Source organism: Salvia splendens, chromosome 6 (assembly GCF_004379255.2).
Source record: "Salvia splendens isolate huo1 chromosome 6, SspV2, whole genome shotgun sequence".
NCBI lineage: Eukaryota > Viridiplantae > Streptophyta > Magnoliopsida > Lamiales > Lamiaceae > Salvia > Salvia splendens.
This window is the reverse complement of record NC_056037.1, coordinates 31,400,725-31,460,296: the sequence shown is the minus strand read 5'-3', so window position 1 is coordinate 31,460,296 and position 59,572 is coordinate 31,400,725. Positions and strand designations below refer to the sequence as shown.

The 59,572-nt window shown below is 39.7% G+C and overlaps 6 protein-coding genes, 1 long non-coding RNA gene and 2 pseudogenes across 8 annotated transcripts; 4 read left to right on the top strand and 5 right to left on the bottom strand.

Annotated features, from left to right (window-relative positions):
• Positions 1-866: 866 nt before the first annotated feature.
• LOC121806703 (malate dehydrogenase, glyoxysomal-like) lies at positions 867-2,981 on the bottom strand. Its single transcript, XM_042206825.1, has 9 exons — positions 2,830-2,981; positions 2,543-2,752; positions 2,138-2,452; positions 1,794-1,883; positions 1,620-1,703; positions 1,506-1,541; positions 1,340-1,429; positions 1,168-1,262; positions 867-1,084 (listed from the first exon to the last, which is right to left on the bottom strand). The coding sequence occupies exons 1-9, from the start codon at positions 2,887-2,889 to the stop codon at positions 1,012-1,014; spliced, it is 1,053 nt and encodes a 350-aa protein (XP_042062759.1). The 5' UTR covers positions 2,890-2,981; the 3' UTR covers positions 867-1,011.
• Positions 2,982-3,253: 272 nt separating this feature from the next.
• Positions 3,254-5,786, bottom strand: LOC121806702 (protein ACCELERATED CELL DEATH 6-like). Its single transcript, XM_042206824.1, has 4 exons — positions 5,024-5,786; positions 4,287-4,822; positions 3,695-4,154; positions 3,254-3,305 (listed from the first exon to the last, which is right to left on the bottom strand). The coding sequence occupies exons 1-4, from the start codon at positions 5,784-5,786 to the stop codon at positions 3,265-3,267; spliced, it is 1,800 nt and encodes a 599-aa protein (XP_042062758.1). The 3' UTR covers positions 3,254-3,264.
• A 4,327-nt stretch (positions 5,787-10,113) lies between these two features.
• Positions 10,114-12,169, top strand: LOC121810052. Its single transcript, XR_006052351.1, has 3 exons — positions 10,114-10,228; positions 10,636-10,843; positions 11,876-12,169. It is a non-coding gene; the product is annotated as an uncharacterized LOC121810052 (long non-coding RNA).
• Positions 12,170-21,152: 8,983 nt separating this feature from the next.
• On the bottom strand, positions 21,153-24,855 carry LOC121809112 (annotated as a pseudogene).
• A 793-nt stretch (positions 24,856-25,648) lies between these two features.
• LOC121810051 (UDP-glucose flavonoid 3-O-glucosyltransferase 6-like) lies at positions 25,649-27,414 on the bottom strand. Its single transcript, XM_042210944.1, has one exon. The coding sequence runs from the start codon at positions 27,190-27,192 to the stop codon at positions 25,780-25,782; it is 1,413 nt and encodes a 470-aa protein (XP_042066878.1). The 5' UTR covers positions 27,193-27,414; the 3' UTR covers positions 25,649-25,779.
• A 2,573-nt stretch (positions 27,415-29,987) lies between these two features.
• LOC121809111 lies at positions 29,988-35,892 on the bottom strand (annotated as a pseudogene).
• A 13,526-nt stretch (positions 35,893-49,418) lies between these two features.
• On the top strand, positions 49,419-53,472 carry LOC121809805 (probable pectin methylesterase CGR3). Of its 2 annotated transcripts, none has more exons than XM_042210611.1 (7): positions 49,419-49,526; positions 50,244-50,379; positions 50,587-50,626; positions 50,807-50,848; positions 51,532-51,906; positions 52,558-52,613; positions 53,082-53,472. In XM_042210611.1, exons 2-7 carry the CDS (start codon positions 50,260-50,262, stop codon positions 53,235-53,237), a joined length of 789 nt encoding a protein of 262 aa, XP_042066545.1. In that variant the 5' UTR covers positions 49,419-49,526; positions 50,244-50,259; the 3' UTR covers positions 53,238-53,472. The 2 variants fall into 2 exon arrangements, with proteins under 2 accessions (XP_042066545.1, XP_042066544.1); XM_042210610.1 differs by having other exon boundaries at positions 49,433-49,526; positions 50,241-50,379.
• Positions 53,473-53,909: 437 nt separating this feature from the next.
• On the top strand, positions 53,910-57,250 carry LOC121809884 (protein trichome birefringence-like 13). The gene is made up of 6 exons (XM_042210725.1): positions 53,910-54,440; positions 54,769-54,946; positions 55,680-55,817; positions 56,180-56,300; positions 56,583-56,717; positions 56,894-57,250. The coding sequence occupies exons 1-6, from the start codon at positions 54,035-54,037 to the stop codon at positions 57,155-57,157; spliced, it is 1,242 nt and encodes a 413-aa protein (XP_042066659.1). The 5' UTR covers positions 53,910-54,034; the 3' UTR covers positions 57,158-57,250.
• A 1,554-nt stretch (positions 57,251-58,804) lies between these two features.
• On the top strand, positions 58,805-59,305 carry LOC121809110 (pathogenesis-related leaf protein 6-like). Its single transcript, XM_042209655.1, has one exon. It carries the CDS (start codon positions 58,805-58,807, stop codon positions 59,303-59,305), a length of 501 nt encoding a protein of 166 aa, XP_042065589.1.
• The last annotated feature ends 267 nt before the right edge of the window (positions 59,306-59,572 follow it).

Sequence of the window (59,572 nt, the reverse complement as noted above, 5' to 3'; positions counted from 1 at the left end):
AGAAATGAACAACTTGCCTTCCAATTCAATGGACAAAAAAACTATGTATTGCCACTCAAGAGTTAATCCTAAAGTTTCTTGCAATTGATAAGATTTGTGCTCATTTTATAGGTCTGACTAATGTGATTTGGTGCATCTTTCTCACATTATTTTATTTCATAGTCTGCAGATGTGAACTTCCGTTTGGGAAATTTAATTTCAACGTATCAAGAATCAATAATATAATAAATTAATAATTCCGGGAGAAATGAGTACTTATCCCAAAAATGGGATCCAACTACTTGATCACACTGATAATGGAATAACTTTAGCAATAATGATTTCCTTTTTTATCTCAACATTTCTCGGGGGCTTCCAAATCCACATCGTGATGACACACATATATTTTATATACCCAATTCGGCACATGGTCTAATATGATTATCTTGATTAAAAAAACTAATTAGAGAATATTTAATTTTTAATGTATAGTCAACTAATGGATTTGGTTCTCCGGCCAAATGATTTCACCGTGTGTCAAGATTCGTGTGCAGTTAATGGTCATTTGTCAAATATTTATAGCAAAGCAAACATATAGTAGTATGATATATCCATTTTCAATATGAACATTATATTTATTAATTTAACTTTGAGATTAATTTAGAGATTGTAGGGTAGGGTATATATATTGGAATATTTTCTTTCACAGTGGGAAATTTTCTCGATTTCAAGTTTTCCTAACAAAAAGTAAGAATATATTCCGAATTAAATTTGTATTTTACACTAGTGTAGTAAATATAGTTACACCATTCACCAAAAAACCATGAGGTTATGTGATTCATGAGTTTGTATCAATCACTTCTATTGTGTATATGACACAGATGAAATATACTGATAACACAAAAAGAAACTGCACATGGAAACATCTTAAAGAGTTTATCAGGCAACAAGATATAAAAAGTAAAAACAGCTTTAAGAAGGGATTCTTGATATGCTATTATATTAATATCATAGGGTTGATTATCTCCATTTTCATTTTTTGATGAAGGAAACTCCCTTCTGAATGCTTACTGCCAATTCTTTCTTTGCTTTCTCCAATCCAACCCTGTCCACAGTTATCCGGCAATCAGTAAATTTAGTTTTTACCAAGCCATTATAGTAATTTTTCATGTCACAAACACTCTTTACCTCTCATACTCATTCAGAGGTCCTAGCTGGTACACCTCTTCAGCTCCTCCACGCCCAAGTCGCACCTTAGTTGCAAAGAACGGGAGGTCTGTAACCTGCAAACCGATCATTGAGAAGCGCACGTCAGCCAACTGTATCACAAAGTGGATCTCATGAAGCTCGATACACGTACCTGTGAAGCCACAAAAGCACACTCAACAATGCCAGCATCTCCCCTTAGACCTCTAAGGCATGCATCTGCAAATTTCACTGCTGCATAGGCCTACAAATTTAACTCATATCTAATGTTAGTTACCTGCTTCTCCCTATTCTTTCAAACATTGAATCAGAATCATTACCATTGACAGAGTAGCCGAGCCTGCACCCGCTTTTGCCTGCAATGATGGTGGCCAGTTTTTGTTCAATGGCTTATTTTCTTTTACTTATTTAAGAAACACAGCAATGGATTTTACCTGAACTACTTCAGTCCCGCCATCTTGAATGCGCTTTGTTAAGTACTCAGTCTCCTCCGGTGTGAAAGAACAAGGAGGTTTCACCTACAGACGACGAATTCAACATAAATCTATGCATATCTGCAACTGAAATGAGTGAATATATAAAGAAACAGCAAAGTGTATCTTGAATACCTGTGAGAGAAGGGGCAGAATTGTGACCCCTGCATGCCCACCAACAACAGGAACACTAACTTCTCTAGGATCAAGCCCCAAAACTTCTGCCTATACACTACTTTGAATCAATTTGAGTACAAATATATAAGCTCAATAGAAACTATTAGAATTGGCCCATAATTCATGAGATGATTGTCCATCTTATATTCTGAAAGCATGATCTTTACCAAGTCGACACACGACAAACAAATTGATATACTGAAGGCATGATATTTACCAAGTCTATACGACACAAACAGGCTCAACTCCTAAAACTAGTCTTGAAACGAAAAATTCAAGGCTAAAAAGCAAAAAGCACGTACCACGAAGGTGTTGGCTCGGACGACATCAAGCATGGTGACTCCCAAGAGCTTCTTGGGATCATAGATGCCAGCATTCTTGAAGACCTCAGCTGCAATAGGCACGGTGGAGTTCACTGGGTTGCTGATCAAGTTAACAACGGCGTTAGGGCAGCTCTTGACAATCCCTTGACAGAGCGTCCTGACAATGCCGGCATTGATGTTGAAGAGGTCATCTCTAGTCATCCCGGGCTTCCTCGGAACTCCGGCAGGTATGATGACAAGATCCACCCCTTCCAGCGCGCTCTCCAGCTGCCCCTGCCCCAGAAACCCTCTCACCTGCAACCAAACATGGCAAATTTTTTTCTTCAACGAAGCTAAATATACTGTGGCGTGTGAGTTGTGACTAGATTAGTAAAATGAACTCACAACTGCACCGGTGTCCATGTGGCTGATATCAGCGGTGACGCCGGGGGCGTTGACGACGTCGTATAGGTGCAGGACTGAGACTAAGGAGTTCATCTTCATTAGCATGGAGAGGGGCTGGCCGATGCCTCCCGCGGCGCCCAGTATCGCCACTTTGAAGCCCGGGGCGCCGCCTTTCGCCCTGCACTCTGCCGCACTTAGCATCGGAGCCATCTGTGCAAGCAAACACGAGCTTAGAAATTCACTACCGCTTTTTTAAGTAGAATTGAAGTTCATTCAAGTTTGTTTACCTGTGGATTTGAAGGGTGGAGGTGAGCGGAAATTCGGGAAATACGGTTGTTGGCTTCCATGTTCTTGGAAATGGTTTTGTGAGTTTTGGAAATGGATATTGTGAGAAAGATGATTAAAAAAAGATGGTAATATAGAATAGAAATGGAAATTTTTGTGAGCCTTTATTTCTGTATCCAGTGTATGTGGCTGTCGGAAATCGGTCTTTGGTTGGCTATTCTTCTCCCAACTGTTGTCGCCCAGATAAACCAACAAAACTGTGGATCACTAGACAAAAATATCGTAGTCCGAATTATTTTTATTTCAATTTTATCTAGAAAATTTTGAATAAATAACAATTACTATTTTTTATACTATCATTGCCGTCTGTCAAATTCGTTACTGATTATATAGTTCAGTCCAAAATCATTCACTTGATCGTCAATTATAAATATTGACTACTCCATTTTATAACAAAATAAAGTAGTCAGATTTGGTCCTGAAAAGGAATTGTGAAAGGCTAATCATTAACCGATTGTAAGTAGATGCGTGAGAAACCTAACAAAATCAATTGTTTCGAACTAGAATCCGATGACACCACAGAGCAATGAATAGATTAGAATTGTGGTTGGGCAAAGGTTGCATTTCAATATTCAAATTGGAAACATAGGTAAATGAGGAGAAAATTAAGATGATAATACTACTACTACTACAGCTACAACAAGTGAGTGAAATATCCAAGATGTTAGGTATTTAGTAATACCAAGAAATAGAAAGGATAGTAGGAAATGTAGCGCAAGAACAAATTAGGCGAAGAAACTGGGAAGCACAAAGGAAGGCCAAGCAGCACCAATTTGATGACAAAATGTATCCCCATGATCAACACACCTGTTCTGAGCCACCAAACATCGTGCACAACCAGGTATATCCCCGCAGTGAAGGCGATGCACATCATCATCAGAGCTCCCCCGAAGAGCGGCAGCGCCAGATGCAGAGCCTTCACCACCAGCACGAAGTCGAACGACAGTGCCCACCCGAGCACCACCGCGGCCGTGAGGGCGCTGTACATGGCCAGCACATCCGTCAGGACGAACACCTGGAACGCCATGTGCCTCAGCATCGTCGCCAGCCCCGGCGTGTTGTTGTGGTCGTCGTCCGAGCTGTTGTACCCTCCCGGCACCGTGAACCCTGCTGCGTACGTCACCGTGGCTATTAGTATTGACACGAGCAGGAGGAAGTTCACCTGGCGCTCGAACGCGTCTATCCGGTGCGTCTTGGTTGTGCCTAAGGTGTTGCCTGTCAGTGCCCGTGGCGTGCTGGCTGCCATCAGTGCAGTCCAAGTCAGGTACTGAAACAGATACACTGTCAGTGCAATGTAACTATCCCACAGAAAACTGAAACTAGTCTTTACAATTTTTCCAGTATTTTATTTTCTGCCCTAATTTTTTTTATTTTCCACATTCTATTTTCTATAGTGTACCTGGATGTTCTGGAAATCCTTGAGCTGCATGTGGTACTCGGCGACGTCGAGAGCTGTCATCCCGTCGTCGTTGATTATGGCGACGTTGACTCTCTTGTCCCAGGTGAAGTCTCTGACCACCATGGGGTGCCAGTGTCTGGTGGCCAGATGCAGGGGAGTGTTCCCGGCCTCATCTGTCATGTTTATGAGCTCGCAGAGATGGCGGTTCATGAGAACAGAACGGACCACATTAGTCCTCCCGTGCCTGGCCGCGAGGTGCAGGATGTTTCGCCCATCTGTGTCGAGCACCTCGGCTGGATCGGGCAGGTCCTGAAGCATAACCTCGACGACGTCCACATGGCCTTCACTTGAGGCTACAAGGATTGGGAATGAGCCACTTTTGTCTCTCTGAGTTGCCATTTCAGGGAAGCGGATGCGCAGCAGATTCACGCCTTCGAGGTAGCCATAATCGGCCGCGTGGTGAAGAGGATTTCTGCCGTTTTCGTCTCTTAGATGGAAGAGGCTCCGGTTCGCGTCAAGCATTGCTTCTAAAACATCTGTATGTTATGAAGAAAACATAACTCCTTATACGGATTGCATGAAGAGAATATTTGTCACAACATTTTACTGTTACATACCAAACACGAAACCTCATTCCAAAAAACTAGCTTATTAGGAGACACATCACATTTGATGATTTGATCTATAAACCCCAAATTGCACTAGATTCTGAAACACATACATACATACATACATACCTTTGTGATTCCCCTGGATTGCTGCTTCAATAGGAGATTTCTTCTTGAAGTGGTCATTCAAGCATTCTTGATCTGGCAAGAGACGAAGAATCAAAGATACACAATCTTTAAGACCGGCTTTTGCAGCCAAATACAAGGTAGATTCTTCATCCTTGTTGGTACAATACGATAGATGAGGATCGTTGAGAATCAAACATTCAGAAATCTTAATCCAGGATCCATGAAGGGATGCTTTCCCTCTCTTATTCTCCAGGAAGCTCAACAAAGCTTCATGCAATGCAGTGTTGCCTCTCTTGTTCTTCGCGCGTAGAAGAGTGGCTTCTTCGTCGTCAAGTTGGTGGTGCAGATGGACTCTGACCAAGGCTTCCACCATTGATACCTGTCCGGATTTAGCAGCAAGATGCAGAGGGGTTTCTCCATAGAAATTGTTGGACAAGGCCAGGTAGGGTTGGGTTGCAGCTATGAAGTTGGCTATGTTAAGCCTGCCATGCTTGGCTGCTACATGAAGGAATGTGTTTCCAATAGGAGTGGATCTAGTTAAGATATCATGAAAGTTGATGTGGTTTGATGTGGAAATTTGTTGGAGAAGTGCTGTGAATTCATCAAGATTGCCATTCTTGGCTGCGAGGTAGAGATCTTGGTCCTTGTATATCTCTGTTGCATGATCATCTGCATTCGTGATTCTTATTGAGAATGCTCTTGCTTCTTCGTCGCTTCGACTCCATATTCTAATTGGAACGTCATCACCCCGTGACAGTTGCATCTGCTCTAGATATGTAGATAGAAAATGATGAATGATTTAGTGGTGAGATATTGAAAATCCAAATTATGTGGGAATACAAAAGAAGCAACGAATCTTGAATGCACATTATGTGGGAATACAAAAGAAGCAACGAATCTCGAATGCACATTATGTGGGAATACAAAAGAAGCAACGAATCTTGAATGCACATTACGTGGGAACACTAAAGAAGCAATGAATCATGAAACAATAAAATATTACTGGGAATGAACCAATTCCACATGCAGCTCGCGCAGCTTTAAGTTAAGTTGAAGAATTGATATTTTATTACTCCAACAATATTTTACTAGGAGTAGTATTTAATTTATAATTGGTTTATAATTCAAGTAGAAGATGATTCAGTGCAATGTTTTAAAAACCGGACCGGTCGGAGAACCGGCAAAGCTACTGGTTCATGGTTCAACCTGTCCAACCGGTTCAATCACTAGTCGAACCGTTTTACTGTTGCAAATACATATAATTAAGTATACAATATACAAAATATATTAAATTTACATATAATTAATAATATATAAAAAAATATTAACTTTATATTTTAGTTGTAATATAAATATTAAAATTTAGTAGTAAATGAATAAATTTCATAAATATTTTTGTTGGAAAATAAAAATAAATATATGATTCATTAGTTATTGTAGATAAAAAATTTAATATTTTATATATAAATAGATAAATTTCATTGTAACTAAAAAAAGTGTATTGAACAAAATAATATTATACTATTAAGTAATAATTAAACATGAATAATTAGTTATTTTATGTAAAAATATTAATAACATGTATATAAATTAAATATATAGTACAAGAAAAATATTAATATTAAGTAATAATAAATTGTATTTACATATAAAACATATTAAATTTATGTGTAATTACAAACTCATATATTGTAAAAATCTAGTGGTTATTAAAACATAATTAAAAAATATATTATAATTAACACTTTCTTAAAATAATATAAAATCAAAATGAATTATTATTTTATGTGGATTAAAAATATCATTTTTAGTGTATAAGAATAATTAATGTTCATATTATTTCAAAATGGTCATATGGTGGAGTGGTAAAAGTGTTGGTATATGGAGAAGAGGTCATGGGTTCAAGTCTTGCTAACAACAAATTTTGAAAAAGTATTTTGTAAAGTAAAAAATCGGTTTTCGGTTCACGGTTGAACCAATCAGCAGCGGTTTAACATTTTGGCGGTTTCTAGGGGTGAACCGGACCGGATTGCTTGCCGGTTCGCGGTTGGACCGGTCGAACCGACCGGTCCGATTTTTAAAACACTGATTCAGTGCAAGACCACGACGACAAGTTTCTTTGATAAAGGAGTAATTTAAATTATATAATGACTCCAGTGATTCTTAGTTGAACGAGGAGGCTAGCTACCTGCAATTTGTCAGAAGAAGTATTCAGTTTGTCTTTTTTGTTGTAATTGATTCTTGTCCCTTTTTTTTTATCTTGGTCCGTCCACGAATAGGAGTCACGATTCAATTTTAAAACTAATATATACAAGTGTGACCTATATTTCATTGACTCTTTTCCACCCACTTTCTTAACATTTTTTAAAACTCGTGCGCAAGTATTCTGTAAAGTAAAAAATCGGTTTCCGGTTCACGGTTGAACCAATCAACAACGGTTTAACATTTTGGCGGTTTCTAGGGGTGAACCGGACCGGATTGCTTGCCGGTTCGTGGTTGGACCGGTCGAACTGGCCGGTCCGATTTTTAAAACACTGATTCAGTGCAAGACCACGGCGACAAGTTTCTTTGATAATGGAGTAATTTAAATTATATAATGACTCCAGTGATTCTTAATTGAACAAGGAGGCTATCTACCTGCAATTTGTCAGAAGAAGTATTCAGTTTGTCTTTTTTGTTGTAATTGATTCTTGTTCCTTTTTTTATCTTGGTCCGTCCACGAATAGGAGTCACGATTCAATTTTAAAACTAATATATACAAGTGTGACCTATATTTCATTGACTCTTTTCCACCCACTTTCTTAACATTTTTTAAAACTCGTGCGCAAGTATTCTGTAAAGTAAAAAATCGGTTTCCGGTTCACGGTTGAACCAATCAACAACGGTTTAACATTTTGGCGGTTTCTAGGGGTGAACCGGACCGGATTGCTTGCCGGTTCGCGGTTGAACCGGTCGAACCGGCCGGTCCGATTTTTAAAACACTGATTCAGTGCAAGACCACGGCGACAAGTTTCTTTGATAAAGGAGTAATTTAAATTATATAATGACTCCAGTGATTCTTAGTTGAACGAGGAGGCTAGCTACCTGCAATTTGTCAGAAGAAGTATTCAGTTTGTCTTATTTGTTGTAATTGATTCTTGTCCCTTTTTTTTATCTTGGTCTGTCCACGAATAGGAGTCACGATTCAATTTTAAAACTAATATATACAAGTGTGACCTATATTTCATTGACTCTTTTCCACCCACTTTATTAACATTTTTTAAAACTCGTGCGCAAGTATTCTGTAAAGTAAAAAAACGGTTTCCGGTTCACGGTTGAACCAATCAGCAACGGTTTAACATTTTGGTGGTTTCTAGGGGTGAACCGGACCGAATTGCTTGCCGGTTCGCGGTTGAACCGGTCGAACCGGTCGGTCCGATTTTTAAAACACTGATTCAGTGCAAGACCACGGCGACAAGTTTCTTTGATAAAGGAGGAATTTAAATTATATAATGACTCCAGTGATTCTTAGTTGAACGAGGAGGCTAGCTACCTGCAATTTGTCAGAAGAAGTATTCAGTTTGTCTTATTTGTTGTAATTGATTCTTGTCCCTTTTTTTTTATCTTGGTCTGTCCACGAATAGGAGTCACGATTCAATTTTAAAACTAATATATACAAGTGTGACCTATATTTCATTGACTCTTTTCCACCCACTTTATTAACATTTTTTAAAACTCGTGCGCAAGTATTCTGTAAAGTAAAAAAACGGTTTCCGGTTCACGGTTGAACCAATCAACAACGGTTTAACATTTTGGCGGTTTCTAGGGGTGAACCGGACCGGATTGCTTGCCGGTTCGCGGTTGGACCGGTCGAACCGGCCGGTCCGATTTTTAAAACATTGATTCAGTGCAAGACCACGGCGACAAGTTTCTTTGATAAAGGAGTAATTTAAATTATATAATGATTCCAGTGATTATTAACTGAACGAGGAGGCTATCTACCTGCAATTTGTCAGAAGAAGTATTCAGTTTGTCTTTTTTGTTGTAATTGATTCTTGTTCCTTTTTTTATCTTGGTCCGTCCACGAATAGGAGTCACGATTCAATTTTAAAACTAATATATACAAGTGTGACCTATATTTCATTGACTCTTTTCCACCCATTTTCTTAACATTTTTAAAACTCGTGCGCAAGTATTTTGTAAAGTAAAAAATCGGTTTCCGGTTCACGGTTGAACCAATCAGCAGCGGTTTAACATTTTGGCGGTTTCTAGGGGTGAATCGGACTGGATTGCTTGCCGGTTCGCGATTGGACCGGTCGAACCGGCCGGTCCGATTTTTAAAACACTGATTCAGTGCAAGACCACAACGACAAGTTTCTTTGATAACGGAGTAATTTAAATTATATAATGACTCCAGTGATTCTTAGTTGAACGAGGACGCTAGCTACCTGCAATTTGTCAGAAGAAGTATTCAGTTTGTCTTTTTTGTTGTAATTGATTCTTGTCCCCTTTTTTTTTATCTTGGTCCGTCCATTGGTCCGTCCACGAATAGGAGTCACGATTCAATTTTAAAACTAATATATACAAGTGTGACCTTTATTTCATTGACTCTTTTCCACCCACTTTCTTAACATTTTTTAAAACTCGTGCGCCGCCAAGGAATAAGACTCTCATTGACGGACAAGGGAGTATAAGCCTAACTCACCTTGTACCTCTTTGATATAAGCCGGACCCTTTTACCACTCCACTGCAACTGTTTTGATAAAACAATAACCTCAATTATACTTAATTAGGAGTAACTTTTAAATGAGTCCGCAGGGGCAGCGCAGTTGGCAATGGAGAGACAGATCTTGCTGCAATGAGTTTGAGTTCGAATCCGGGTTAAAGCCTCCCCCTTAACAGACTGTTGCGTATCCTGATTTAACCCATCACATGATATCCTAAGCTAGGTACATTCTCATGTCATAAACACAAAAAGTAATCTACTTATAGATTTATTAAGTAAAAAACAAGTAGCTGTAGATAATGACAAAAAAAACATTTTGAACGGAATCGCTATAAATTTTTATTGGTGAGTCGAAACCGCATTTGAATTTCATCAGTATATTCAGCATGAACTTTGATGTTACCGTTATACCTTCCAACACCCCTATTCATCTCTCATTCCCCTCCCTCACTCATCATCCCCTTACACTCTATCTCCGATCAATAATACCAAAACTCCAGGTCTCTCTCTCTCCTCACTGCCTTTTCCTTGTGATCATTGTAAAATTCAACGAAAAAAACTGATTCTTAGGGGCGAAATTGGATCAATAAATGGGTTGTCCCCAGAAATAGATAACCCAAAGAATGGCTTTGATTTCTCCATCAATGGTCGTAATATGTTTATGAATCCGTTAGATACGGCTATTTCGGTCGTCTTGAGTTTTGCATTCTGTTATCTAGGTTTTAGAAGATGATTTTAACCTTTTGCTACCCTGCCTCCTATTTTAATGTTTTCGCTTATTTAATGGATAAATTGGTTGATCGGAGAATCTTTATCTTCAGAGTATTTACTTCCAAATGGCTGTCTTTAAATTGTCAGTGGATTCTTGCCCATATTGGTTGGTTGATTTTGTGAAGCGTGTGTGCAGGGAAAAGAAGAAATCTAGTTGTGCTCAGTCGAAGTTGTAATTTTGATCACTGTAACAGTGATTGGCTAGTAATCTCAGAAATTATGGAATGTGTCTCCTGTAGTAAATACAAGCCTTTATGCGGATATAGAGCCATTCCCATTCGACACTGGTTTTCTAAAGGTTTCGGACATTCACACAGTTCATTATGAACAGTCCGGAAGAGCATGTGAGTTTTTGTTACCTCTACATCATGTGTACTTGCTTAGCTCTTGTGTTGTAACTACTACTCCTATAAGATTTATGTTTGTATCAAATGCACGTGAACGTCTCGTGTGTAAGTTCCTAACTTAGGTCATGGCGTAGCAGTGTGATAGTGTATTTTTAGGTATCACTTTGAGGGTACAACTGCTGACTATTGGCTTGCATTTTTGAATGGCATACTTTATCACTAGGTGGAGTTTTGAAGGAAGATAATATAATTGAGAATTTTTTTTTTTGAGCCCATAAGACTTTTCTGTTATAGAAATTCTTCTGATTGAAATGGCTCTAGAGTCAGGCACTAATTTTGCAGACCATTCTAACCTATAAAGTTTTAATTGTTGGGAGAATCCTTAATAGCTCATATACTTGTTAGAGACTCTTTTTGTTTGTGGAATACAAGGTTGCGTTGGTGCTTATTTGGAGTAGATGGCTAGAAATTTGAAATTCTCATATCAGAAGCCAAAAGGTTATTTGATGACATGATCAGACTATATCTGGGATTTCTCAATATATCTGGAAACTGATGATGAAATTGGCTGTAGTGACTAGCTGCGCTCATATGTATTTGGCTTGTAAGTAGTTTATTCAGTAATGGGTAAAGAATATAGACCAACTCCAAATCCATTTGGCTTGAAAGTAGTTTTGTCGCTAATGGGTAAATTGTATAGGCTACCTTCAAAATCCACTACGCCTGTTTCCTCTGATTTCATCCACTGATTTAGCACTGGATCAGCATGGGTGCTGCATGAGTACATAGGACCCAAGTTTTATTAGATGAGCACTAATTATATGCTTGAAAAATGAAATACAACCTATGATCAATTTCCCCATTTATATTTGTCCCTAATCAGTCTTGATGAGCAGTGGGCTGCTTATCGAGCTTTTTATTTCAGTGTTCTTCCACTAAACTTGTGTTAATACAAAAAGAGATGCTATCTGTATATGATGTTTGGTTTATCTGGAGTTCTAAAATGGGTTCAAACTAATCTTGTTGTAGCATGGGAGCCATTTAGAGATCTTATTCCTGAAAGTGAAAGAGGGTGTTTTGTTGATGCCTACCACAAGAGGTTAAACTCCGATGACAATGAGACACAAGTAAGTCTTGACATTCTCGTTTTGCTTTTTTTGTTGATTGCTTGTTGTTACTGTCTTACTGAATATTTCCAGTAAGCTATAGGTTTGCCAAAAAGCCTTTTTAAAAAACATGTTCTACTTCTAGAAGGTGTTAAGAGACCCAAGTACCTTTCTGAAGTTTACTATGCTAATTGATAAGTGATTGATCTTTTTCTTATTCCTTTGTTTACTGATCTTTGCTTTCTCAATTCTTTTGTTTCATACATCCCGTGGAGGGGCTTTGGACTTTAGAGAACTTACAGTTAGGGGTGTCGAAACGGGTACCCGCTACCCGTTTCGGACAAAATGGCAGTCCCGATACCTGTCCGCACTGAGTCGGGTATCCCGCAGCACCCAACACCGTGGGTACCCGACCCGGAACAATTTTTTTTAATCTTATTTTTTCATATACTAACACTTCAATAACTGAATGAGTATTGTTTTACAGTAGGAAAATGATTTAAGTTTTCTATGAGGTCGATCTATATTATCCAAACACTTTGAAATACAATTTTCACGTATTGCAAGAAAGAGATGGAAGAAATGACTAAGAACGTCTATTCATGGTAAATCAATTATTCAGATTTGAAAACATGTTTGAACTTTAATTTTGGTGGCTATCTGGTATAGTGGTATTGATGATTCTTTATGCCAAATCCTCCATTAAAAAGTTTTGCAAATCTTTATGCTAACTGGTATAATAGAAGAAATTGTGTTCACTTAAAATTAAAAATAAAAAATTTCAAAATATTTATATAAATATCGGGTATATCGGGACTAACGGGTATACCCTGACCTAGACATGCCCACGGTTTCCGGTTCCGGCGGTTAACCGCGGAACCGTGACAATTTTTACGAACAGGAACCGTCATATTTGGAACCGCGAGCCGGTTCCGGTTTAAGATTTTACGAACCGAAACCGTCGCCAAACCGCTGATTAATCGGCACGTTTCCGGCTAGGTATCCGAGGCGTCAGCCGTTGGCAGCTTTTTCAGGCTTTTTTTGACAGGAACCGGCGGTTTTCCGGTTCTAGTGCGGAACACAAGGCTGGCACGTTGCAGAGCCGATGGGATGTTTCATAGTGATGCCCACGGTTCGTAAACCGGCGGTTCCGGTTTCAAGAAATGTGGAACCGGAACCGAACCGTGAGGCTATTTCACGGTTCCGGTTCCAAAACCTGCGGTTCCGGTTTCGGTTCCGAACCGCCAGTTTTCGGACGGTTCTTGCGGTTCCGGTTCGGTTTTGACGGATTTGACGGGTTTTTTTGTTATGTAATTTGGAATTTTGGACTTATACAATAAATTGGAACAAGACAATGGATAATTCAAATTGAAATAAGACGAATAAGGTGAAAATCATATCAATTTTATTGAATTTGAGTTGTAACGGACAACGATACATTACAATTTACAATACATATACAACAATGTGATATAATTTACAAGTGTCGTCAGAACATAAATAAAAAAAACATGAAATGGGGGAAAAAGGAAAAAATTGAAAAGGGCTTGAGCTCAACTTAAACTTTCAAAGTTAAACTTTTCAAATTTAAGTTGAGTTGCCTGCGTATCCACAATTTTATTGAGGAATCAAAGCCCAAGTAGTTCTCTTACCTTGCTTACCTTTTTAGTCGGTCGTGCTCGCCATTCACCGCCCCCCGTCATTGATATTGTTGAGCGTGCTCGCTTCCGACCTCGTCATCGGTGGAAAAGTCTTCACCATCACTCTCTACACGGAAGTTGAAATCCGGCTCTTGTGCTCTCATGTCCGCCTTTGCCCAATCATCAAGTAACATAGTGGCTTCCATGTTTTTTGGCGGAGAGATTGCTCATTTTGTCGTCTAGGACACAACCGCCGACACTAAAAGTTTGCTCAACGGCAACGGTGGAAGCGGGAACGGCAAAAATCTCCTTAGCCATTATCGAGAGTATCAGAAACTCTTTGTCATGTGTTCCCCACCAATCAAGGACGTCAATTTGTTGAGTAGGAGGACCTGCATCTTGAAAAATAGAGCGCGATTCCACATATATATCTAACTCACTAGTAGCTCTAGTCCTATTGGTTGTAGCACCGTATAAATCAATCATGACATTGCTATAGTTCCCTCCACCAAAATCAAATGTAGAAGGACAAGGAGGTGCACGTACCTGGTGAGTGGTGTTATACCGCATTTCATATTCCGCGTAGAGAGCACGAAGTGCACTATCTAACCTTAGTTTGATTTCATCAACATTCGGAAGACTTAGTTCGAAGCCTTCTCCTCTTGTCAAGCCCATTTCGCGAAGTTAAGAAAAATTCAAATCGTGCAAACAACCATAGTACATGTCTAAAATTTTATGAACACCATGCAAGTTCCACTTTGGATCCAAGCATTTTGCAATCAAAAACACATTTGGAATACGCGCAAAATATTTCAACCATATAAAACAAAATAGCCTTCAACTCTATGAATTGAGTATTTTTCACACATGTCTTAAAACCAATTGCCACATACATGCAATGCTCCAAAACGAGCACAGAAGTAGGATAATAAACACCGGATAACTCAACAGTGGCATTTTTGAAGGCTTGGAATAATCGAAACAAATCCATGTTGTGGTCCCAACAAGAGGGTATCAAAAGCAAATAAGAAGGAATATGCGGGCAAGTTCTAAAAAAATCACATAAATATTCAATGTGGTTCAAGGTCGACTCAACATATCGTACGTCGAGTTCCAACGAGTTGAAACATCCAAACGAAAATTGGTGTACTTGCACTGCTTGCTATGACAATATTTCTTCCAAGCTCTACCAATAGGAGCTTTGTTATGAATCAACTTAACAGCAGTTCTAATAGGATCAACATACTTTTGGTACAAATTGATCGCATCTTGAACACACAAATTCAAAATATGAGCAAAACATCGCACATGAAAATACTGGCCATCAATAACAGGAGAACATGCACTGATGAGTTCATCTATACTAGCAGTGTTAGCGCTTGCATTATCAAAACCAACAGAAAAAATTTTATTGATCAATTGAAATTCATTCAAAACTTGAATGATCAATTGATGAATTGCTTGCGCAATGTGTGGTGCGGGAAATTCCCGAAATGCAATCAAACGTTTGTTTAAAGTCCAACTGTGATCAACGAAATGCCTAGTGATGCCCATATATGAATTTTTGCAAAAACAATCAGTCCACACATCATAGCAAATCGAAACTTTATGACCCAAGTTAACAATAAACGTACCTAATTGCGCATTCTTTTCCAAGCATTGTATAACAACAGCTCGAGTCATAGAAGTTCGACTCAATTTTCTAGCAGCGGCATTATAAACTTGTGGCATACTCGACTAAAATACATCGTTATCAAAAGCATTGAACGGAATATGTTTCATCACAGCAAATCTAGACATCACATTAAGAGCATTTTTGTGATCATATTTTAAAAGAGTATTGCTACACATACCTGATGTTTGGGATGAACCCGTCCCACTCTCGGTCTCGACTCCATGTTGAAAGTTGAGTTGAGTTTGGGTTGTAGCGATACTAAACTCGACTGGATGCGCTTTCTCCATGTGACGGGAAAATGTACCATATCCTCCAGCCTTTCGTAATGTGTATACGTTTTCGCAATAGTTGTAATACACATTATAAATGTTCGGATCGATACTATCTCGTATCTTCTTGAAATGTTTCACTATGATGTTTGAGGTTAAAGACCTTTCAATTGGTTTAGGAGGGTGTCCACGACCACGACCACGACGACTTCTTGTCCTTGGTGGTGGTGGGGGTGGCATTTCTTGTTGTTGATGCCACCCCCACCACCACCAAGGACAAGAAGTCGTCGTGGTCGTGGACACCCTCCTCAACCTTCTAAACTAATTGAAAGGTCTTTAACCTCAAACATCATGGTGAAACATTTCAAGAATGTACGAGATAGTACTGATCCGGACATTTATAATGTATATTGCAACTATTGCGAAAACGTATACACATTACGAAAGGGTTGAGGATATGGTACATTTTCCCGTCACATGGAGAAAGCGCATCCGGTCGAGTTTGGTATCGCTCCAACCCAAACTCAACTCAACTTTCAACATGGAGTCCAGACCGGGAGTGGGACGGGTTCATACCAAACATCAGGTATGTGTAGCAATACTCTTTTAAAATATGATCACAAAAATGCTCTTAATGTGATGTCTAGATTTGCTGTGATGAAATATTTTCCGTTCAATGCTTTTGATAACGATGAGTTTGAGTCGAGTATGCCACAAGTTTATAATGCCGCTGCAAGAAAATTTAGTCGAACTTCTATGACTCGAGCTGTTGTTAGACAATGCTTGGAAAAGAAGGCGCAATTAGGTACGTTTATTGTTAACTTTGGGTCATAAAATTTCAATTTGCTCTGATGTGTGGACTGATTGTTTTTGCAAAAATTCATATATGGGCATCACTATGCATTTCGTTGATCACAGTTGGACTTTAAACAAACGTTTGATTGCATTTCGGGAATTTCCCGCACCACACACTACACGAACAATTGCCCAATTGATCATTCAAGTTTTGAATGATTTTCAATTGATCAATAAATTTTTTTCTATTGGTTTTGATAATGCAAGCGCTAACACTGCTAGTATAGATGAACTCATCCGTGCATGTTCTCCTGTTATTGATGGCAAATATTTTCATGTGTGATGTATTGCTCATATTTTGAATTTGTGTGTTCAAGATGCGATCGATTTGTGGCAAAAGTATGTTTTTTTTTAAAAAGAAACTCCTATATTAAGGAGGAGATTACAAAAAAACTCCTATAGAAAGGAGGAAATTACAATTAAAGTCAAGAGGGCTCGAACTCGGCACCTCTTACAATAATGTCTAAGCTCATTGCCGCTAGGACAAAGGCTCTGTACTTGTGGCAAAAGTATGTTGATCCTATTAGAACTGCTGTTAAGTTGATTCATAACAAAGCTCCTATTGGTAGAACTTGGAAGAAATATTGTCATAGCAAGCAGTGCATGTACACCAATTTTCGTTTGGATGTTTCTACTCGTTGGAACTCGACGTACGATATGTTGGAGTCGACCTTGAACCACATTGAATATTTATGTGATTTTTTTAGAACTTGCCCGCATGTTCCTTCTTATTTGCTTTTGATACCCTCTTGTTGGGACCACAACATGGATTTGTTTCGATTATTCCAAGCTTTCAAAAATGCCACTGTTGAGTTATCCGGTGTTTATCCTACTTTTGTGCGCGTTATGGGGCATTGCATGTATGTGGCAATTGGTTTTAAGACATGTGTAAAAAATACTCAATTCATAGAGTTGAAGGCTATTTTGTTTTATATGGTTGAAAAATGGTTGAAATATTTTGCTCATATTCCAAATGTGTTTTTTATTGCAAAATGCTTGGATCCAAAGTGGAACTTGCATAGTGTTCATAAAATTTTAGACATGTACTATGGTTGTTTGCACGATTTGGATTTTTCTCAACTTCGCGAAATGAGCTTGACAAGAGGAGAAGGCTTCGAACTAAGTCTTCCGAATATTGATGAAATCAAACTAAGGTTAGATAATGTACTTCGTGCTCTCTACGCGGAATATGAAATGCGGTATAACACCACTCACCAGGTCCTCCTACTCAACAAATTGACGTCATTGATTGGTGGGGAACACATGACAAAGAGTTTCTGATACTCTCGATAATGGCTAAGGAGATTTTCGCCGTTCCCGCTTCCACCGTCGCCGTTGAGCAAACTTTTAGTGTCGGCGGTTGTGTCCTAGACGACAAAATGAGCAATCTCTCCGCCAAAAAACATGGAAGCCACTATGTTACTTGATGATTGGGCAAAGGCGGACATGAGAGCACAAGAGCCGGATTTCAACTTCCGTGTAGAGAGTGATGGTGAAGACTTTTCCACCGATGACGAGGTCGGAAGCGAGGGCGCTCAACAATATCAATGTTGGGGGGCGGTGAATGGCGAGCACGACCGACCAAAAAGATAAGCAAGGTAAGAGAACTACGTGAGCTTTGATTCCTCAATAAAATTGTGGATACGTAGGCAACTCAACTTAAATTTGAAAAGTTTAACTTTGAAAGTTTAAGTTGAGCCCAAGCCCTTTTCAATTTTTTTCTTTTTCCCCCATTTCATGTTTTTTTATTTATGTTATGAAGACACTTGTAAATTATATCACATTGTTGTATATGTATTGTAAATTGTAATGTATCGTTGTCCGTTACAACTCAAATTCAATAAAATTTGTATGATTTTCACCTTATTCGTCTTATTTTCAATTTGAATTATCCATTGTCTTGTTCCAATTTATTGTATAAGTCCAAAATTTCAAATTACATAACAAAAAAAAAACTGTCAAAACCGAACCGGAACCGCGAGAACCGTCCGAAAACTGGAACCGCCGGTTTTGGAGCCGGAACCGTGAAATAACCGTGAAATAGCCTCACGGAACGGCCGGTTTACGAACCGTGGGCTTCACTACCCGGACCCCGATCCCATCCCGTTTCCTGATTCCGTCGGATAGCGGGTCGGGTTGGAAATTACCCGCTTTCCAAATCTGTTTCGATTTAGGCTGAATGACAAGATTAACCTTAATGGTGGTAGGTTGTCGGAACAGAACAATGGCAATAACCAAAATTGTCACAAAATTGTATTGATGATGCAACTCCTTGGTATGTTAATGCATGTTCTGTAAAGGCAACTCCACGTCGCAGTTGCCTTTACTATGCTCTTGGGGTGAAGTTTCGTCGTGTATGACTTTGCGCTTTTGACCTCAAATCGATCATGAAACCCTGTAAATATATATAAAAAAATCAATCATCTAAATACTGTTAGGCTTACTTGTGTGTGAACTGTAGCTTAAGGCATGACACGTTGTTTGGGAACAGGAGATGTGAGTTTCCTAAATTTGTCTAACCTTTTCAAGGCACTACTTGTCAACTTTCTGTAGAGAATCTGCAATGAGATGCTCTTCCGGACGCCAAGACCCGCCGCCTAGCCGTTGTAATATATTTTTCTAAACAAAAAATTCAAATAATTTGAAAAATCGGACTTAAATAAAAAAAAAATTTCACTTTACAATAAAATATATATCCTTTTTTCCTCCTATTAATTTAGTTTTTCAATTTTTTTACCCAAAATTCACATTTTAATCTATAAATACCCCTTATTTCACCCCTAAAAAATCACACCACACACAACTCTCTATCTCATTTTCAAAATCTCACTCTCTCTCTCTAGCAAACATGCCGGCGAATACCCTTCCGCTCCGGCGGATGGAACCACGATTGGTTCGGCTATTCGTCATCCGCCTCGCCGGATACGAATTTCTCGCCTCCTCCCCCTATCCAAGACTCGGTTCCGAGCTACCGACCTTACTCGGCGGACATGCAAAATGCCTCCAATGGGCGATACAGGTGGACACCCGAATACGGCTCAACACAACCGTTGTCCCAACTTCCGGAGGGCAATATCCGCACTCCGTACACTCCACCGAGATGGAGAAGATGTTCGAGGCATATATCACGGTGTCCCAAGATTCAGCGGTCAGCACGAACCAAACTGGGGGAAGTTCTGGGGCCACATGCTGATATCTTTGATGCCAACTGACCGGAGGGAACAGTGGAGTGCAATGAGAGTATGCCGTCGAAATAGCGGTCAGCCAAAAGCGCGGCTCCAACGAGGTCGACATGATCACTGTCGCCATGTCGGCCTAAAGGCAACAATGCTACACAAAACATTCAAATATCTCAACACTTGGAAGAAGGTATGTTACCTTTCAAAGTGGAAGGGAGACCCCTAATCCTCCTCCGGCTCCTCTAGCAAAAAGGTGTGCACCAACTTGCCATAGCTCACTTATATAGCTCCAAGGGAGCGGAGCAGAGCTAAGGGAACCAGTGGCACAAAGGAACCCGATTGACGTCATCGGGGAGCTATCCAAGCGAGCTCCGACAAGCTGGCTTGCCACCTCGTCCTCACCGAAGTCGGATAGTGACCTCGACCTTTTTGCTAGAGGAGCCGGAGGGGATTGGGTGCCTCTCTTACACTTTGAATGATGGCATACCTTTTACCAAGTATTGGGATGCTTGAATGGTTTGTATAGCATTATTGCCTATAGGCCAACATGGTGGCCGTGATGATGTCGACCTCGTTGGAGCCGTTCCTGGCCAACCGCTGTTCCTCGGGGTAAAACTCCTGGAGCTTCTGAAGTTCTTTGTTGCCTCTTCCGACGGCATTGCGCAACAGTGGCGGATCCAAAACCCGAGTATGGAGGTGGCGGAATTAAATACTCCATCCGTCCCATAAAATTATGGGACGGATGAGATGACACGAGAATTAAGAAAAAATTGGTAAAGTAATTGAGATGAAGATAATGGTATGGTAAAAAGTAAGAGAGAGAAGAAGAATGGTAATTAAAGTAGAGTTAGTGAATAGTGGGACCTACATCATTAAATTGATATAACTTTCCAAAAATGGAATGCACATATTTTTATGGGACGGGCGAAAACAGAAAGTGCACATATTTTTATGGGACGGAGGGAGTACTAAAAAAAATAATATAATTTATAAGTATTAAATTAAATAATATAATAATTTAAAATATAAAATAAAAAGTAATACTACATTAAATAGCAATATTTAAACTCCATAAATATTTCAAATATTTATTTTGATATACAATTAATAAGATGGCAATAAAAATTACATAAAATACGTATTTTATAATAATAATACTCCCTCCGTCCTCAAAGAGTATGAACTATTTCATTTTTCGTCCGTTTCTAAAGAGTGTGAACTTTTTAATTTTAAAAAATTCAAACATACTACCCCTACACATCATTTTATTTACAACTTACACCATTACCATTAACACTTATACTACCATTATAATAATGTGGACCCCACTCTCCACTAACATTATTTCACTACCCTTTCTCCATCTCTCTCTTACTTTTTCCCTTATTTATTAAACTCGTGTTGAACCCAAAGTTCATACTCTTTGGGGACGGATGGAGTATAACTTAAAAAATATTTAACTAAAAAATGAATAGTATAATAGAATTATATGTGTAAACTAATAAAAATATAGATTCATAAAGTATTTCAATGGTTTGATTTGGTAATAAGAAATTATATGAATTGATAAAACAAAGAAAGGTTAAAAGAAGAAAAAATGCTCTTAATGAGGCTTGATCATTGGACCTCTTGCTAACTTTAATACAACATTTATTGAAAACTCTTTTTTTTTATGCACAGAGGGGCGATTTTGCTATTTCCGACTCGATTATAAGCGATATTTAGCCCCCCTAGATCCGCCGGTGTTGCGCAACATACTCTCATTGCGCTCCACCGTTCCCTCAAGTCGGCTGGCATTGTAGATATCACCATTCGGCCCCAGAACTTCCCCCGGTTTGGTTCGTGCCGACCGCCGGATCTTGGGACACCGTGACCTATGCCTCGAACATCTTCCCATCTCGGGCGGAGTGTTCGGAGTGCCGATGTTGGGGTCACCGCCACGGCTACAAACACCGCAACTGCTGGAATTGCGGGTGTTGCCCTCCAGAAGTTGGCACAACGGTTGTGTTGAGTCGTACTCGGGTGTCCACCCGTATTGCCCATCGGGGGCATTTTGCATGTCCACCGGGTAAGGTCGGTAGCCACCCGGAATACCCGAGTCTTGGGTAGGAAGGAGGGGGCGAGAAATTCATCTCAGGCGAGGCGGATGACAAACTGCCGAACCAATCGTGGTTCCATCCGGCTCTGGAGTATTCGCCGAACATGATTACAAGGGAGAGAGTGAGAATTTGAGAGAAAATGAGATTTTTTAGGATGAAATGGGGATACTTATAGATGAAAATGTGAATTTTGGGATTAAAAAATGAAAAAAAAATAATAATGGGAAAAAATGGATATATTTTATAGGAAATTGGGAAAACATTTTTTTATTTAAATCTGATTTTTTGGATTTTTTGAAATTTTTAAAAAAAATTAAAATATATACTTTACAACGATTAGGCGGGACCCAGTCGTGGGGGGCGATTGGGCGTCACCACCCAACCAGAAAGCGCCACGTGTCCATCCATCACTCGCAGCGCCGTGCCGAGAGCACGTCGCTCACCGCGCCGACGACACGGCTCCGCCGTCGGAAGAGCATCCTGCTGCGGATGGATGCTCTTAGATTTATTACTTTCTGGTTTCATCGAAGCTGCTGACTTTGACCTCTGCTGCATTTTTGGAGCCTTAAAAGCTACTGCCATGCTCCCATTCTGCAAAAGTTCCACTCTGTCAGCTTCTTCCCCTGCATTCTTCACTACTACACCATATGCACAGAAGTCTCACATGAAAGAAGAATGCTTATTTGAATATCACTTAAATTTTTCTGCTTCAACTTCCCACATGGGGTGCTCACATTTTCACATTAGCTAGCCAGGGGGTGGACGACTCGACTCTTCTATCCAAGATGGTTTCATTGAGGATTCCTCTCTCCTGAAATTACAATGTTATTAGATTTATGATTGCTGTTGCAAAAGTTCAGGTGCTATCTACTGATGATCCTTACATCAGTTCTTAGTCTAAATGGTTTAGGATTCGTGGCCTTTGGTTTCTTCAGCTTAGTCACTGGACCACACAAACTCTCTTTCAGAGTATCCTGTGGTTGAGTACCCTATGCAATCAATAGGGAGTATATTGCAATCACAAACACGGTACACAAGAAATGTAAACAACATAGTTCCAAATAATGGACCTTTTTTCTAACTTTATCACATTTCTCGTGCACTCCAAATATTTTTCTTCCATTTTGCTTCAAAATGCTGTTTGGTATCCTGCATACGATACGTTACTGATTAGTATTACTTCAACAGGTTCAAAAATTACTGGAAGTATGTTTTCAACATGTTTATAGAGTTTCGAACCTGTTCTCATCAGAGGCTGCAGTGTTTTCTTTATCATCTCCATCCTCAGAGTCAAGTCCGCTCTGTCCCCCTTCAGAAGAATTGTTTCCATTATTACCATTACTCTCCTGAGCTTTTGTAACTTCGGATCGTGAATCATCTCTTCCTTCTAAGACTAAAAGGCTAACTTCCCCTTTTGAGCAATCTAGTGGGACTGAATCCAAGCATTGTGTCACTGGCGGCACTGTTGAACACGTACATGCTTCTTCATGTCTAGATTCTCGAAGTCCAGACTCTTCAACGACTTTTGTAGCTAACTGTTTTCTAATGTCAACTTTCTTTCTTCTTTATGCTATGTGTGTCGCATTGCTTCCCAGCAATTTCTCAGTCTCCTGCTGCTGAGATAGCTGTCCTTGGATCTTAGTTCTAATCGATCTTTCAGATTTAGCATCTTGAACTTTGCAAGTTTGAAGAGGTTTTTTAGGCTTACGTTGCAACTTCTGACTGCTCAAATGTCTCCTCAATGAACTATTACTCAACTTCTTTGATGAGTAGCTCGAAATTAGAATAGCCCAAGACACGCGCTTTCTCTGACTCGAAATCTCAAGCCTGTTCATCCCTTGGCATAATTTTGAGACAGGTGTACGCAGTTCAACAGATGTCTTTACCTTAATGGCCTTCTTCGGAGAGCGAAAAAACAAAGCCTTTGCCACTATTTGACTTTTTGGAACTTCGGCATTGATAGGCTTTGGATGCTGAACACTTCGAAACGAACTTTGATCTGATGTGCTATTTTTGTTCGTTGGAGTCGGAATATACTTTGCAGCAACTGGTTTCGTCTTTGTCACCGGTGTAGAAAGGCGGCTTCTTGGCTTGGAAGATTCAGGGGGAGCTGAAAGTGGGCATTTGATAGGTGTTCTGGAAAACATAGTTCAAGATATTGTAGTCATCTCAAGGAGCAAGATAACGACATACTATATCTGAGAAATCATTCTAAAATGTAGTACCTTCAAGCATTTATATCAAGTGCTTTCCGAAGCCTTACATTGGGACTCCTGGCTGCCATTACCTGTGTTGATTTAGCAGTGCAATAAAGATTCAGTAATCCAGAGGCAATCGAGTAGTGAAATCAATGATTTGATGACTAGCCTGAAGAACAAAATTGTTGTATATTGCTTCAGAGTCCATTTCTTCCTCATGCTTATGATCTCATCCTGAAACACAAATCAGCCTTCCTCTTCTTAAACTCTACTATATGAAGATTTTCAGGATGTTATCCAGAAAATGAAGATCAATTTCACAGGGAAATTAAAATTCTGACACATCTATAGAAGAATAGACATATAGCTTGAAAGATCTAATCTAATAATAATCAGCGGAGCCTAAATTTCTTTTCAGAACAAAAAACTGACTGCCATTGGATTATTATGCTCCATCATAATTAGACAAAAAGAATTCCTAAATCTTCGAAAATATATCCTTCACCCGATTAACTGAAAGAGATCGTAAAATCCCCCATTTCTGATTCCAATTCAGTGAACAATACAATGAGTGAGCTCGTAATTCACAAATTTGCAGTAAACTGAGGAAAAAAACACTCTCCTGTTCATTCTTCTACATCCAAATGTCGAGATCAGGCAAAACTATCAATAGCAGAAACAAATCGCATCCATCTAAAACGAATCTATGTAAACAAGGAAACGCTCTAATTGAGAAACAAAAAAAACGGAATTCGAAAAGTAGAGAAAAGAGACGAAATCCGGAAGAGGAGACTGACCCACGCGGAGGCAAAACCAATAACGATCATCGGGCCTGTAGACTGTAGTGATCGGGCACAGTGAAGTCTACAAACTTCGGTGCCTCGATTTTCTCGTAAAATTCTTCGCCATTAAAGGACCCGATCGAATCTCGATTTTCTGATGACGAAACGGAAAACAACTTACTCGAAATATCCTGATGCAGTGATGCTCATCCATTTTTTGCAGTATGATTTAATACTTTTACAGTTATGAACCTCTCTACATACATAAGTGTGTGTGTGGGAGAGAATTAATGAAGCAAAAAGCGAAAGAGGGTGGAGATGGAGCGTTGTGCACTAGTATGAGAAGCATAAAAGAAGAACTGAGAGAGTTTTGAATTTGAGGCGACTCCGTAAGTAGCCGTTGGGATAAATTTGAGAATACAATATGGGCTTACAGTTGTTGGGCCAAAATATACAGTTAATATGCCAAATAGTGAGTAAAATTTCTGAAAATGAAGTATTATCAACCCTACTAAAAATGATTAACTTAGAAACAATTTTCATTCATTCTTCTTTTTTTTTGTTGAATTCTTTCTTCTATCATTCAAAATTAAAAATAACTTTTTGAGTTAAATAAATTTTTAAACAGTTGACATGGTCCCACCCCGATTTGAGAGTATATTTTTTCTAGATTTAATAGTACATTTTATCCATTGGTGGACCTAAGATTTTGATACTGAGGCCCAAACTAATGTTAACAATCGTTAACATATTTTTCGTTTCAACGACACCAGAAATAACTACGACATGAGCATCACGAAACTGAGCTAAAGAGATAATAGTAGATAAATAAGAGAAAATTAATTTCAAAATGAGTAATAGTATAAATTAAAGAACATACCATGACAGTGTCAACTGAATTACATTTCATTGAAACCATATATATACTAAAACTTTTGTGCATCTAATCATGGAGACCGTGACTCCGTGAGTTGGCGTTGGTGGTGGATGAGTAGCTTGTTTTAGAAAATTTTATCACTATATTATTATTGCAACTATTTACAAAAACATACATCTAATATCAAAACTCTAGTTAATCTTCTAACAATACCAAACTTTATATTCAAAATACAAGAAAATCAAATACACAATCAATCTATATTTCTCATAACATCCTGAATAAAAAGAGTTAGAGCATTGTAAGAAGATCCACCTTCCACCAAAGCTTCCCTCGCCTTCTTCCCCATCTCCTCCACCTTCCTCCTCACCCCACTCCCTCCCTCCTCCGTCATCAGCCGCCTTATCGCCTCCGCGATCACCTCCCACCCCACACTCTCAGGCGGCTTCTCTCCCGTGAAATCCATTTGATAATCCAACGTAATCGCCTCTGCCATCCCCAACTCCTTGACCAGATAAAATGCATTCAGCTGCTGCTCCGCGTGCATCGGAAAAGTAGCCATGGGCACCCCAAACCACACGCTCTCGAGAGTCGAGTTCCACCCACAGTGCGACACAAACCCTCCCACCGCAGGATGCGCCAGCACGGCCGCCTGCGGGGCCCACTCCATCACTCTCCCAAACCCTTTAGTCCTCTCCGAGAAGCCCTCGAAATATTCGGATCTTTCTATCTCTATTTTGGGATTGTAACTCTTCCGCAACGACCACAAGAAACGACTCCCACTATTCTCCAAACCCTTGGCAATTTCCCTCACTTGTTCTTCACCAAATATACCGAGGGTTCCGAAACACAAGAAAACAACTGAATTTTCCGGCTGATCGTCAAGCCATTTCTTCACATCGTCATCTTCGTCAAACCAATTGCTTTCCACCTTCAAAACTGGCCCGACCGGATAAATCTCGGGCGTCTTATCATCGGTCAAGAGCGACTCAACTGCGTAGGGTTCCATGTCGTAAAACGTATTGATCAAAACACCATTAATCTCAGAAAACATCTTGAAATGGCTCAAGAAGATCTCCGGGGAGAAGGCCTCATCCACAGTCACCGCCGGCAAGACTTTTGCCGGAACCGGAAGCGAAAAGTAGGGCACCGGCAAGTCTACCTCCGCATTTTTGTACCTCGTGACGTCTTCGTCACGGTCGAATCTCAGCGAGACGAGGTGTTGGTACGCGCCGAGGCAGATGGCGCCGCCGGTGAAGAAAAGGTATGCCGGCAGGTTGAATTCGGCGGCGACGGAGATGAGCCCCGCGCAGAAGATGTCGAGCACGATGGCGGCGAGGCGGGGATTTTGGTCTTTGGTGAGGAGGTTGGAGATTTCTTGACGGACGTTGGGGATTTGGACGTTGTAATGCTCGAAGAAATGTTTGTTTGAGTGTTGAATGTGGGGGAGGCGGATGAATTTAAGTCGTGAGGAAAATGTAGGGTTTGAAGAGGTGGTTTTTACGTAGGTTTCAGCATTGGTGTCGATTGCGAAGATGGGAGGGGGGAGGAGTACGGTGGCGGAGAGGCGGCTGTCGCGGAGGAGGAGGAGCTTGGCCGTCTCCACGGTGGGGATGAGGTGGCTCAGCGAGGGAGATGGAATGAATACAAGTTCGGATTCGTTCATGGATTATTTTTTTCTCCACCGCAATTTTCTTATCAACTACTTCATGTTTAGGTGAGCTTAAGTTTATAATAGCAATAAAGTAATATTGTCCACGTGTCAATTTATTATTGGTGTAGCTGAGAATGTTGTAGGAGACAAAATAGGTGATTACTATTGGCTCAACCATGGATTCATAAATTGCACACCACACTACAACCAATTCAATAATTAATGTAGTAAATGGAGTAACTAGGAAGGGAAAGAAACAATTCTTAAATTTGCTTAATAAATTAATAATAATAATTATTATTATTTTTATTATTAATTAATATTAATGGAGTATTCTATTTTAATAAAATATACTACTCCCTCCGTTTCATAGTAGTTGAGGGGTTTCTTTTCGGCACGAGATTTATGTATTAAGTGGGTTAGGTAAACGAAGAATAAAGTAAAAAATGAAAAAAGTAGAGAGATGAAGAGAGAATAAAGTAGGAGAAAGTAAAGTAAATGAGAAGAAATGTGTTGACTTTTATTAAAAAAAAGAAATGACTCAATTATTATGGAATGTACCAAAATGGCAAAATGACTCTACTACTATGGAACAGAGGGATTATATAAAATATTTTAAAATATAAGAATTTTAAAATCGGAGAAAAAAATACCTAAGAAAAACCAGAAAATAAGAATCCTTAAATTTCCCATGTACTTTTTTATTAGATAAAATACTAAACACATTAGTTTCAAAATAGTAAAAAATTTAATTAACAAGGTAGAATCCAAAAGTCACCAAGTGCATATCAAGCATTACAAAGACTGGTGACATACATAATCCGATTGATCCTAGAAGAATTCGTCCGAGGAGCCTCAGGTTTACTTGTAAGAGCATCCACAATGGCGCCTAGCGCACCGCCTAGCCGAGCGTCGGCGCTAGGCGGTCGCTAGGCGAACCATTGGAGGATCCGAAAACCGCCGAGCGATTTTCCGGAAATCAATTTCGCCTAGCGCTAGGCGGTCAAAATCCGCTGGGCTATGCGCTGAGCGATCCGCTCGGCTCCATTGCAGCGCCCGGATCGCCCAGCGCATAGCCCAGCGGATTTTTTATTTTTAATTTTCGAAAACTATATATACGCGATTTGCACTTCATTTTCATTCGCACCACTTGTATTAACGAGTACTCTCTCTATCTTAATTTATGTACAAGATCAACATCGAGAAATGGATCTGAACAACGAGCCTAGTTCAGGGACGAGCGGTTCTCAAACTCCCCCAATCCCCGTTGGAGGCGGATGGAATCAGATGCCCGGGTACTACAACATGTACCCGTGGCAGCAGATGCTACCCGGGATGCCGACCGGAGGGAGTCTGCCGGGGGAGTTCCCGGTGATGCGGGGTTGGGCACCCAATATGCAGATGATGCCGGGGTGGGCACCCAATATGCAGATGATACCCGGGGGAGGTTCGGCGACGCAGGGGACGCCGGGGGGCGTACCGGCGACGCAGGTGAAGCGGGGGGACGTTTATCGCCCCAGTTTTGATTTTTTGACTGCTTCGTCGCACACATCGACCCCAACGGATGCGCAGTTCACGCCGAGCGGTTTTGATGATTTTGCATTGTCGGATTTGGGGTTTGATAGTCTCGGAGTTCCGGAAACTCCCGTTCAAATGAGGGGAGCAGTGCATGGTAGTGGCGCCCCAAAGAAGAAGGGCAAGGGAAAGAAGATCGGGGAGTCGTCGTAGCCGGGTGGGGATGACCCCACGGTACGGAGAAGGTGGACGGACGAGGAGAACGTTGCGCTGTCAAAGGCGTGGGTGAGTGTTTGCGACGATCCTCTTGTTTCTAATAACCAGAGGATCGTCAACGTATGGGGCAAGGTAGTAGCAGCAGCCTACCAGCTATTTTGCCCGGAGGGGAGGCCACACAACGGGGAGGATTGCCGGAAGGCGTGGAACCGAATCAGGACTGCCGTCTCCCGATTTTCGAGTTTGTACGCCAACGCCCTCCGCATGCAGAGTAGTGGCCAAAAGGAGGACGACTGCAGGAGGATAGCGGAGAAAGCCTTCCCCCAGCCCGGGTTGTATAAGGACTTCACCTACTGGAACTGCTATCTTGTGCTGAACGACTCCGAGAAATTCCGAGTAGGTGTCGACGCTGGCTGGCCGAAGAAGCAACGATTGAACTATACCGGGCATTTCAACGGCAGCAGCGGTGGTTCCCACGACCTCCCCGAGACGGACCAGGTGCTCCCCTGCCTCGTTCGTTCGACCGCCGACCTCGCCCCGCTGGGCAAAAGCGGGCGCAACGGGAGGCGAGGGGGGGTCATCGGGGGGTTCCCAGAAGGTCCATTCGGCATCCCCCTTTGACCGCCAGTCTACAGAGGATCTCAAGTACTTCGCGCGTCAACAAACGCGCCAGATGATGGTGAAGACGTTAGCCGAATGGCGAGCGGCGACGGACCCCCAGGAGAAGAGATTTCTCTTCACATTGCTCGAGAGCATGAATGACGATCTGCGTGGAGGCGGCAGCGGCGGTGGCAGCGGAGGCGGCGGTGACGGAGGCGGCGGTGGCGGTGGCGACGGCGACGACGGAGCCGGCGAGTGATATTTTTTTTAAGTAATGTACTTTTTGCGATTTTTAATATATTTTTTTTTATTAATGTACTTTTTTAAAATTTTGTACTTTTTTTAATTTATTATACTTTTTTTAAAAATTAAAATAGTATTATTAATGTTTCCCGTATATGTCTCGTAAATTAAATTTCGTATATTGTGTTATTAGTTATGTGGCTATTGATGTGGCTGGACTATTTATAATATGGCTGGGCTATTTCTGATGTGGCAGGAGGATTTTTAGTATTGATGATGTGGCAGGAGGAGTTTGTGGCTAGGCTATGGCTGGGCTATAACCACTGTGGATGCTTTAAAGATCCTTGAATCATCTACAGGCTTCGATAACATTCTCCCTGTGCCCAAAAGCACTGACTCGGACGAACCCTTCACCCCCAGGTCCGAAACCACTTCCAGGGGTGGTGACGACATGAGTCTTCTCTAGGATCTCACTGAACACATCCCACGAGCTACGGCCAGGAAAGTGGACCCAAACATATGGTGCATTTTTGCCTCCATAAACCTTAAACCCGAGCGAATTGAATGTGTCGACGATGATAGCTGTGTTTTCCTTGTAGAAACCAACAACCTCATGCATTGCCTGGCACATGACAGATCAGTGCTCATTACTCCAAGCATCATTTTAGCCTTACTGTTGTTGCCCTTTTCACTCATCTTTAAGCTTTCTTGAGTTTGATGTTTTGTAGCTTAAGGTATTTTAACTTTGTAGGCAAACCGAAAAGGAATTACTACCTTAATGCCTTCAGGTGAAACACATGCCAGACCACCAGCTTGAGCAATGTTAGATGCACCATTGAAACAAGTACACACTATGCGGTTGAAGTCCTTGGCCACTGGAAAACCATCAGAATAATGGAGCTCTTTCGGAATTGCTGTCCAACCAAGACGAACTCCAGTGAACCCTGCATACTTGGAGAAGGAAGAAACTTCAAGTGCAACCTGCAACCATTATAAAGAAGTAAATGTGATTCATGCTTCTTGAAAATAAGTGCTAAAATCTTTCAATCATATTTGGCACATCAATCAACAGAAATAACCAACTTGAGAAGAAAAGAACTATCTTCATGAGTGGACTAGCAAATGCACAAGAAGGCATTCGTCCTTTATGTAATATTCGAATAGCTGACAAAGAATGCTGCATATTTACGATGAGAATACCATGATTAGAGTTTACTGTAAAAAGAATTCCTGGACCTGAGGAATATCACACAAAACAAGAGACAATAACACAGATAATGGACTAGAAAATTCAGATATGGCACGAACCTCCTTGGCTCCAGGAATCTCAAAAATGAATCTCGGACTATCATCTGAGACATACATAGCATAAGCAGAATCATAGACTATGATAGAACACCATTTTCTTTAGCAAACTGAACAAGCTTGGTTAGTTGCTCTCTTGATGCAGCAGAACCAGTCGGGTTATTCTGAGAACAAAAGAAGATGATATCTGTCCGACGAACAGTGGATATATCAGGAAAAAACCCATTTTCTGGTGTGCACCGCATATATCCAATATTGGCATACTTTTCCACATCGTTCTCAAACAGACCAGTCTGACCCAGTATAACGCTTGAATCCACATAAGCCTACATACAGAGGCAATTTTGTATAAAATTCCAATAAAGGACGAGATAATAAGGTAAAAGTTATTTGTGGAACAGCAGCCAACAGATTATCATGCTACTAACAGTTTTGACAGTTCATTCGCAGTAGCACAATTAACAAAAGGAGGCAAGATGTTATTCAGCATGTGCATATGCTAACTCATCATGCTGAGTTTTTAATTTATAAGGTGTAAGGTGAGTCTGATGTTAACAATGTTAAACCAAATAACAGGACACAAGACGGCAACATCAAAATATTATGACCCTGACACTTCAAGTTTAAACATTCATGCAGGAAGACTAATTACTCTTGCAGGAGTATATTTTAATACATAAATTAATAACTGTACTCTTATAAATAAGGGCGTAAGATATTTTACCGGGTAAGATGGGTCTTGAACAGCCATCGTCACATTAGAACCAAAAAGGACCTACCAGAAAAAGAAGAAAAAAAATTTAGCAACCAACAAGCTATATCCAGTAACAAATACCCCTATGCCCGCAAGAGAAGCGAAAAAAAGCTAACCTGGAGGCGAGATATGTCACTTTTCGCTCCATCAGATACAAATATATCATTCTCTTCGATGCCAAGGCCTGCATAATACGTTGAGGCAATGGCAGCTCTCAATTTCTGTTAAGAATAAAGTTATAAAAGTGAGTGCCTTTGTTTCATATGTTGAATAATGGAAGCCAGAAACATCAATGGACACTCAGGTTGAAAAGAAAGAAAACGCAACATTGGTGAAGGAAAAGAGGGCGAAAGAAAACACAGGCACAAAGCAGGAAGATGTGAAGATTACTACCTGTTCACCTTGTTCTGCTCCATAGCCACTGTAACCAGAGACCGTTGACAGCACTTCTGATCTCTGATATGAGAACAAAGGTCATCATAATCCAGGAAACAGCATCAACAATCAACAAGATAAAAGAGTACGAAAACATAAATGCTATCTATGTAGAAACTACAATGTCCCAGTCTAACAAATTTGGATTATACTTGTTACACAAGTACAGCCAGTAGGAGTGGGACCAGGGACCATAATTTCCACTGCTGCAAACGCACATAAGGAGAATATACAAGATTACATAAATCTCGACTTAAATTTACTGCCCAGAGTAACAGTTCATGCGCACACGGTGGCACCTATATAAGAGTGACGTTTCATGCCCAGAAGCAGGATATGGTGATGCAGATGCTCAATGGACACGTCAAACTTACCCCCATAGAACAGAAAAACTATGAATTATTGATGAGGCTCAGAAAATAATACCTTTGACATTGCAGAGGTAATGACTTCTGGAATTGGTTCAGTTGTGTCACCGATTCCAAGGCTGATAAGTTTAGCGTCTGGATTTTTAGCAATGTGTGCATTTCTTCGCCTTGCTATCTAATAACAAAATTGCATTCTTTTGATCCAGTTATTACAGATTGATAGATACAATATAGAGTATAGAATAACAAATGTCAGAGGGTTCTTAATCCAGAACAAAAGGAAACCACCACATTACTGCATAAATAAAAACTTACTAGTACATATATATTTATAAAAAAAAGGCTGTAGCCTGTAATACTGAAAGCACTAACAGAATGCAGCAACTTATGGGCATATATATGTGTGTAACGGAACAATTCTATTTTTGTTCTAGAGAACTAATGGAATTCCATTTTAATGAAGGAGATTAGATTTATTCCGAATGGGGGAGTGACGCACAAGGGTTATGCGTCGTTATTATTGAACGACGCACAACCCTTATGCGTCGTTGGTTAACGACGCACAAGGGTTATGCGTCGTTCAAAGACGCATAAGTATTATGCGTCTTACCCTAATGACACATAACCCTTATGCGTCACACTGATAAGCATTCCAGCCTGTCACCCGGGTGACCCGGGTTCAATCCCTGGCAACGGCGCATTTATATTAAGTTTATTTTCGAATATCTTAAAAATTACTATTGTTTATGCCGTTAATTGTATAATAACATAAAAATCAAAACTTTATTCACTTAACATAAAAATCAAAACTTTATTCACTTATACATTACACTTATATAAAATACATGGCATAATATTATATACTATTAATTAAATAATCCAAGTCTTTATGTTATAAGAAAATAAAATAAAATAATTTCCAAAAGTCCTTGCTGCAATATTGATTAATGAATGTTCTACCCACTATTATAAGAAAATAAAATAATGCTTATTATAATAGCGGTGACTATACTCTAATAAATAATTTGTAAAAATGCGCCATTGCCGGGGATCGAACCCGAGTGACAGGCGGGAATGCTTACCAGTGTGACGCATAACCCTTGTGCGTCACTCCCCCATTCAGAATAAATCTAATCTCCTTCATTAAAATGGAATTCCATTAATTCTCTAGAAAAAAATAAAATAATGCTTATTATAATAGCGGTGACTATACTCTAATAAATAATTTGTAAAAATGCGCCATTGCCGGGGATCGAACCCGAGTGACAGGCGGGAATGCTTACCAGTGTGACGCATAACCCTTGTGCGTCACTCCCCCATTCAGAATAAATCTAATCTCCTTCATTAAAATGGAATTCCATTAATTCTCTAGAAAAAAATGGAATCTCCCCTGTGTGTAACAGAGCCACACACATCAATTATTTGTTTCACATAATGTTTGACAATCTGTATCTGAAATTGGAGTAGCCACAAATACTTTCGGGACTGGAAATAAATAATGACCCGAAAATTAAAGATAGACTTGGGATAAGACATTTTTTCCAGTTTAAATAGGGGACATTTTATGCATTTCCGTAGAACCTTCCGAAGATTTCAAGGATTCTAAATAAACTTCTAGGAAAACCAAATTAGGATTTAGGAAAGCAATACTTGCTAATGTCAGTATAGAAATGAAGCACAGTCCGATAAACTAAAACCGCACCAGATAATACAAGAATTACCAAACAGATTTACAATTAGACAAAAAACTATAGTTCTGAACAGACCTCGGGAAAGAGATAGCCAGCTTGAAGTTTAGCTAGGTTTCATTCGGTGCCACATTTGACTTGTAAGCTTCATTAAAAGTAGCATCGACGGTCAGCATATCAAATTACGTCTGAACAACCTAAATATCATGTAACTACACAACAAAAAATTACTCCATAGATACATGAGAACGTGAGGAAAAAGCACATTAAGAACGAGATGAATCAGTTACCAGTTTTCTCAGCAGACGGCGACGCGACACATTTAACGACTGCGCTCATTCTCCCCGCCATGGATATATGAGAAGGCTTGTTCTTGCTGGGACTTAACACATGACATTATCTGTAAATACCTACTACTCAATGACAGGGTCCTTTTAAAATATTATGAACATTAATTATACTTATACATTAAATCTGAAATTTTTTCCACCTAAACTAATAATTCATTTTAATTTTATATTCTTTTAAAAAATTATTAATTATAATATATTTCTTATATTTTAATTATACTTTTACAATCACTAATATTTTAAAATATAGGAGTTTATAATTATACATAGAGTTTAATACTAGTTTTTAATATTGTGTATTATAATTTATTATTGTATTTAAACTTAACGTCATTAAATATTCTAATATACTAGTACAAGACTTGTTTTCTATAATAATACTATTAAATGTATAATACTATAATATTTATTGATAAAACATTTAATTAAATTTTATTATTTACTACTAAATAAATAAATATATATATATATATATATATATATATATATATATATAAACAGTATTCCGGTTCAATCAATGGTTCGACCAGTGAACCGGTTGAATCAGTGAACCAGTAACGACGCTGATTCGCTTGTCGGTCCGGTTTTTAAAACATTGACTGCGTTAGTTATACACACTCTATTGAAATGAGATTCTTGATTTGCAATTTTTAATTCAAACCCTAGACATTCTTTGGCATTGGGGTTTCTACTAGTACTTACCATAATTCATATAGTAGTATCCTCATGGGAAGTCAAAAGGCCTGAGAATTGAGCCTCTTTTTTCCGAAATCTCTCTTTTAGACTTTCGGATGATTACAAGATGCTTCACCGTCCCATATAAATAGGCTATATTTCTTTTGCCCATTCGTCTTATAAAAATAGAAGCAAGAGGTTGTCCAAAAAGATTTGGAAAGATCATTTAGAGTTATACAAGCACGTTTTGCCATCATTAAAGGTCTGAGGTGAATGTGGTTCCGGGAAGTGTTTGTCAGCTTCATGTAACGTGATTATTGAAGACAAAGGACCAAACATGCTTAATTGGTTTGACAAAGTAACATCCAACTCGTCAAGCTCCACCACTACAACCAGGGGCGGACCTACACGGCGCCGTGGGGTCCCTTGGAATCCCCACCAATTTGTATTATTCCTATATATAGTGTAATTATACAGTACTCAGCCATAAAATTAGCTAGCTTAGCTGGGCTTGCATGCTGACTTGTAACCACATGATCCTGAGTGCGATCCCCAATCCCCATTGTTGGCTTTGCTCAATTTCCTTCTACTAACTTATTGTATTAGCTTTTGTTGATTTCTAGCCTTTGTAACTAGTTTAATTCATTGATGTGGTTTTTAATTTTCTCATTTTTTAGTTAATTCATTAGCTAGGTAGTAGTAATTAATTGTAATACTTTTTTATTTTCTCACACTATAATTTTTGTTTATTTTTTCATTATTTGTGTAAATATTGTTATTATAAGATCATAAAGTAATGATCTTTAATTTAAAAATTGTACGGCCTCCTTTTCATAGTAATGGATGCGTTTCTTTTCAACACGGAGATTAAGAAAAATTATGTTAAGTGAGTTAAGTAAAAGGAAAATAAAGTGGAAAATGAAAAAGGTAGAGAGATAAAGAGAGTAAAAAGTAAGAGAGAGTAAAGTAGGTGTGTAAAAATGTGTTGACTTTTACTAAAAAGGGAAATGACTGTATTACTATGGAACGTACCAAAATGACAAAATGACTCTATTATTATGGAACGGATGGAGTAATTTTCAACATCGACATTGTCATTATATATGTCTCTTGCAACTCCATAATGCGTTAGATTGTTTCTAAAGTTGTCGACATTAAAAATATGCAATAATAGTTAATATAATAATTTGTAGTTTTGGATCTTCCAGTATAAAAATCCATGTCTGCCACTAACTACAACTAAGATTTAATCGAACACATTTCCGCCACCCACTACGTATTCCAACAACACCCACTACGTATTCCAACAAGATTTAATCGAACACATTTGGAAGACTTTGGACACATCAATGAGTGATAACAATTTAGATGCTTAGTTTATCACTTCTAACAAAATATAATTTTATAATTCCAATTATGTATTTCATGGCTTTCAATAAATGTAATTTTAGAATTTTAAAGAATTTCATATATTATTATGTTTGGATAAATAAATTAACATAAAGAAACGAAAAAAGATTAAAAGGTGGGATTAATAAATAATTAATGAAATAAATGAGTTGTGATTTGTGAGGGTTGTTTTGTAAGTAAGAAACGTTAGTAAAAAATGCCATATAATCTATAAATAATATGAAATTAATGATTTAAGAGGTGAAATGAACTCACAGCCGACTGATCTATAGTCGAAAATGCCGCCAAATGGCCTGTTCATAGAGACCACATATTATATTTATAGGGTCCCATTATCTGCAAGTCACATCTTTAGTGTAGAACTAGAGACTAAAATATAGCCCTTTGATCTAAGTTTTGATGGATGAGATGAGATATTGCACAAATAATTTCCGCAATTCATCCTAAGAGCAATTTACTTCATCCCAGGGGCTATTTAGTCATAATACAATATTATAAGTTATTTTCAGTTCTCGAGTGAAGTTATTCCATTATAAGATGAAGCAACGTGATTATAAGATGAAGATATTATATCACAAGATGAAGTTATTTGTTTTGGACCGTTCAAATTTTGTTCATTTTAATCGAAATATTTTCATTTCTCGGGTGAAGTTATTTCATTATAAGATGAAGCAATGTGATTATAAAATGAAGTGAGTGCATAATTAATTTCTAATTTCGATTCATTTTTAGTGTATTTTGTGGCGAGTTCTGATTTCTCGGTGGTTTTCAAGATATGAGTTTCGATTTGTTTGATAGTTCAAATTTGGTTCATTTTAGCTATATACCGTGAATTAATTACATTTTAAGATGAAGTTATTTTGTTAAAAGAGGAAGAAATTTTATCATAAGATGAAGCTATTTATTTTGGACTATTCATAATTGGTTCATTTAACCAAAATGTTTCCACTTCTCGGGTGAAGTTATTTCATTATGAGATGAAGTACAGTGATTATAAGATGAAGTGACTGAATGACGGCAGTGTAGCAGCGGCGGAGGTGGCACACTACATTGGGGTCGAGTTGCGGGTGAATTTCATCCCGGGACTGACCTCGAGTCACTGCCCGATCTGATTTCGCGATATGGAGTTACAAAACATGTGTAATTCCTGCGATGACCTTCGAGCAAGTCCGATTTGATCAACGATGATCTTGAGCAGGTCCGGCCTGATCTGATCAGCGATGACCTTGAATTCTCCATGGGACATGGAAGTGGTATATCAACTACAAATAATTCACCAGATCGGTGTATATCACGACAAGATTCAGAAGCATATTCTCAAGCTTGATTTCAGAGTTAAATTGGCATGATTTGATGAAGGTACAGAAGAAGAAGATCGCGGAAGTAGGGATTTTCCATTGATGTGGGAGGCGCTTGAATCCTCCACGGAATGACGTCGAAAATAGACTTCGAACGATCGAAATAGATTTTTGTCGATGAAAGGAGAATTAGATGATGAAAAACAATGAAAGAATTCAGACGATGAATGCTTAATTCATAAGTAGAAAACGCAAAATTAATCGTGAATTTCAAAATAAAGATACTGAAGATTTGTTCCAAATATGCGTGACATGATTTATGGAAACACAATACAGCGGGAATTACTTAACAACCCTTCAGCTAATAAAATAATGATATTTGGTAGATTTTAATATGACCGCTAGATTATAAAAACGGATGGATGAGATTTGATCTCTAGTTCGGTTTTTAAAATTAGTTCGACATTGAATACAATCCTATATTTATAACCTTATTTATTTACATTTTAATTAGATAATAAACACGCGATATAAAACACTTCAAAATCTACACAATGTTGAAAACATCAAAATATGCTAACGCGAAAAGCAATTGAACATCAAAACATCTTGCCGTGATATCCTCCCTACTCCATCCTTGTAATCCCCAAATTAAACACAATAACTATGAATCAATGTTCCTAATGATTATTATACCTGATGATTTAGCGAATTTTTGATGGGAATAAATGCAAGTAATAAATGAAGATCACAACACTGAAAATTACGTGGTTCGATTTACTGAGGTAAATCTACGTCCACGGGAAGAATAGAGGGCAAATTTGTATTGCTTGATCTAGCTTACAGATTACAATACTGATTTGCTATATGAGATTCAGAATCTAGAGAGCTTAACCTTGGTCTATCTGATCTAAGTTCTATTTATACATTCGAACTAAGATCGTGGTTTGCAGCCCTGGTAGGGGGGTTGATAACTGCTTAATACCACTAAATAGATCGTGGGTGTAATGGAGGTCGTGGAGATCCTGCATGGGTCCACTATCTCCTTGTTCGGTCGAATACTGAGACCGAACTGCTGAACTTTGCCGATCAGCTTTTGCCGATCTGAGAGTTGAGCTCGATAGATCGGCTTTTACCGAGCTATAGGCTGTGACCGAACTCTTTGGTTGTGCCGAACTGATACTCTTTCTTGGGTTTTGGGCTGATGGGCCGTCACTGCTATTGGGCTCGCAATTATTGTTTAGTTGTTTAGTTCGTATCCCATCACCACCCCCCCCGAAAAGCGAAGTGAATCACTTCGGCATTTTGGATAAGTGTAAGGGGGACGTGCTCTGCACGTGTCTGCATTAAATGTGACAGCAAATCCGGCCAGAGAATCCAGAAAAAGTGGGATTTGAAACGGTGCGACGAATTTGAAAAATATTTCCTTTCTTCATCATTGGAACACTTTTGCGATTATTTCTTCTGCATTCTCTCTCTTTTTCATAAAATTTTCTTCCGCTTCTTCAAGAATTTCTTCAGAGACTTTCGACCATCAAAGAGTAAGAATCATGTCTTCTTCTTCTGAAACTGTTTCTGAATCAGGTAGTGGTAGGAAGGGGGGTAAGGGATCTTCTGGCCGGAAAAAGTCCGGGGAGAAGACGGTAGAATATTTTCACAGCATTTTGAGTAAGGATACTGTGATATCCTTACACAGAAAATATTTTCTTCCTGGGGGGTTAGTGGTGATTCCCGACGACACTCATAGGGCTAACTCGCCGCCGGAGGGTTATGCCACCGTTTACGAAGCCTGCTTAGAATGCGGGCTTCGTTTCCCTCTTCCCCCCGCCTTTGTAGAGCTTCTTGATTTTTTCCAACTTCCTTTAGGTCAGGTGACTCCAAATTCTTGGAGGCACTTATCGGCCTTTGCTGCCGAGCTGCGTAGACTAGAAAAGGATCTGTCTCTGAGGGCAATCCTTAATTTCTTTCAGTTTAAGAGAAAGGGATCCTGGTTTTACTTGATCCCTTTACAGCCCTTTAGAGCCTTCTGTAAAACCAAATGGCCGATGTGGAAAAATCGCTTCTTTTTTTACAATAGGACAGCGGCTCCGGACTTTTCCTGGAGAGGGCCGAAGTCCGTAATTCCTCATCCTCGGGTAGAACCGTTGGACGAGCTCGAGGGCGGGCTCAATAAGATTCCCATGATTAGGAAACAGTATTTGGAATCTGAGCTCGTCAAGGGTGACTTCGTGTTCGACTCCTCGTCTTCGGACGAAGAGACTGGGGGTGAGGATTTCTTTTTTATGCTTTACTGCTTTAGCGGTGAAAACTAACTTTGTTTTCTTGCTTTTTGGCAGTGAACATGCTATGCAAGCTTGGTCGCAAATCCTCCGAATCAAAGGAGCCGGAGAAACAGAAAACCACCAGCTCGGCGTCTGATGCCGAGAAGAATCCGAAGAGGCAGAAGACCTCTTCGAGTCAGTCTTCGGATCCAAAAAAGCCGGGATCGACCTCGGCAAGGGGGAAGGCGAAGACTCAGAAACCCCCAAAAGCGCCAGAGAGAGACATTGTCCAGGGGTGTTATGGATCAGGAGTGGTTACGGCCACTTCGGAACATATCTCTGAGCCCTTTTTATGGCCAAAGGACTTTGTAGAGGTGAATTTTCTTCTTGATTTTCTGGCTTTGCTTCTTTCCTATATTTTTTTGTGGCCCCTCTGTTGACTTTTTCCTTTTTCCATTTTCAGAGGAACAATATGCTCTGCAAACTCGTCACAGTTGAACTCTCTAAAGCGTCCAGCGATTATGATGAGATGCAGATGAATTTGAATGCTGCTCGTCACCAGGCCGAACAGGCTCGGGCAGACTTTGAGAGGGCAAGGGCCGCTATGATCTCGGCTCAGGATGAAGCCCAGCGTGCCAAAGACCAGCTCATCATCCAGAGAGAGCGGTCGAAACAGAGGGAGGCGGCTGCCGTGGTTGCTCAGGGGGAGGCTCTCCGTGTTTACACGGAGAAACTCTTTTTGAGCAATCAATTTTCGGCCCTTATCGGTGATCTGCTGAAATTGATGACCGATAATGTTGAGCAGGAACCCGAAGTCGTCTTGCCGCTGTATGGCCGAGAGATTGCAGCGCGTCTCCAGAGTCTGCCGCTCCTTGAGGAGCTTGCGTCTTCATCGGTCCTGCTTTCTGCTGAACGAGTCCGTAATTGCCGTGCTGACCGTGACGAGAACATGGAGGCCATCTTTGCCTCCTTGGGGCCTGTTTCGCCCGCTTCAATTTTTAAAGAAGAGGGTGAGCAGGAAAATGAGGCCGGCAAGGAGACCGAGCAGAAGGATCAGCAGACCGGCGACGGGCACGCCGAGCAAGAGGTGCAGCAGATCGGCGATGGGGGCGCCGAGCAGGAGGGAGGGAGGAGGGAGGCCGAGGCTGAGACCGAGGTCGACAAGGAGAAAGAAGCTGAAACCCACAGGGAAGCCGGAGACGAAACTGGCGGAGTATGATTTCGTCTCCCTTCTCTTAGTTTAGTTTCTTTCTTTCTATTTGTAAAATGGCCTTGAAGCCCTCCTTGTGTAAATTTTTTCTTGTGAATGAAAAAAATTCTTCTTTCTACACTCGTGTCTTCCTTATAGCTTTTCTTAATCTCTTTTACTCCTATTGTGGTTTACTGCCTGCTCGGTAAACTGAAATGTCGAACTGACATAGCTGCTTCGTATTCTTAACTCTAAGGAGCTGGAGGTACTTCACTGGAAGCGGCTATACTCTTTGGCTTTAAATGAAGCTGAGAAAAAAACTATAGATGACCAGATGAAGTATGATGAACTCTTGGCTCGTTTAGTGGAGCTGGAGTCCAACAATAAGGACTTAGAGTCCATAAAGAAAGATCTGGAGGCCGAGCTGAATACTGTCATCGCTGAGAGGACTGCATATGAAGATTTCATCTGCGGGCGCGGGGGAATGGCTATATCTGAAGTTCAGAATCAAGTTGATGAACAGTGGGAGAAGCTTCATGTACTCCGGAAGAACAATGTGCTGGAGAGCTCGGCTTGCCAACAAGTTGTGAAATCATTGCGGCGCTTGGCTTCTCTGTACGACATCATTCTTTCCCGGCGTCCCTCAATCGAGAGATTCCTTAGCCGTTTCCCGCTAACAGATGCTCACACTCCAACCCAAACCTCTAATCCACTTACTCAAATTTCTACTCCAAATCAGCAACGGACTCAGGAGCAACCGGAAACGTCAAGACAAGAACGCCCTGAAGTTCGTAGAGGAGTTGTGAATATGAGTGAGCAAGATCAGCGAATGCTTCGTGAAGAGACTCTTCGCCGCCGAGGTGCTAGAACTTCCCGGACTCAGGGAAGAGGCGGTAGGTCGATCAGAGCATCTCGTCCACCTACTTATTCTTCAACTGCTCGGAACGCCCGAACTCAGCATCATGAGGATTTTTCGGATAGATGGCTCAACTTTAGCAATCGTAGACAGTAGAATAGTCCTTTGTAATGGTGTAACGCATTCTCGTAGGGCAGCGGAATTGTATGCCCAACAAGACTTAGTAAATGAAATTTCGCTTCTATCACTGCGTATTTGCAGTTCAGCGATTTTTTATTTCATTTATTGTACTCGTCCTCGGTCTTATGAAGTAAACTCTTCTTTGACCGGACTTAGTTAGTGTCCTTATTTGGCGAGTTTTATCGCTTGGATTGGACTTTCCCTAGTTAACCGGAGTGGTTTTCGGCTTATTGCAGTTCGTTTCAGACGAATTGCTTGTTTCTTAAGCTGAATTGTGGAATCTTGTATCTTCCTTAGAAGCTTGGACCCACAATTGTCTTTACTCGTCCTCGGTCTTATGAAGTAAACTCTTCTTTGACCGGACTTAGTTAGTGTCCTTATTTGGCGAGTTTTATCGCTTGGATTGGACTTTCCCTAGTTAACCGGAGTGGTTTTCGGCTTATTGCAGTTCGTTTCAGACGAATTGCTTGTTTCTTAGCTGAATTGTGGAATCTTGTATCTTCCTTAGAAGCTTGGACTCACAATTGTCTTTAATACATGATCTAAAAAAAAAGGATCAGCCTTTAAGGAGCAATATACCTCAGTAACATTTATAAGAGACAAAACGCACATAACCCTAGGACCGAACTAGACACAAAACTGACCGGACCTTGTCTCTTACAAATAAAACTTCTTGAGGTTGGAAATATGCCATGTTCGGGGTACTTGTTCTCCTGACATGTGAGTTAATTTATAAGACCCTTTTCCCAGGACTTCTGACACCCGATACGGACCTTCCCATGTGGGTTCAAGTTTGCCCAGCTTTTCTGCTCGGTTTACTTCATTGTTTCTCAATACGAGATCTCCCACTTGAAACTGCAGCTTTTTCACCCTTTGGTTATAATACCGGGTTACTTGCTCCTTGTACTTGGCTTCTTTTATGAAGGCCAATTCTCTTCTTTCTTCGGCAAGATCTAGTTCGGCTCTCAGTCCGTCGTCATTCAGTTCTGTTTAGAAATTAAGAGTTCGGGGGCTGGGTATACCGATCTCAACCGGAATTACGGCTTCAGTGCCGTACACTAGACTGTACGGAGTTTCACCGTTGGAGGTTTTTGGTGTAGTTCGGTAAGACCATAGGACTTGAGGAAGATTTTCTACCCATTGTCCTTTGGCTTGTTCTAACCGAGTTTTTAATCCTTTCACCAAAGTACGGTTTGTTACTTCCGTTTGTCCGTTTGCTTGTGGATGATAGACTGAAGTGAACCGCTGTTGAATATTCAACTCTTGGCACCAATTCTTGAATGTTTTGTCAGTAAACTGAGTCCCATTATCTGAAATGAGGATATGGGGTATGCCAAATCGGCAAACTATGTTCTTCCAGACAAAATCTAATGCCTTTGAGCTTGTTATCGTAGCTAATGGTTCAGCCTCCACCCACTTTGTGAAGTAATCCACGGCAACGATCAAGAATTTCATTTGCCGGGGAGCTTGTGGTAGTGGTCCTACTATGTCTATGTCCCATTGCATAAAAGGCCAAGGGCTATTTGCATAGCACATAGATCAGTCTGCGGCGTCCTTGGGATATTTGCATGGATTTGGCATTTCGTACATTTCTTAACTAGCTGTACTGCTTCTTGTACCAAAGTTGGCCAATAATATCCCCATCTCAGAACTTTTTTAGCTAATGCTCTAGCTCCGATGTGGCTACCGCAAGATCCTTCATGAACTTCTCTAAGGATGTAATCCGTCTCTTCTGGTCCTACACATCGCAATAACGGTTGAAGGTAGGACTTTCTATATAGGACTCCTTCATGAAGGTCATACCGACGTGCTCGGCATGTGATTTTCCTTGCTTCTCTCTTATCCTCGGGCAGTTGTCCTTGATCTAGATACTTTAATATTGGCGTCATCCAGTTTGGTGAACTGGTTACTGAGTGTACTTCAGCTTCATCAATGCTTCTGTGCGGTAATTCCTCCACCTTTGAGCTCGGATATGAGGCCAACTTACTTAAAGTATCTGCTCGGCTATTTCCCGCTCTGGGAATGTGGATTATCCGAAAATAAGAGAAATTTCGGCTAATACTTTGCGCTTTGTCCAAGTATTTTTTCATCCTTTCACCACGGGCTTCACTTGTACCCAGCATGTGATTCACTATGACTTGTGAATCACAATGAATTTTGAGAGATTTGACAAGTAGATGTTGCGCTAACTGAAGTCCGGCAAGAAGGGCTTCGTATTCGGCTTCGTTATTAGTGGTTGGGAATAAGAACCGAAGTGAATAAGTTACTTCGTGTCCGTCGGGAGCGATAAGTAGAATACCAGCTCCACTTCCTGTCTTATTCGAAGCTCCATCTACGAATCCAATCCAACAGTCCGGCGGCTCTACTTCGGGTTTCTGGGGCTGTGTTAGTTCATCATTGGTAGGATTTTTCTGTTCGGCAATAATAGGGATTGCCTGATCGAACTTTGCCTCTACAAGAAAATCTGCCAAGGCTTGTCCCTTGATGGCTTTCCGAGGTAGATATTCTATTGAATGTTCTCCCAACTCTATGGCCCACTTGGCAATTCTGCCTGATGCTTCTGGCTTAGTCAAAACTTGCCGAAGTGGAAGATCGGTTAAGACGCATACTTTGTGAGCATAGAAATATGGCCGCAGTCTCCTTGCTGCATTTACTAATGCCAGAGCAATTTTTTCCAGAGGTTGATACCTTGTTTCGGGACCTCTTAATGCTCGGCTTGTAAAGTAGATAGGACGCTGTTTTAGGCCTTCTTCTCGTACAAGCACCGCGCTAATGGTTTGATCTGATGCTGCTAAATATAAGAATATCACTTCGGCATCTGTTGGAGCAGAGAGAATAGGAAGTTCGGTTAAATAACTTTTGAGTTCGTCAAAAGCCTTTTTCTGTTCGGCTCCCCACTCAAACTTTGGTGTCTTCTTCAAAACATTGAAGAACGGCATTTGCTTTTCGGCTGCTTGGGAAAGGAATCTATTCAGTGCGGCTAGACATCCAGTTAGCCTTTGCACATCATGTATGGACTTCGGCATTGCCATGTTCTGAACAACTTGAACCTTTAGGGGATTTGCCTTGAGTCCTTCCTTTGAAACCCAACAACCCAGAAATTTTCCCGAATCTACCAAAAAGGTACATTTTTGGGGATTGAGTTTGAGGTTGGCTTTTTTGAGCACGTCGAGAGTGGATTTGAGATTGTTTTCGTACTCCGAAGTGCTTCTGCTTTTAACAACTATGTCGTCAACATATACTTCAACCTCTTTTCCGATCAGGTGCCGAAATAGCTTATCTACCATCCTTTGATATGTGGCTCCGGCATTCTTTAAACCAAATGGCATCTTTTTATAAGCGAAAATACCGAAGTCAGTAATGAAAGCCGTTTTTGAAGCATCATTCTCATCCATTAAAACTTGGTGGTATCCTTTATACAAATCAAGAAAACAGAAAATTTCGAAGCCTATCAGAGCTTCTACTTTTTTATCTATGTTGGGAAGGGGGTAGCAATCTTTAGGACAGTGCTTATTTAGATCCGTAAAATCTATGCACATCCGCCATCCTCCTTCTTTTTTCTTGATCATCACAGGATTGGCCACCCAAGAAGGATATTTTACTTCAAATAATACATCCGCTTTCAGTAATTGGCGGACTTCGTCATGGATGACTTGATTTCTTTCTGCCGCAAAGAGCCTTTGCTTCTGTTTTATAGGCCGGACTGAAGGATCAATATTTAACCGATGTGTAATTACCTCGGGAGACACTCCAGTCATGTCCAACGGAGACCACGCAAAGACATCTTTGTACTCTTTGAGGAGCTGGATGGTCTTTTCCCGGAGTAGAGGTGTTCCCGCGAAACCGATCTTGACCGTTCTGGATGGATCATTTTCGTATAACTGAACTTTCATCGAGTTCGGCTCCGGTGTGACTTCGTTCATTTCGCCTGCCTCTGACTCCGGCTGCTGTGATTGCTATGCTTGATGGTGCCGATCTGATTGTTCGGCACTTTTAAGCGCAATCTGCAAACATTCTTTTGCTCTCTTTTGATCACCTCGGATGACTGCTATCCCTCCTTTAGTGGGGATCTTGATTGTGAGGTGATAAGTAGAGCAAATGGCCCGAACTGTGTTGAGCCAGTCTCTTCCCAGTATAATGTTATACGGGGATCGAGCTTTTACCACAAAAAACTCGATCACCGTACTGGAGCTAGTAGACGCTCTTCCTACCGTAATCGGAAGGCTGATAATACCTTCAGGGCGGGTGTCCTCCTGGGCGAAACTTTTCAGAGGAAGTGGGGCCGGACTGAGCCGAGCTGGATCCACTTCCAGTTTATCAAAACATTCTTTAAAAAGAATGCTAACCTCCTGTATCCACAAACACTCTGTGGATCAGTTTGTTTGCCACTCCAGCTTGAATGACAATAGCATCTTGATGAGGAGAAATGGCCGGGACGGGATCTGCATCTGAAAATGTAATTACTTCCTCCTTCTTCAGCCTTTTATGTGTTGGCTCCTCTCGATTGAAGCCTCTGCGCTCTGATTTTAGAGACGATTTAGTCTTCCCGGCTGGGAGAGCGTCAATAGTCTGGATCACTCCATCATATTGCGGCTCGTCATCGTCTTCGGGATCCTGTTGCCTTTTAGGATCCTGAGGAGCGCAGTTCGCACTTCTCTGTTTCTTATTCTTTTTCGGCGGCTTGCTTTGGTATTTTTTTAACGTCCCTGCTTTCACAAGAACATCAATATCTGCTGCCAAATTTCGGCACTCCTCGGTATCATGACCGTGGTCTTGATGGAAGGAGCAATATTTATCCTGACTTCGGCGCGTGGCCGATTTCGTCATCGGCTTTGGTTTTTCGAACATATCAGAATGCAGTTCGAAAATTTCCGCTCTCGACTTGTTCAATGGTACGAACTGAGCGGGTGGTTTCTCAGGATTGAGACGTGGTCCCAATCTGTCTTGTACCGGTGCCCTTTGAATTCTTTCAAAAGGAGTTCGGCGAGGATGTCCCTGATCGCTATGATCGGGCTTCCTCTTGTCTCCTCTGGAAGAGCTGTCTAAAGACCGTTTTCGACGGTCTGCCTCATCAGCACGAGAAAACTGGTCCGCAATGTCCCACATCTCTTGAGCTGTTTGCGGACTGCATTCAACGAGCTTTCTGTAGAGAGCTCCTGGCAGAATTCCATTTTGGAATGCCGAAATGACAAGTAGATCATTGAGATCATCTACTTGTAGGCATTCCTTGTGGAATCTTGTCATGAAGTCGCTAATCTTTTCATCGCGACCTTGACGTATAGAAAGCAGCTGAGCCGAAGTGATTCGGGTTTCAGCTTTCTGGAAGAACCTCCTATGAAAAGCATCCATTAGATCTCTGTAAGATCTAATGCTGCCTTGAGGGAGGCTATCAAACCACCTTCTTGCGTTCCCGATGAGCAGCTCGGGAAACAGCTTACACATATGAACCTCATTGAGACCTTGGTTTGCCATATTATACTGATAGCGTCCCAGGAAATCATGAGGATCCACTAACCCGTCATAAGTCACTGACGGAGTTCGGTAATTCTGTGGCAACGGAATTCTGGTGATATCATCCGAAAATGGAGTCTTCAGCGCTCCATACATAGCGAATCCGACATCTCTACGGTATGGTGGAGATGGAGTTCTCCTGTGATTTCGGTAACAAGGAGGAGAAGGAACATGTCGGTGGTGAGGATTCTTTCTCCTGGAAGATACGACACTACTGCGGTAGTGACTTTCATGTCTGGAGGGGGAGGGAGAATCCGCCGTTTTCTTCTCCGGCTTCTGGCTCTTTTGCAGGAATGTTAAGAACTCATCCTGCTTCTCAGCCAAGAACAACTTGACAGCCTCATTCAAATCGAGCTGCTGGGGAGGCTCGGTGCGATGACTTTTTGAGTGGTTTGTTCTTTCACCGTGAGAACTGGAGGCAGATTTCTCCCAAGGCTGTTTTCCAGACCTACGGGCTGGACTAGCTTCCTCACATTCATCACGAACGGAAGTATGGGTATTATGTGATCTGGTACGCATTTTTTGGTGGAAGAGGATCAAAAACTCGCTTTTATCACAGTTTTGGTTTTCTGTCGATTCCCACAGACGGCGCCAGTGATGATTTAGCGAATTTTTGATGGGAATAAATGCAAGTAATAAATGAAGATCACAACACTGAAAATTACGTGGTTCGATTTACTGAGGTAAATCTACGTCCACGGGAAGAATAGAGGGCAAATTTGTATTGCTTGATCTAGCTTACAGATTACAATACTGATTTGCTATATGAGATTCAGGATCTAGAGAGCTTAACCTTGGTCTATCTGATCTAAGTTCTATTTATACATTCGAACTAAGATCGTGGTTTGCAGCCCTGGTAGGGGGGTTGATAACTGCTTAATACCACTAAATAGATCGTGGGTGTAATGGAGGTCGTGGAGATCCTGCATGGGTCCACTATCTCCTTGTTCGGTCGAATACTGAGACCGAACTGCTGAACTTTGCCGATCAGCTTTTGCCGATCTGAGAGTTGAGCTCGATAGATCGGCTTTTACCGAGCTATAGGCTGTGACCGAACTCTTTGGTTGTGCCGAACTGATACTCTTTCTTGGGTTTTGGGCTGATGGGCCGTCACTGCTATTGCGCTCGCAATTATTGTTTAGTTGTTTAGTTCGTATCCCATCAATACCCTTTATCAAATCACCCTTTCACTTAGACTAAGTAGAAAGAAATAATAATAGTACTAGTATTAAGAGATCTACTGATTTAGCCATTAAATCAACTGGTACATTAATTAACAAAAAATCGCGGCGCATAACTTCATTGTGGAAAGGAAAAGGAAAAAAAATAAAATAATATTTATTCCAGTACTTAAATAAAAAAAATAAAAAATAGGAGTATAAAGCTACTGTCTAGTAAGAGCGCTATTTTCACTGGGAGCACAAAGCGAATCCGAGCAGATCTAGATCCCACATCCACTTCTCGTGCTCCCTCTTTAGATTTTATATTCCCGGTAGCTTCTTCGCTTCATTTTGTATTAATTTTCTATTTAAATTGATCATTTCTCGTTTATTTTTTATTTAGATTGTATATTTGTTCCAGAGATTCTGCATTTTATATCTGCTGGATGATAAATTCGTTTCTGATGTTTTTCGGTTTTTTGATTGCGTGAAATTGAGCTGTAGAGCACTGCGTTTAGCTGGCAGATTAGGGGTTTCCCGCGTCAATACGGATTTACCCGCCATTTTGATCGACTTGAACTAGCCGACCCTCTGTTGTAGATTAAATTTACTTGGCTTGTGAGTTGGGTTTGTGAGTCTTGTGGAAGATTGTTGTGCTCATATGCAGTTATTTCCTTGATTGTATCAGTTGATATTCGATTTGTGTTAGTTGATCAGCGGATGAAGAGATATGATTTACTTGTATTGAGCTTTTGTGATTGATATAACTTATATACAACTGCAATTTTCGACTCTGAGCTTCTGTATGCTAGCATCAGCTAAGTTTTCAAGATGACCTCTAGGAATATGTATTTCCTAATTGAACTATAATTTGAATAAAGCTGATCGTCTATTGCTGTTTTACTATTGCTTGTCCGTATGCATGCTGATTCGGTCGATAATTTTTGAATCTTTGTGTCTGGAACATCTATCATACTTATTTGCTTCATTTTTAATCGTATCAATGAGTTCGATTTATTTTATAATGCTTTTACTCCAATATCTAGCAGGTTATTACATCTGCAAATGACGTCAAGGAGACCCAATACTTCCCGTCGCTTTACAGATAGTGGTGTTCCCTTTATGGGCGCATTGCATCACAAGTCTCGCCCATCTCCTTTACTATCTATAGGACTCGTTGTGGTGGTAAAAACTGTGACTTTTTTTACTTTTGCATTACCTCATGTGCACCTAAAGATGTATGCACCCTCATGCATACTGCTAACAAGTAAACACATTTTCTTACTGTTCCACTTCTTGTAAGATCTGTCTGGCATTGATTGCGGTGGCTCTAACTGTAACTTTAGATTTCACCATATAAAATTTGTGACTTGCCTTTCTGCATTTTTTCAGGGAGCATTACTCATTGTTGGGTATATGTATCATGGTTCAGGTTAGTTATTGGTCTGTTTGGACTTAAAAACACATCTTATTGATAAATGATCAAATATGCCATGACAGGGCAAGATTTTTAACACGTAATGATTGCTACTGTTGCTTTTGATAATCCTCGAAGAATTTGGTACTAAGTTATTTGTTGGTGTTATTTGACTTTTAAACTGCTTCCTGACAGGTGGCAGGAGTAGTGATATTGCCGCTTTGAATCGACTCGAGGGTAACTGCCAAGCGCACCCCTTCTTTTAGTTCTAAGAAGTTACTTTCTTCTTCCTTCCATTCCTTTTTCCTTTCTTTGCTATAAAGGCAACTCTTTTGTATTTGTTTCAATTTTTTTGTCAAAGCTTAAGGATTAATGTCATATCTTAGTTACCAATGAAGACATCCTCTTAAAAAACACTCTCTTCTTCTCTCTCTTACAAAAAGTAGTCATTCATTGTTGGTACATCAATGGTACTTCCATTTAATTAATATCATTATTCCTTTTCCATTAGAATCCTGATTAAGCAATGCATAAGAAAATTCCAAACTTGTATTGCAATAATTTAGCTGCCATTAATTTTTTTCTCTAGTGCCAAGTTTTGGTAAATATGTTGAAAAGTATACTTTGTTATTACAAATATTGAAATCCGAAAATATACTTTGTCTGGTAAAATACATGAAAAACATAGGGCAGTTTATTCTGAAGGGCTCTGGACTAACTCATGTGAGTTCTACTAGCTATTCTGCATTTAGTCTACTAAGTAATGTTATTGATGTGATCTGAATTCTATAGAATTACCATTACTTTTTAACTGCTCAAACAATTCTTGGAACACTACTTAATCTTTGTCAGAGTTATTTCATGAATAGACAAATCACCTCTGATATGATGATTGCGCTTGGGTTTATTTGTTCCTGCAGGTGGGGTTTCCTGTACTCTAGAACTTCAAAGATTGATACCTATCCTTAAGAAATCATACGGTGACAGCATGCGGAAGGTACTGCATGTAGGCCCAGAAACATGCTCAATAGTCTCTCAAATATTAAAAGAAGATGATACTGAAGCTTGGGGTGTAGAGCCATATGAATTAGATGATGTTGATGCCAACTGCAGGAGCCTTGTGAGCAAGGGCGTTGTACGTGTTGCTGATATCAAGTTTCCCCTTCCATACAAGCCCAAGTCATTTTCTCTTGTTGTTGTGTCAGATGCATTGGATTACTTGTCACCAAAATATCTTAATAAAACTGTTCCAGATTTAGCGCGAGTGGCATCTGATGGCTTAGTTTTATTATCTGGTAATTTCTCAGAAATCTTGGTTTCGACTTCCTTTGATGAGTCTTGTCTGTGTGATCATATTTTCGTCTCTTTGATCTTAATTGACCAAGTCTTAAGCATTTTGTAAGTGGACATGTTTGAGCAGTTTTCTGATTGATATAGTTTTGCATCTAGTAGCAGGAACTGTGTTTTGTACCAAAGTGTAATGCCTATCTGGTTTGTAGCATGGCATCTTGTGTGTGCTTACAGTGATCAAGTGATGCAGTGCTCCTTCCAGAATGATTCCTGCTTCCCAGTGATAAAACATTCATATTATGCAGATAGAGAAAACATGAAGGATACCATTTTCATTTTCTTAGTTTTGTGCACAATAAAAGATCTTAAGTATTCTGTGGTACCTATCTAAGCTTATAATTAACAAATTTTGTCACTCTTTATCCAAGTATTCTTGTCACAGCTCTTTTAACCGAATGATACAGGACTAGTGAGTCCTAACCATACTTGTAGTTTCTGCTGTTACATGGTAAACCCCATGTGTACCATACGGATATATTTTTTTTTTATCGTGTCTGCAAGTTTAGGCTCTTTTAGTAAAATAAGATAATGGCATGACTGCCTGCTGTGCCAATGTTACTTCACAAACCGAGTTTACCAATTTTATGTGACTGTAGGTTATCCAGGTCATCAAAGAGCCAAAGTGGCTGAGCTGTCCAAGTTCGGACGCCCTGTAAGTATATCTTATCTCTTTTACATGCAATTCTTAACCTGGAAATTTAACATTCGAACTCGCTCTCTCACTCACCCACCTTCCCACGCACATAAACCATGTCATCGCATGCTTATAGAATGATAATGGTGGAGCACACCTCAATTTAGTGGGGTCAGAGGCTTGTGCCTGAGTGCATCTCCTAATTCTTAATACACAAGCACTTAATCTACTGTTAGTTCAGCCCCCAAAATTTCAACAACATCCGATAAACATATCCCTTCATTGTATTCAAAAAAATGTCCCAAATTACCGTTTTTTCATCAGTAGTCCCCAACTTTCAACGTTTTCCATAAAATGTCCTGCTATATAAAATTCGGTGATGGAAAGCTGGTTCATCTTTGCTGGTTTTCTCTTTTGTGTTTGTTTGTTTTAAAAAACAATATAAATGAGTCCTTGAATCTGCTAGTGGGCGTGTTTGTTCTGCAGGCCAAATTCCGGAGCTCATCATGGTGGATTAGGTTTTTCATCCAAACCAGCTTATTAGAAGAGAATGAAGCTGCGAACAAGAAATTCGAACAGGCGATAAAGAAGCAATCTTACAGGCCTGCCTGCCAAGTTTTTCACCTTAAACCCTTGCAGTAATGGAACCATCTAGCATGCATGCTTCTTAGTTCTTACACTGTTAAGTTATTGTGTGTTGTTAATCTGTTATAGTAGTATACGTACACGAGACATTGATCTATTCTTGAATTCAAAATTTTGTTCATCTTAATTCAGTGTCATACAAAATTGTAGTACCCTGTTGTGTAGGTGAACTTGTAGCTCAAATGTAGCTTCTCCTCTTCACTTGAGAAATAAATCAATTAATGTTCTCTAATGTTTCGGTAGCTGCTTATTTTAATTTAATTACACGCATCATTTTTCCTCTACATATTTGAACAAACTAAAATCCGATCAAAGCTCAGCCATCAGCAGCGCGCCTGATTTGGCTTGTCCTATCACTTGGAACCCAATGTGAGACACGTTGTGGCTTGCCATTTTGGTGAAGTGGCTCGTGGGCGTAGGTGCGAGTATCTTGTGTGACCGACCATTCTTTTAACTATATAAATAAATAAATGGAGTAGTATTTATTTTCAATTTATACACAAAACACTTTCTTACCTTATGGAGTAGTTAAATACTCTATTATTTTCATATGTAATTTTCTATTATTAGAATTAGAAATAATGTAAAATATATGTATTCAGAAACAAGTTTAAGAGTTGTGAGCAAAAACTATAATCGGAACAACTCCTACATTTATAAATTCTTAGTCGAATACAGTAGTAAGTCAAATTTTGCGTGTCGGTCGTGATTTATCTAAGATCCAATAGCGAGAGTAGCGCCCGCGGTGTGCTAATGTGCGCCCGGCGTAGCGGTCGCGCTAGATAGCATTGGCCATGGCCACTAGAGCACCGCATCACGGCTCCAAGAAACCCGCTCTTTCCAATTCTTCACTCGCACCCCGCGCCCTTATCACTCTCCTCTGCGCCGTCACTCTCTACTTCTTCTTCTCTCTCTTCCGGAAGGATGCTCCGCCGCCGTCGTTTTTCTACCCACTGGTGCCTGCCACGGCAAACGGTACCTGCAACTACTCGGACGGACGCTGGATCTATGATCCATCAATCAGATCTCCGCCGCGCTATGACCACACGTGCAAGGAGATATTCGAAGGATGGAATTGCATCGCAGGTAACAAATCGAACGCACTCGATATTATCAAGTGGCGGTGGAAACCCCACGGCTGCGATCTGCCGCCGTTTGATCCACGGAGGTTCCTTGAGCAATTTCGAGACACCAGCATTGGTGAGTGCACCTCTGCATTAAGTTAGTTCGAAGTGTTATGTATTTTCAGTTTATTTTTTCTTTCGATCATCGTCTTGGTATGCATTTGGAGACTCTAAATTAGAGATTTTTCATGAGAGAATTAGCAGAGTAGTGAAAAAGTTTTAAATTTTGAATTTAACTTTGATACTTAGTTATAATACAAACTCTAGTAAAGGAGGTCATTCTATTGGAGCAATAGTAGTTAACTATGGTGCCACTGTAAACTTTCAACTCCATAGTGTTACTCATTTTATGTTAAATAAATGTTAGTGCTGGTTGTAGACCTTATGGATCTTTAACAGTGCAGGATTTGTTGGGGACTCCTTGAATAGGAACATGTTTGTTTCTCTTTTTTGTGCTTTGAGAAAAGTTTCTGCTGGGGTGAAAAAGTGGCGTCCTGCAGGAGCTGATCGCGGTTTTACTTTCCTTAAGTACAACCTAACTATTGCATATCATCGAACGAATCTTCTGGCTCGTTATGGTAGGTAAGCTATGTACAACAGCTTGAGTCATGACCTCCCCCCCCCTATTGATGTAGTTACATTGTACATTGTGTTGCTTTTCTTTCCTCATCTCCCCATTGAAAACAGACACTTACACACAGTGTTGATGCTGTGCTTGAGAAGACATGCTATGTTTGGAGCTCATTATGTTGATAAAGATATATAGGTGCATTGAAATCTTGATATTGTGTTTGGAGTTCACTCATTTATCGCTTGAACAAGTTGTATCAGATAGGGTTTCTTTGGGAACTAAAAAAATTGACCTTTAGTGAAGATTATTGAGCGTTCATACACAAACTGAAAATTATTGGGTTATAACTGGGTGATGAATTTTACTAACCTGCCGATTGTTTGAATTCTCTTTCCTTTTACCTTCTCGTTTTAAGTTCAAACTAATAAAATATCATGCATATAGATAGGTCCATTCCAGAGTTGCCACTTGCCCTGCTGAATATTTATTGCAAGTATTCTTGAGTTGTTTTTTGTTGAATTGAAGAACGTGTGATTCCTGTGATGATGAAGTATGAAAGAGTCTTGCTCTTGCATCCTCTTACATTCTGTATATGAGTATGGGTTAATAACCTAATACGTAGTACTATAATTTTTGCTACATGCTTACAATATAATCATGACACAGAGATAGCAATTTCACTACATTGTATGGTTGTACCTTTTGAGTTTTGACATTGTAGTTCTTTGTTTGTGTTCTTTCTAGGTGGTCAGGTGGTACCAGTGGTATACTGGAGTCATTTGGTTATAAGGATGGGTATAGAATTGATGTTGATATACCAGATGGGACTTGGGTTGCTGCTCCACATTTCCACGACATACTCATTTTCAATACGGGACACTGGTAATTCAGTGTTTAATGTGTTTTATTTGAGTAGACAGATCATTGTTAGTGCTGTATTTGAAGGCTTTGTGGTCTTATAACTAGGACCTATTACTGATATTGCATGAGAACCTCTCCCTTAGCTGAAAGCCTGAAGCCCTTGCCTGCCATGTGAAGTAGTGATTAGAAACTGCTAGACATTACTAATTTAATACTACATATATCTTTTGCTGAGTTACTGATATATACTCCATATCTTTATATATAAATGTTTGCAGTGATTTCCTTTTAAAATTTAGCATCATACTTTTGTTTTCTTTACACTGCATAAGATATTAGTATAATTTATAGGTTTTAATTTAACTTTTTGGTTGATACTCTAGGTGGTGGGCTCCTTCAAAGTTTGATCCATTGAAAACACCTATGCTCTTCTTTGAGAAGGGTGTACCTGTGACTCCTCCACTTCCACCAGATGCTGGGCTTGATATGGTGTTACGATACATGGTCTATGCTTCTCTTTTTCAGATGCTTGCCTTTGAATTTAATCCCCAACTAAACTATACTATTAAATCTGTTCTTTGAAGAAATGAATCCATTTTCTTTGAAGCTCAAGTTGTTCCATTTTACCCAATTCATTGGTTGCTCAAGCCTCAAAGTTTTCTTTGTTATGAAAAGAAAATAATGTTTTAATGTTATTTGTTGATAGTTCATTATTGTTTTTCCTCTTTAGGCTGTTGCTTCATTTATTCTTATTAGAAGATTAATGCTAGCAATGTCTTTATATAGGTATCTTTTGTGGAAAAGAATGCACGGAAAAATGCTGTTCTATTCTTTCGAACACAATCACCAAGGCATTTTGAAGGAGGCGATTGGGACCAAGGTGGCTCATGTCCTCGCTTACAGCCGTTAGCACCAAAAGAGGTAAGCTTTTCCTTCTGGTGTTTTGTGTGTCAGGTGCTGTTTGCACAATTCATATTGAGTTTATATGTATGCTTGTAATATAGAGCAACGGGATGTACCCAAATCTTAGGTTTTGAGTTACATACCACACTGTACTGGCATATCCAAACAAGAACTTCGCATTATATTGTCTCCAGGTTGAACAACTTTTCTCTATTGAGAGCAACGGAACAAATGTGGAAACACGACTTGTGAATGGTCATCTATACAAAGCGCTTAATGGTTCGAAATTCCGAATATTAGACATAACCCGGATGAGTGAGTTCCGAGCTGATGCCCATCCATCTGCGGCCGGTGGGAAAAGACATGACGATTGCATGCACTGGTGCTTACCAGGAGTTACCGATACATGGAATGACTTGTTCATAGCACATTTAAGCTGCATTAAAGGTAGGCACTGATCAATTCGAAATGCATTCGATACAATCCTATTTATTTAACATTGTAGGAGTAGTTTTTTTATGAAATTTGGTTCGACCGTTGCTGTGACTTAATTACAACAAGTTTCTGAGCATCTTTCCTTTAAATTATGGAATCATTAGCCAATGTTTTGAAATCTGGCCGGACCAATGTTGCGACCGCAAATCGATGTCTTGTCTGGTCCGGTTCTACCTATAAAATTGCTAGACTATCGCGCCGTTTAAACCGGTGGAATTAGCCGGTTCTGCCGGAAATCGTGAACTAACTTTTTCATATTTTTTTGTAAAAATCTTAAATTGTGTACTTGGTGGGGTTTGATCCCTATTAGGTAATAAGCACATTTACCTTTGTGAAATAATATGAACTTTTAACTATACTTATTTATTGAATATTACTATCTCTGTCCATAAAAAATAGACTAATTTAAACATTTTTGGTCGTCCACCAAAATTACATTAATTTATAAATATAGAAAATTTTAAACATTTAAATACTAGCTAGATAATGAATTAGTTGCTAATTTTTTGGTCGTCCACCAAAATACTATCTCTTTTCTTAGTACTTTTTTTCCCTTCTCTCTTATTTTATTAATTGCACATTAAAAATCCCTGTCATACATAACCATGTCTATTTTTGGTGGACCAAATACTCCTACTAATACTTTACACTAACTAATACTCCTACTATTTGTATTAAAGTGGGTCACTTGAGCGTGGCATTATTAATATGACTTTCATTAAATGAATTAGTATCATTAAATGCTCGTTTAAATTATTTAACTAATTAACCTAGATTAGTATGCCCTATATTTTGCAACAAATTAATTAGACTGGCCAAATTAGTTGGACTAGCTACCTACATTAACATATTTAGAACGACCAATTTTGTACGCGACGACCAATTTTTTTCTGAACGTAAATACATTAACTTTCAGTTTGGTCAAAATTTGCTGTAACAAAATTGAAATTAATATCTTAGAACGACATTTTTTCAATTTTTACCCGATTTCAATTTTGCCACATCATAATTAATTTAGAGATAATTTAGTTCATGAGGAATTTTAGATGAATTTAACCTTCGTATATTTACATTTAAAAAAACTGTCTAAGAAAAAAAGTACGTACGCCAAAAGTTTGTGAATTTCATATATTCTAGCTCTTAGTTTTATCTTCATTTACACGCGAAAAAAGGAAACTGTATTTTCAGGGACTTAATATGCATTCCGACAATACACCATTTCATCATGTGATTTTAGCACAATATATATCATACTCTTAAATTTGGGTTAAGTCAATATGCTAATCTTATTAATTCAAAGTTTCAAACTAATGCTATATGTACAAATTTTCAAGTAAGCTAAAGCGGCCATACTTTAAGAGCAATTAACGATAAACAACTCTTGCTTTAAAAAATTATAAATGAGCATGAAACCTCATTGCCTTATAGTAGCGCAGCAATTGCAAAAGGTATTTGATACATATGCACAAATAAAACTAGTCATGGTCAATCATTTAATTTACACGTTTGAAGATATATAACTAAGACCGAAAATTGGTAAGTCTAATTTCTATGGTACTCCTATAAATATCCTCCCACTCTTATACAAATATAGATTTGCGTAACCAATAATGAAAATGAAAAAGAACAATAAGTTTCCACTTGCCAATATTTTGTTCAATTTTCTCATAACCATGGTACCATATTCATGTCTAGGGCAAAACTCTCGACAAGACTACATCAACGTTCACAACGTTGCCCGAGCCCAGGTAGGAGTCGGGCCCATACTGTGGAACGAAAAAGTGGCAAATTTTGCCCGTAACTATGCCAGGCAAAGGGTCGGGGACTGCAACCTTATCCACTCTACTAATAGGCCATACGGTGAGAATCTTGCCAAGGGAGGCGAAGATTTCACCGGTAGTGCGGCCGTGGATTTGTGGGTCAAGGAACGACCCAACTATATGCATACCTCCAGCTCTTGTGTTGGTGGGCAGTGTCTCCATTATACACAGGTGGTTTGGCGCAACTCGACACATGTCGGTTGCGCTATAGTTCGATGCAACGATGATTGGTGGTTCATCTCTTGCAACTATGATCCTCCAGGGAACTATATTGGCCTACGTCCTTATTAAATAAATTTGTGGAGTAGGTTTTTCTTGCTTTGTTTTATTTATAACACTGATTTCTAGTTGAGCTCATGACATTTTATTGCTTAATTTGTGTGCTGAAATAAGGTTTGTGTAATTGTGTAATGTGTACCTTATAAAATTAGGACATATATCTAGCTTTTAGCATGTTTAGCATTAGAAGATGTTTTTTTAGGGTAATGGAAATAAACGAGGCATTTAACGTATATTGTGTGATTTTGATTAAATATAATAAGGTACATTAGTTCAAAA

Bases quoted from the DNA above. Each gene is read 5' to 3' on its own strand.
- LOC121806703 (XM_042206825.1), bottom strand. From the start codon at position 2,889: ATGGAAGCCAACAACCGTATTTCCCGAATTTCCGCTCACCTCCACCCT. The intron at 1,704-1,793 runs GTATTCAAGATA...CGTCGTCTGTAG, and splicing joins TTCTGCCCCTTCTCTCACAG to GTGAAACCTCCTTGTTCTTT. The intron at 1,430-1,505 runs GTAATGATTCTG...TTAAATTTGTAG, and splicing joins GCTCGGCTACTCTGTCAATG to GCCTATGCAGCAGTGAAATT.
- LOC121806702 (XM_042206824.1), bottom strand. From the start codon at position 5,786: ATGCAACTGTCACGGGGTGATGACGTTCCAATTAGAATATGGAGTCGA. The intron at 4,823-5,023 runs GTATGTATGTAT...CATAACATACAG, and splicing joins AATCCAGGGGAATCACAAAG to ATGTTTTAGAAGCAATGCTT. The intron at 3,306-3,694 runs GTGTGTTGATCA...ATTCCTTTTCAG, and splicing joins TGTTTGGTGGCTCAGAACAG to GACCAAATCTGACTACTTTA.
- LOC121810051 (XM_042210944.1), bottom strand. From the start codon at position 27,192: ATGAACGAATCCGAACTTGTATTCATTCCATCTCCCTCGCTGAGCCAC.
- LOC121809805 (XM_042210611.1), top strand. From the start codon at position 50,260: ATGACGTCAAGGAGACCCAATACTTCCCGTCGCTTTACAGATAGTGGT. The intron at 50,380-50,586 runs GTAAAAACTGTG...GCATTTTTTCAG, and splicing joins CTATAGGACTCGTTGTGGTG to GGAGCATTACTCATTGTTGG. The intron at 50,627-50,806 runs GTTAGTTATTGG...GCTTCCTGACAG, and splicing joins GTATATGTATCATGGTTCAG to GTGGCAGGAGTAGTGATATT.
- LOC121809884 (XM_042210725.1), top strand. From the start codon at position 54,035: ATGGCCACTAGAGCACCGCATCACGGCTCCAAGAAACCCGCTCTTTCC. The intron at 54,441-54,768 runs GTGAGTGCACCT...TTAACAGTGCAG, and splicing joins ATTTCGAGACACCAGCATTG to GATTTGTTGGGGACTCCTTG. The intron at 56,301-56,582 runs GTCTATGCTTCT...GTCTTTATATAG, and splicing joins ATATGGTGTTACGATACATG to GTATCTTTTGTGGAAAAGAA.
- LOC121809110 (XM_042209655.1), top strand. From the start codon at position 58,805: ATGAAAATGAAAAAGAACAATAAGTTTCCACTTGCCAATATTTTGTTC.